The 68,802-nt window shown below is 50.3% G+C and overlaps 17 protein-coding genes across 17 annotated transcripts in view; 12 read left to right on the forward strand and 5 right to left on the reverse strand.

The window, feature by feature from the left end:
* Window positions 1–716: 716 nt before the first annotated feature.
* CFT1 (mRNA cleavage and polyadenylation factor subunit) lies at window positions 717–4,377 on the reverse strand (the record flags this gene model as incomplete). The annotated part of the gene is made up of 3 exons (XM_049334945.1): window positions 717–1,841; window positions 1,892–2,334; window positions 2,388–4,377. The coding sequence occupies 3 exons, from the start codon at window positions 4,375–4,377 to the stop codon at window positions 717–719; spliced, it is 3,558 nt and encodes a 1,185-aa protein (XP_049185789.1).
* Window positions 4,378–4,674: 297 nt separating this feature from the next.
* On the forward strand, window positions 4,675–6,497 carry J4E83_008049 (uncharacterized protein; the record flags this gene model as incomplete). Its single annotated transcript, XM_049334946.1, has 2 exons — window positions 4,675–5,233; window positions 5,281–6,497. 2 exons carry the CDS (start codon window positions 4,675–4,677, stop codon window positions 6,495–6,497), a joined length of 1,776 nt encoding a protein of 591 aa, XP_049185790.1.
* Window positions 6,498–15,203: 8,706 nt separating this feature from the next.
* On the forward strand, window positions 15,204–15,858 carry J4E83_008050 (uncharacterized protein; the record flags this gene model as incomplete). The annotated part of the gene is made up of 2 exons (XM_049334947.1): window positions 15,204–15,274; window positions 15,327–15,858. 2 exons carry the CDS (start codon window positions 15,204–15,206, stop codon window positions 15,856–15,858), a joined length of 603 nt encoding a protein of 200 aa, XP_049185791.1.
* A 2,407-nt stretch (window positions 15,859–18,265) lies between these two features.
* J4E83_008051 (uncharacterized protein) lies at window positions 18,266–20,203 on the forward strand (the record flags this gene model as incomplete). Its single annotated transcript, XM_049334948.1, has 4 exons — window positions 18,266–18,405; window positions 18,461–18,890; window positions 19,262–19,284; window positions 19,768–20,203. The coding sequence occupies 4 exons, from the start codon at window positions 18,266–18,268 to the stop codon at window positions 20,201–20,203; spliced, it is 1,029 nt and encodes a 342-aa protein (XP_049185792.1).
* Window positions 20,204–20,659: 456 nt separating this feature from the next.
* Window positions 20,660–21,324, forward strand: J4E83_008052 (uncharacterized protein; the record flags this gene model as incomplete). Its single annotated transcript, XM_049334949.1, has 2 exons — window positions 20,660–20,841; window positions 20,895–21,324. The coding sequence occupies 2 exons, from the start codon at window positions 20,660–20,662 to the stop codon at window positions 21,322–21,324; spliced, it is 612 nt and encodes a 203-aa protein (XP_049185793.1).
* An 8,071-nt stretch (window positions 21,325–29,395) lies between these two features.
* J4E83_008053 (uncharacterized protein) lies at window positions 29,396–30,030 on the forward strand (the record flags this gene model as incomplete). The annotated part of the gene is made up of 2 exons (XM_049334950.1): window positions 29,396–29,502; window positions 29,553–30,030. 2 exons carry the CDS (start codon window positions 29,396–29,398, stop codon window positions 30,028–30,030), a joined length of 585 nt encoding a protein of 194 aa, XP_049185794.1.
* A 1,462-nt stretch (window positions 30,031–31,492) lies between these two features.
* J4E83_008054 (uncharacterized protein) lies at window positions 31,493–32,502 on the forward strand (the record flags this gene model as incomplete). The annotated part of the gene is made up of 2 exons (XM_049334951.1): window positions 31,493–32,343; window positions 32,487–32,502. The coding sequence occupies 2 exons, from the start codon at window positions 31,493–31,495 to the stop codon at window positions 32,500–32,502; spliced, it is 867 nt and encodes a 288-aa protein (XP_049185795.1).
* A 1,559-nt stretch (window positions 32,503–34,061) lies between these two features.
* J4E83_008055 (uncharacterized protein) lies at window positions 34,062–35,612 on the forward strand (the record flags this gene model as incomplete). The annotated part of the gene is made up of 2 exons (XM_049334952.1): window positions 34,062–34,175; window positions 34,230–35,612. The coding sequence occupies 2 exons, from the start codon at window positions 34,062–34,064 to the stop codon at window positions 35,610–35,612; spliced, it is 1,497 nt and encodes a 498-aa protein (XP_049185796.1).
* A 1,776-nt stretch (window positions 35,613–37,388) lies between these two features.
* J4E83_008056 (uncharacterized protein) lies at window positions 37,389–38,474 on the reverse strand (the record flags this gene model as incomplete). Its single annotated transcript, XM_049334953.1, has 1 exon — window positions 37,389–38,474. One exon carries the CDS (start codon window positions 38,472–38,474, stop codon window positions 37,389–37,391), a length of 1,086 nt encoding a protein of 361 aa, XP_049185797.1.
* Window positions 38,475–45,714: 7,240 nt separating this feature from the next.
* J4E83_008057 (uncharacterized protein) lies at window positions 45,715–46,857 on the reverse strand (the record flags this gene model as incomplete). Its single annotated transcript, XM_049334954.1, has 2 exons — window positions 45,715–46,436; window positions 46,503–46,857. 2 exons carry the CDS (start codon window positions 46,855–46,857, stop codon window positions 45,715–45,717), a joined length of 1,077 nt encoding a protein of 358 aa, XP_049185798.1.
* Window positions 46,858–50,011: 3,154 nt separating this feature from the next.
* Window positions 50,012–51,242, reverse strand: J4E83_008058 (uncharacterized protein; the record flags this gene model as incomplete). Its single annotated transcript, XM_049334955.1, has 3 exons — window positions 50,012–50,067; window positions 50,358–51,017; window positions 51,065–51,242. 3 exons carry the CDS (start codon window positions 51,240–51,242, stop codon window positions 50,012–50,014), a joined length of 894 nt encoding a protein of 297 aa, XP_049185799.1.
* A 579-nt stretch (window positions 51,243–51,821) lies between these two features.
* On the forward strand, window positions 51,822–53,262 carry J4E83_008059 (uncharacterized protein; the record flags this gene model as incomplete). The annotated part of the gene is made up of 3 exons (XM_049334956.1): window positions 51,822–51,854; window positions 51,905–52,244; window positions 52,295–53,262. The coding sequence occupies 3 exons, from the start codon at window positions 51,822–51,824 to the stop codon at window positions 53,260–53,262; spliced, it is 1,341 nt and encodes a 446-aa protein (XP_049185800.1).
* A 1,196-nt stretch (window positions 53,263–54,458) lies between these two features.
* On the forward strand, window positions 54,459–56,747 carry J4E83_008060 (uncharacterized protein; the record flags this gene model as incomplete). The annotated part of the gene is made up of 1 exon (XM_049334957.1): window positions 54,459–56,747. One exon carries the CDS (start codon window positions 54,459–54,461, stop codon window positions 56,745–56,747), a length of 2,289 nt encoding a protein of 762 aa, XP_049185801.1.
* A 1,510-nt stretch (window positions 56,748–58,257) lies between these two features.
* Window positions 58,258–61,697, forward strand: J4E83_008061 (uncharacterized protein; the record flags this gene model as incomplete). Its single annotated transcript, XM_049334958.1, has 3 exons — window positions 58,258–58,612; window positions 59,119–59,678; window positions 60,024–61,697. 3 exons carry the CDS (start codon window positions 58,258–58,260, stop codon window positions 61,695–61,697), a joined length of 2,589 nt encoding a protein of 862 aa, XP_049185802.1.
* Window positions 61,698–61,841: 144 nt separating this feature from the next.
* J4E83_008062 (uncharacterized protein) lies at window positions 61,842–64,031 on the reverse strand (the record flags this gene model as incomplete). The annotated part of the gene is made up of 1 exon (XM_049334959.1): window positions 61,842–64,031. The coding sequence occupies one exon, from the start codon at window positions 64,029–64,031 to the stop codon at window positions 61,842–61,844; it is 2,190 nt and encodes a 729-aa protein (XP_049185803.1).
* Window positions 64,032–64,327: 296 nt separating this feature from the next.
* On the forward strand, window positions 64,328–66,005 carry J4E83_008063 (uncharacterized protein; the record flags this gene model as incomplete). The annotated part of the gene is made up of 2 exons (XM_049334960.1): window positions 64,328–64,439; window positions 64,489–66,005. 2 exons carry the CDS (start codon window positions 64,328–64,330, stop codon window positions 66,003–66,005), a joined length of 1,629 nt encoding a protein of 542 aa, XP_049185804.1.
* Window positions 66,006–68,673: 2,668 nt separating this feature from the next.
* Window positions 68,674–68,802, forward strand: part of J4E83_008064 (uncharacterized protein) — a gene marked incomplete at both ends in the record, with an annotated part of 1,496 nt that continues 1,367 nt past the window's right edge. Inside the window, one exon of the mRNA XM_049334961.1 lies at window positions 68,674–68,802. This exon is cut by the window's right edge and continues 153 nt beyond it. Within this exon, the coding sequence (XP_049185805.1) occupies window positions 68,674–68,802 (129 nt within the window).

The following is a 68,802-nucleotide window of genomic DNA, read 5'->3' on the forward strand; positions in this document are numbered from 1 at the left end:
CCCCATACTTACCCAGCCCTTCTCTCCTCCCCCTCTCCCCCAACTCCCCCCACCTCATCAAAAGATTCCCATCAAGCACACCCCTCGCCCCAGTCCCCGCATCCCACCCGCCATCACCCGTCGCCTCGCTGCCCATTCTAAACGCGCGCGGATTGAGCGAGCAGGGCGAGTCGAGCGTATTAGCGAGGTAAGCCGTCAAATTAGATAATCGACGATAGGAATCTTCTGTTAGGGGGGTGAGCAAGGCGAGCGTGCCGGACTGTGTTGTGTGCAGGATTTGGTGGAGAGGTTGGGGTGGGGATGGTGGGGAGGGGGTTGTGGTGTCCATGTCGTCTTCGTCGGTGACGGCGGGGTTGGACGCGAAGGCGTCGGTTGTGGAAGGGAGGGATAGGTGGGATTGGACGAGGTGGAGGGACGTGGGGAAGTGGCCGGTGTGGAAGGTGGATTTGTGGAGGAGGCGGGAGCCGGCTTCGGATTTGGGGTCTGTGAGGTTGATGTGTTAGTTGGCTGTTTGGATGTGTAAGTCTAGAGGTGAGGGTGGGAGGTGTACTGTCTGGATCGAATTGCAGGACTTGCAGGTTCATATCTGCGTCTGCGACGATGAGGTGGAGTTGTTGGTCAAAAGGTAGGAAATCCACTGCGATGGTTTCTAGATTATGCTTTGAGCGGGAGAAGAGAGACATCTTGTAGGGCTCTTCCTGTTTTCGCTGTTAGCATCATATCTCATAGGGCCGAGTTACTGTAATCAGAAAACTTACTGTATACCCTGTGAACCAAACACCCCGGTATGCATCTGCCATAGCCAGCATACCCGTTCCAGGCAGATTCTTCAAGTCGCTGACGTAACATTGCATGTCTATGAACGCGACTGGCAGCAAGGTGCCGTCTTCCTTGAGACCTCGGACCATGCACTTCTGTCCCTGAGCCATGATCATGAAGCCTTGTGTTCCTAGCCCTGAGATGGCGGATACCGCGCCTTTAACTTCATCCTTGACGATGAGCTTAAGGCGTTTGTTGGTCTCCGGGCGATCCGGTTCGGGCACTACGGTGATGACTTCGAAGATACGGATGCAACCCTTAGTTGCGAGGTCTTCGCCGTGTACAATCGAAGTGCCGACTGCGATGAGGTCTTTGCGCTGGTGTGATACCTCGCTGACTTCGAGGTTGAGCGTTTCGATGCAGAGGATGACTTCCTGGGGATCTAGTACATGCGTGTCGATGATGGTCCAGGACTTCTCGTCTAGTAGTTTCAGGACGCCACGCTCAATCTTGGGCTTGAAGCTCATGTCTTCCTTGGGCAGTTCGTAGTGGTAAGTCTCACTAGGATCCAGTTGGTACTCTTCAAATTGGCCCGTTCCAACAACGTATAGTCCTGCCGGGTGGTAGGCAAGGGCGTGCACCTCCGCATCCATGGGCATGCGCCGTGTTGCCCATCCGAGGTGACCGTAGTGTGTTTGAGGCGGAAGTTGTGAGATACGCAGCGTGTCTGTAGAATCAAGGTATGCGAACCCGCGCTGGCAGTTCGATGTGTGGAATGATGTGAGACCCTTGACGGGCTTGCCACTAAGGCCAATCACGCGTGGTGCGCTTGATGACTCCTTGAAGATGAAAGCCGGGGTTGTGCCTCGCTGGAAGACGGTACTGTAGCCACAGATATCGCTCACTGCTAGCAGTGTACTTTCGAACCCTTGGTCCTCAGAACCTGCATCTTCGATGTATCTGGGTATGTGTTGTTGCGACAGCTTGACCCATCTCAGGTTTTGAGTCCAGAGTTCCGAAGCAGATCTTGATGGAGAATGGAAAGCCTTGTAGATGACGAGGTTATCGCTGGAAGTGCGGATCTGAATATCGTTAGTCGCTAGAGTGATATAAGTCTGACATGATATCTTACGATCAAATGAGGCGACTTTGTAGTCGCATCCCCCAAGTCCGCGGCTAGAATCTCGGTGATGGTAGCTTTGATCGCACTCCGCTTAGGAACATAATCCATTGCTAGTACCGGCGGTAAGAAGCTCAATGTCTCAGCAACGTAACACGGCTTCTCCATGTCGGACATGGCAAATACGCGAAGACCACCTTCTGGTGTCAGGAGAAAGGCAAAGACTTCCGTGAAGCTGGACGACTTGAAGAGACTGGCCGAAAGCCATGTTGTTCCCGTCAGCCCAGTCGCTTCAACATCTTCAAGCTCTCCATCACCGGTAGCCTTGAAAATCTTGACACTGGAGTCCTCGCGCAGGATCAGTAGGTAGGGGTCTGCGAAACTGGCGTTGATGACGTTGATCTCGTTTCCGTTCTCTTCGTCTTCCATGGGTAGGATTTGGTCCATATTAAGTTCTAGTCAACCATGTTAGTCTGAGAAGGCTGATAATGTGGACGACATGGCTTACCCGAATCGTACGTCCTGACCTCTGTCCGCATGACCTGGACAACCTTTGTGCCAGCGGCCAGCACACCCACAAAGAGAGTTGAGCCTTCTTCACGCTCAAAATCGCCCTTGTCGGTTTCAGTCAGCTCGTTGCCGTTGACTTCGTAGACCACAGTAGTTTCAGTGCCGTCGTCGATGGTCTTGGAGACAACCAGATACTGGTCATAGTCCACATCAGTAGCCATGTTGGCTTCAGTGTCCTCTCCAAATGCAGCAGTCACATCTCCCGGGGCTTGCTTTCGAGCATGCACAGCCCACACGCCATGCGCTGAGGGAAGCTCTTTGGTTGCGATACTGACAGGGTAAAGTTCGCGGTCAAGAGCGGTGATGGCTCCAGCCGACCCTCTACCCGTAGACAGCATGATCTCGCCCTTGTTCAAAGAATCAGTGACCTTGCCAGGATGGAGAACGGCGGTCTTTATCGGTGCTATACTTGGCAAGACGTCGTGTATCCTGAATGTGTACGTTCCTGGCGCCGTGGGCTCGGATACAGCTGCGGTGATCTTTTGAACCGCCGGGGCTGTATCGTTGTAGAGATCATCTTCCATTTCATCCATATCCTCCTCGTCAGACATGTCCTCGTCGCCGTCGGAATCAGCATTCGTTTGCTTGCGTCGCAATTGAGTGGATGAGCCAGTCCAGCCTAGCATTACTGACTCGCCGTCCTCACTGCCAACGAACAATCGCCCTCTGCCAAGATTACTCGTACATGAGGCGGCAGCTTTGAGAATCTGACCACCATGGTCTTCCGAGACAGTCTGAATAGTCATTCCGGATACAGTCCGACCGTCGAGGGTGAAGGTAAGGATGAGGATGCGCCCGCTGTTGAGCACGATCATCACATCACCCGTGTCCTGCGACAACAGCTCGACTTGGCATCCTTCCAATTGCAGGGCCAGGTCTGACTGGTCGCTGAGCGGGAATGATGTGCAGGCCTTGGCGAACTCGTTCACGGCCACACCATTCGTCTTTCCTCCCTGGTCGACGTGTATAATCTCGTTTCCTCCTACTAGCAGAGCACCGCCGATTGGAGATGGTAGCGGTACTACTCTCGTAATGTCGTACGGCAGTCCGGTGACTGAGAGGAGTGTAGTAGAGGCCTTTTGTTCGAGATCGAGGGTAAAGACGGAGTAGGTGAGGATGTCTTTGCGGTGGGCGAGTAATGACGGGGCGGTGGCTCGCGAGGCAGCGACTATGCCAAAGGTGGGTTCGCGGTACTCGTGCAGAAAGGCGAGGTGGACGGGGTGTGTGAGGGTAGGGTCGAGGTTGGTGAGTGGGAGGACGAAGGAGGACGAATACGGGGTCTTGTGCTCGCCATTCGCCTGCTCAGCCTTGGTCTCCTTGGGAGCCTCGGCATCGGAATCATAGTCATCTTCGACGAGATCACGCTGGCGAAAGGGCAGAATGGCGAGGTTGTGGGTGCCGAACTTGAGGGCGGCGCATCTGCTGCTGGGGTCTGCCGTCAAGAAGTTGTACGTGTCTTTGAGATCAGCGGACCAAGGGGCAATGCCGGGCAAGTCTGGGTTCTCATAGTAGTGTATTGATATTGTATGGAGGTTGTACGTCTCCGGGTCCCACTCCACCAAACTGAGCTTTGCATCCCGAAACGCCACCAGCAGCGCCTCGCCCTTTGACTTTGTGTTGAGCGCTTTCACGCGCGCCAGCGATATGACGGTGCCGGCGAGGGGGAACTCGCCCACCAGCACCAGCTTGGCCGTGCTCTCGGTGCGCTGCAGCGGCACGTCGGCCGCCTCTGTGTCGAGGTTGGCCGCGGCATTCTCCGACTCGTTTCCTCCGCCCGGGGTGACTTCGGTCGTGGTCGCCTTGAGCTCGAAGATCTGGAGCAGCGAGTTCTTTGCGACGACTAGGTTGTTTGACCTAGAGTGCACGAAGGGCAGGCTGATGGCATGGCTGACGGCGGTGGGCGGGGCTATCTCAGTGTAGCACTGCATGGTGGTGGTCGAAGGTCGCTGCCACACTTCTCATGGCAGTCGTGCGTGGGTGGGGCGGGATAGCTCAGCGCGAAGTCGTGGTGTTGACCGAGGTCGCGTCAAAAGAGCTCATGCGCGATTCTGTCTAGCGTGTTGTGTTGGAGCTCCAGCCCGGGAAGGTTCGACCCATGCTAGCTGTTCTGGGCGGATCGAAGCAGGGTTCTGGCCGCTAGACGTCATTCCAAACAGCGACGGCTTCTACCTGGAATCCCCTCTTCTCTCCTCCAGCGATAGCAACTGCTGTCCACGGGTATCAACATGGCGCTGATACAGACCTCTCTCATCTGGGTCGCCTACGCCGTCGCCGTGGGAATCCTCTTCCTCATCGCGTCCACATTCGTCTATGTCTATCAGAAGCCGCGCGATCGCGCCGCGGCCGTTACCATCGTCTGCATCTTCACCACTCTCGCCCTGCTCGCAACCGTCCTGCTCATTCCGGTCGATGTCGCTCTCGTCTCATCCACCTCGAGATCCAGTCTAGGCCGCAAGAAGGATTGGGCGACGCCGGAGAAGGTCGATAGCATTGTCTACACTCTGCGCATCGTCTACTACACGCTCTACTCGCTCGATGCGCTTCTCTGCCTTCTCGTCATTCCCTTCACCTACTTCTGGTACGAAGAATACGATGAGGACGCGGCCGAGCATGGCGAGCAGACAGCTGGCCAGCGCATTGCTGGTGCTCTCAAGTGGACTCTCGGCTTCCTCATCTTTGTAGTCGCAATCTTCCTCGTCGGCTTCTTCGTGCCCTTTGCGAAGCAGGCCAAGGATGATAAGCGTCTTGATCTCGACTACTTCAAGCACCTTCTGTCAGAGAACCGTAAGCAGCGACTTCATCTATCCATTGACGTTGACTAACTCTATTAGATGGCGAACGCGCTCTATCATTCGGCCTCGGCTTCCTCATCACCGTTGGAACCGTCCTCTTCGTGCTCTACACCGGTGCTGGAATGGCTCTCCTCCCCGTCGCCATGATCAAGTCCGCGCCATCCGTCTCAGCCCCCACGCTCGCCGCAAACACCGCGTCCCAGCTGGAGAACAACCGCGAGCGCCAGAGACAGCTCGAAGGTCGCAACGAAGGCAGCGAGGGCGGACTGGACAGCAGGGACAGACGGGAGCTTGAAGCCCTTGTCCGCGAAGAGCGCACCCTCATCCGCCGCGAGCGTCTCGCTGCCGAGTCCAGCGGCGAGGACCGCCATTGGATCGTCAAGGCCTGGATCAAGACCGAAGCCTTCTTCCGCCCGCTGAAGCTCATCGGCGGCCTCATCCTGATGGTCTTCGCCCTCGTCATCTTCGCCAGCATGCTCATCACCGGCATCGACAAGGCCAAGAACTCCATCTGCGGCGCCCACTGCGGCTACATCCTCGGCCACATCAACATCTTCCAGCCGCTCAACTACATCCTCGTCAAGTCCGCCAAGGTCTTCCCCATCGACTATGTTATGTTCCTCCTCCTCGTTCTCTTCTTCTTCTCGGCGTCAGTCGTCGGTATTGCAACGGCTGGCATCCGCTTCCTGTGGATCACCATCTTCAAGATCCGCAAGGGACATACTTCGCCCCAGGCACTGCTCATGGCTACCGTCCTCCTCACACTCATCACCCTCGCGATCAACTACTCCGTCGCCATGGTCGTCGCACCCCAATACGCCACCTGGGGCCCGCAAACCTACTGCGACATGAAGACCAACAGCCTAGACGAACAACCCGATTGCACCGAGCACAAGGACCTCATCAAGGCCTGCAGCGAACTCGCTACCAACCCCGCTGCGCAACAGGTCTGCACACCTTCCGTGCTCAGCACCTTCATCAACCGCGTCACCATCAACTTCCCCTTCTTCGGTGTCGTCCTCTTCTGGGCTCAATTCGCCTTCTTGGGTGTTTACCTTATTGTGTTCTTGACTACGCTGTTCAAGGCGCCTAGTCTGGATCAGGAACAGATTGATCGCGACCTTGAGGAGGAGGAAGAGGAGGGTCTGCTGGCTAGTACTGGACGCAGGTTCGGTGCTGCGTGGAGTGATGTCACTGGAAGGGCCAGGAAGCCCGTGGGCTATGGCGCTACGGACAGGGATGAAAGGATTCAGTAGATGAAGAGTGCTGTGGTGTCTCAAAAGTGGGTGTAATTTGTTTTGTTAGGAATGGAAGGTAATCTGATATGGGATATGCGTGGGATGGTATGTTTGTCTTTTGGTCTTTCATGTTTCGGTTTAAGTCTTTTGCATTTCTCTAGCTGTCTTCTCTCCTTAGTTCTCATGATACCTCATTTTGGCGTTTAGCAAGTGCGCGAATACATGTTCAATGTCGTCTTCAAGAGCACCTATGCATACGACCGCCGAATGCGAAAGCTGTGTGACCACGGCTCTCGAATAACCGGCCCATGCTAGAAGTCGCGGTCATTTCGAATACTTAGTGAGCAGCACATAGCTGTCGAACGCGTATTTTAAATTTATTAAGTTCGTGTTGCAAGCAATAGTATATATATATAAGAATAAGTATAAAGTGTAAAGCCTCTATAGCTTACTTATAATTAGTTAAATTATAAATTTTATAAAGCTTAGTGTACTAAGCTTTTAGCTAATATTTTAATATTTTTAATTTTTTACTAAAAAGATACTTTTAGTACCTTAAGTCTAATTTAGAGTTATCTTTATAGTAAAAAAATATTAAAAGATATTAAAAGGCGTTAAAAGACTCTAAGCTAGTCTCTTTTAGAACTATAAAAATAATTTTAATATTAATTTAGAATATATTACTATTAGTAATAAGATTATTACTAGCCTATAGTATAGACTAACTCTATACTTACTTATATAACTTTTCTTATACTATAACTAAAAATAACTAGAAATAATATAATATATAGTAATAAGTATACTACTAATAGAACTTACTATATTTATTCTTTATTAACTATAACTATAATATTATCTCTATTTACTAATAACTATTTATTAATTATTTATTAGTAAACTAATAATTCTATAGTAAAAGCTAGTCTAAAAGGAGTAAGATCTATTACTAGTATATAAAAAAATATATTTTAAAAAGATTAAAATCTTATATTTAAAGGTATAAGTATTAAGTAGACTAAAACTTAAATTTTTAGCGCTACTATTTTTAGCGTAGTAGTTAAAGCTTTTAAAATTTAGAGTAGTAAGGTAACTATTTTATAAATACTAATATCTACCTATAGTAAAGAGAATTATAATATAATTATATATTTTTAATAGCTTATAACTAACTAAGCTATAAATTATAAAGTAATAAAATACTAAAATCTTAGCTTATAAAATTATACTTCTACTATATATATACTCTCTATCTCTATCTTTATCTCTATCTCTATTCTTATTTTTATTCTTATTCTTATTCTATAGCTTATAGTAAAATTAGAGATCTAAAAACTTATTAAAGATATAAATAGTAGCTTAAATCTAATACTAAAAGCTATACTAATTAAATAAGCTCTTAACTATATTCTTACTCTTTTCTATAAGTTTTTCTAGTATTAGTAAGTCTACCTAAAGCTAATTTTATTACTAGTTATATTACTTTACTTACTAAAGCTTAATTAAGCTTTTTATTATTACTATATTAATTATTTTTCTTTTAAATGCGTTACTATTACTACTTTTATAAGTTCTCTTAAAGTTATTATTCTAGAAGCTATTATAAAGGCTATTATAAACTACTATATTTATACTATACTAAAGACTGTTATAAGCGCTCTAAAGAGCTACTTTACTAGTACTTTAAAGCTATATACTAGGCTTATTAATATTTCTATTACTTTTATTTCTATTACTTCTATTTTTATTATCTTTACTATATATATAGTTAGTATAAGACTTTTTATTATTTTCTTTTTTATTCTTACTTTTAAAAAGCTTATTAGTAAGATATATAAGCTTTTTAGTAATTATAGTTTCTTATCTAAAAGAAAGATAGAATAAAAAGACTATTCTATTAACTATTTTACTAAAAGAATACTTTTAATTAATTATACTATTACTATTTATAACTAAGTATATAAAGTAAAAAGTAAAGTAATACTACTTTCTTCTCTAGCTTTATAAAAAGCTATACTCTAGTAAAGAAATACTTTAGCTAAGATACTTTATAAAAGTAATAAAAGCTAGTATAGTAAGAATATAGCGTTTATAAATTACCTTATATAGTAAGATACTATTTATTAGATAGTAGCTATAATAGACTACTATAACTTCTATTAAGATCTAGAGAAATAGTTATTATATTATAGTTATTAGCTAGTTACTTTCTATAAGATAGATACTATAAGGCCTAGTATAGTATTTCTATTACTACTATATTATCTTACTAAGTAATTAGTATAGTGTATAGTTCTTAACTACTATATAAACTACTTAAAAGTATATAAATATATATAGTTATAGTTTATATAAGTATTAGTGCTAATAGTAATATACACTAAATATCTTAAAATTTTAAAATTTTCTAGCTATTCTAAGATAGCCTAGAAGCTAGGCGTTTTTTAATATTTTTTTACTAAATAAAGTCTATAAAATTAGATATAAGACACTAACTAATAACTATAATATAATAACTATTCTCTTATAGTTATACTCTTACTAGCTTTAGTAGAACTCTAATACTACTACTATCTATATAATAGTATTTACTTACTAAAGATAACTTATAAATACTTTTTTATCTTTATTTTATTTCTTATTACTCTTTTTAAGAATCTCTTCTAATATAGTTTACTACTAGTAAATATAACTCTCTATTACTTTACTTAAATATAGCTTTACTTCTATTTTAATTATATACGTAGTAAAGTAAATATAGATAGTATCTTTACTTTAGAAAAAGTACTTAATTATTAGTATACTTAGAATAGACTTTTCTAGAATTCTAGTAATATATAGATCTCTAGCTACTAAGTAATCTATAATATTAAGATCTAGCTTATAAAAAAACTATTCTATTTTATTAATAAAATTCTTAAATATAAAGTTTTAGTAAAGAATAATAGTAGAATTTATCTACTTTAGGTACTTATAAAAAATATATATAATATAGTAGCTATTAATAGTTTTAGTAAAAACTATATTATTAGTAAAGTATGCCTTAAGAGTATAAATAATAGTAGTAGTTATAAAGATAATAAAGAAAGTTATAAAATTTACTATAATACTATCTTTTATAATAATCTTAAAAGAATTTATATAAGTAGTAATAGTAACATAATTTAGAGGTAAGTAATTAAAGTAGATTAATAATAAAATAATTTAGTTAAGTATTAGTAAAGTAGCATAATATAACTAGTAATAAAATTAGTTTTAGATTAACTTATAATTACCTTAGAGACTTATAAAAAAGTTATTTAAATAGTATAGCTTTTAGTATTAGCTTTAAGTTACTATTAGTATTTTTAATATATCTTTAAAGTTCTAAAAGTTATAGAAATTTAAAGAATAAAAGAAGCGCGCTTCTACTAAGATTTTAGTATAAGTATTCTAACTATAAACTTTTAAAATATATTACTCTATTAGTTATAAGCTAATAAGTATATATAATTATATTATAATTCTTTTAAAGATTAGTATTAAAATTTTTTTATAAAGTACTTTAGTATTAGAATAGCTCTATAGCTAGCCTAAATTTAAAAGCTTTAACTACTTTAGAAGTAGTAGCGCTAAGGCTCTAAGCCTTAGCCTATCTACTTTTAGAGTACTAAAATTTTTAGTTATATATTCTTTAGTGTACTAGTAATAGACTTTACTTTTTTAGAACTAGTTTATAAGCTATAGAATTATTAGTTTACTAATAAAAAAAAGATACTTTAGTACTATATACTATTAATATAATACTTATTTATAAGTATTTATTAAAACTTTTATATATAAAAAGTTAGTACTAAAATACTTTTAATAGTATTATATATACTAAGTATAATATAAAAGCTTTTTAAAAATATTTTTTTATTCTTTAATACTTACTTTACTTACTATATTAGTAAGTACTTTTTTATTTTTATTTTTACTACTACTATATATTACTAACTAAATAAATATTTATATACTTTAATAGCTATAAAGCTTTTTTTTTAAATTAAATTTTTAATAACTTTAACTTATTTACTTTTATTTTTCTTTTTAATAATAAAATACTTTTTTTATAGCTATAAAATAAAATTAAAAAGCTTTATAGCTATAATATTAGTAGTAACTTAGTTTAAAAGTTTATAAAAAATATTACTAGTATTAAATAAAGTATAAGTACTAATAAAGTTATAGCTTAAGTTAATATTAAAAAAGCTTATATTATTTTATAAACTAGCTAGCTTATTTTTAAGTAAATTTTTTACTTTTACTAAAGTAATAATAAAAAAAGTATATTAAAAAAAGTTATTAAGTATTAAGTTAATACTTTTATTAAGTTTTAATAAAAATAAAGTATAAAAAAAGTTATAAATAAAAAAAATATAAACTTTATAAAGAAACTATTTAAAAATAAAAATAAAGCTTAAATAGCTATAGTACTATATTAGTATACTTAAGTTATAAGTAAAAATAAGTAAATAGTATATATTACGCTAAAAATAAGTAAAAGAATATTAGTAATAGTATTATTAGTTAATTAAAACTATTAAATAAGTGTTAATTTATTCTCTAGGGTTTCTCTTAACTAGGCGCTACTACTATGGCTGTCGAACGCGGAAGTTAAGGTGACCGCGACTCTGAATGGACTCTGAGGATTGCGATCTCTCTTATTTGATGAGTACCTTTTGCGTATGTAGTGGGTATGTATTTCGGGAGTTATGAGTGGCTCGTCTTGCTCTGCGTCATCGCAGTACCATGGATGGGATGGAAGAACCGCACTTTGGAATTGCGCACACACCGAGACTTTGAATCGATCAGCGTACGTTGGAAGGCGAGGTGACCGCGCCATTGGGCGCCCGACCTTGGTAGAAAGTCGCGGTTACCTCGAATAGCCAGTGAGCGAGACTAGGCTTTTTACATATAGATATCCTGGATCCTGCCTCCTCTACTCCTCCGCTCACCCTCTAGGATTCCCTCCTTCGATTTCTGACACACTTCGCCTTCGTACCTAAACATCGACGTCAAGTCAACATGGCCAAAGTCAAGCGCAAGCGCGCCTCGAAGCGTCCGCGTACCTCCTCGCCTGTCAAGAAGGAAGGCTCCAAGGAACTTCGTGATCCGGCTGTAGCTCTGCCTGAAGCTCCTCACCAGCAAGATCATCCAGTTCAGCACGTCCCGCAAGACGTTCCTCGAGAAGCTCTTCAGAATGCTCCTCAAGATGTCCCTCGAGACCTCCCTCAAGATCTCCCACGCGGTCCCTGTTCTCGCGACATGATGTAGGTTTTCCATCCTGATAACTGCACACGTAACTGACAGAGTGTTTAGCAGCATTGCCAATGCCGCCAACTCGCCACTGCTCCGTCTTCCCGCCGAGTTGAGGAACGAGATCTTTGCCTATGTCTATACTGACGCAGTCTATCACCCCGGGCTTACTGACTATGGTGGTGAACCACGTGCCAACCTAAGGGGTTCGGAGTCGTACCTGAAGAGATGCGAAGTCCACCTTTCTCTTGTCTGCCGCCAGCTGCATACTGAAACAGCAATGTTGCCTTATGAGCTTGGTTCGTTCGTTTTTCAGGCATTGGGATGGTGTTCTCACGTGGCGATAGTGAGGATGAGAAGTGTTCTGGAACGACGATCGCCAAGGCAGCTTCATGCGCTTGGTAAAGTGACGCTCTGGCGATATCCATACAATCGTCAGCGCTTCTGGGTACAGACAAGGACTGCTGCATACTGGCTCGCGAAGCTAGATGGGATGGTGTTCGCCTCTGCCGCTGATATGTACTCCGGAGTACCCTTGCACTTCGACATTGCTGATTTTGGTCCATCTGATTCTAAGAGGACGTGATGCGGAGTGGATCATCGTCTTCTTCATGGGAGAGTTCTTGTAGCAAGATCGACAGCTACGCCTTTTCGCTTGCTGCGATAACTCAAATACTCTTATCTCCTTACTTCTCGTGACATCTACATGAACATCGGAAGCTGAGGTAACGGCACTACAGTACGGCTTCTCCATCTTTCTACTCAGCATGAGCGCATAGTCTTGCCTTGACTGCAGCTGTCAGCTCGATACTGCTTTCGCATTTCAGGTTCGTCGGTACTCTTCTTGAAGTAGTAATGTGATTGTATCTAGTGACGTCACCTGTTTACAAGCGGCTGTCGAACATGGAAGCTGCGGCTCTGACAACGGCCAGTTCAGATTAGCAGTCACTCTCATCTTGATTGGTCAGCCCAGCTTGGGTGATCTTCTCGACCCTTTTATATACTCCGCCTCCGGAGTCGTACCCTGGTTCTGTCACCTCCATCCCATGGTACACTTGATGACCTATCGCAACAAGCGACTCACAACTTCCGAAATCTATTTGTACCTATCTAATTAGGGTCCCCTCGGAAAAAAAAGAGAAGTATCGTCAACACGAGAGGTTTTCAACCCTTGCTTCTGTTTTACTCCTCACTCTTATCCCATCCTCCTCAGAATTCCAAGCTGAAGCCAACATGGCCAAGCGCAAGCGCCCATTGACCCCTCCTGTTACCACGCATTCTGTGAAAAAAGCACGAGACCAAAGGGCATCGCGTCGCGCAGCTGCTCACGATGTTCGCGACCCAGCTCGCCGGGATCAAATGTAAGATGCAGCACTTATTCGTAGACCGTAACTAACAGAATCTAGCACCACGCTCAATGCTGTCAACTCGCCTCTGCTTCGACTCCCGGCTGAGATCAGAAACAGCATCTTCGCCCACGTCTATACTGGCATGTTCTACTATTTTGACGAAGGTCATGAGACGAAGCCCTCCGGTCGATATTGCGTTATGGCCGGCGAACCATGGCTTGAGCAGCGGATACCGGACAAATTACCTCTCGCCTGTCGCCAGATGCACGCTGAAACGGCTCTACTACCCTATGTACTTGGTACCTTTCAATTCGGGGCCGAAACGTCGGGATTCGAAGGGCTCTGGATTTTGAAGAGGTTCCTGGGAAGGCGAACGACGAAGCAGATCGACGCGATGGCTAACCTAGAGCTCTCTCAGTGGTCGGAAGTGTTGACTTACTATTGGTACCAACAAAACACTGCTGCATACTGGGTCGCCAAGTTGGAAGTTCTCTCAGCCTCTGCTGCCAAGATGACCCCAATGGAATGCTCGAGCTTCGATATCTCTTCTCTCGGACCATCTGATGGTTGAGCGACGCTTTCATAGACCGAAAAGTTCCTTTCTTCATAAGCGTTCCTGTATCTATCCGCTGAGCCGACTGTACCCTCTCCGGTCACTGCAACGACTCGAAGTCTATCCTCTTGTTCAGGTCATGATGAACTCATGCGAGTCAAGAAGATTAATGAGCTTGATAGTATTTGAGCCACTGCATCTTCAGAGAAGCTGGTGATCGAGAAAGATACACGATGACTCTTCGGTAGAATATCCCTCCACAACCATTCCGAGTGTCGTACTTTTCATCTGAGGATCAGGATTTAGACAGTCAGAGAAGCATGGAGCCTCAAAAGCAGATCGTGATTGAAGGTCTGCGCCAAGTTCGCGACCCAGAACGCCCCAGTCTCCTCAATCACCTCGTGAGATGGAGATGCGTCACCCCGATATCCATCGAATGTCAAACTTGAGATTGCGCCAATTTGCTGTTTTGTCCTCCGATTCATGAACAGGTCAAGTGCGTGCAGATGATAGCACAGGGAATCGTCCTCGTCCTCGCCCCGGATATCAAACGACCCAAGACTGTATGGAAGCAAAGCGGTTTCTGCGTGAACTTGGCGACAAACACGAAGTAGGTTAAGATCGCGAAGTGTGTGGGCACTGGACTCGTTATTGATCTGCATACCGACAACGTCGCCATATGGCCAATAGTCGTCGGCAAGACCGTACTCGACACCACGGAAGACCCAGCCGAAGATCATGTTCCTGATCTCACCTGGGAGGCGGAGTAGAGGAGAGTTGATAGCGTTTGACTTGTGACTATACAACACTGTTAGCAAGATATCCATCAACGAAAGGTTGTAAATCTTACATATCGTCGCGCTCAGTCTCAGAACGATGCCGAGCACGGATCCGAGTCATAGCCTCTCGAATGATACGGTTGTCATTAGCATCCCCATCTAGCTTCTGCTTTTTTGCCAAGGCGACGGCTGAAGGCGACAGAGCGCGCTTTCTGCCGCGGTCCATGATCTGCGCTTGTAGAATTTGGAGAATGGAAGTTTCAATTGATGGTGAGAGGTAAAGAGAGAAGAGATGAGGGAGAGATATCGCTGTTTAAATATTAGTGAGGGGACGTGCATGCTGGATACTCAAGGTAAAGGTTGATCTCGATGTATGTTGGCCGTTTTAAAAACGTGGTCACCTCACCTTCGAGATCCGACAGCCGGCTGTGGATAGACGATGTGCACTCAGTTGTACTGAAAGTGGGTGAACGATGAGCATGCTACCTGTTCCACTTTGCGCACTCATACAGCGGTAAGAACTAGACAGCCGTATGACGGCACAATATGCAAGCTGCCCCGGTGTTCCAATTTGAATTTCGCACTCACCTCGCATGGTAACCCAGCAACGGGTCAACGACAATAGCGCGCCTGCCTCATTCCAGCCTTGGCAGAGGCTCTTGCTCTCTCACTCCCGCACTGCTCTCGCACTCCCGTTCCACCGCCACACTCCTCGACTCCTTCGACTGCACTCTCTCGACGCTCACTCACAAGATCGCCATCAATGTCTTCAGCACTCAAGGCAAATCAAATCGCAGCCGGTCAAAAGTGGAAAGCACACAAGCGTGACAAAATGTGAGTCTTCCCACTTCGCAGTGGGAGTTTCATGACTGACGATATCCTGTAGCACCGAGCTCAACGCGATCCAGTCTCCGCTCCTCCGTCTACCCGCCGAGATCAGGGAGATGATCTACACACATGTCTTCCGCAATGAGATCTTCGAGCTTGATCAGAATCTCAAGCCTGATGTCGAGGCGTGGATCCTCAACGGGGCTGTTACACTCACACCTCACGATACCGATTCGCATCCTCAGAGATACCCAGGCATGGAGCTGCTTCTTGCTTCTCGCCAAATCCATCAAGAAGCCGCTCTACATCCTTACAAGCTCGCAACATTCGACTTCGGTGTCTCATTCAACTCCGGCCGCCTTGTTGGAATCGGTCCTAAGCATATAGCTATGAAGTTCTTTCTGAAGGAGAGATCAATGGCGCAAGCTGAGGTTCTTGCCAGGATGCAGGTCTGTGTGAGTGGAGAACAATGGTCTCCTCAAAAAGCTCTAGAGAGCAGGGCGACGGCGAGCAGGAGGAAGGGGAGCATGAGGAAGGGAGACGGGGCATACTGGGCTGCAGAGTTGGGCTGCCAGGACTTCTTCTCTTAGCTGTCCGAGAAATATCTTATAAGGCCACGAGATCATGAATCACAACGACGGCGATGATGAAGCCTCTACTAGTAGCTGTACTGTCTCCTAAAAAGATGTCTTACACTGAGCAAGGCTTCCGCAATACACTCTCGACACTCTCCTTGCTCTTCGTGCACATCACAGCAGTCGGGGTGCGACAGAGTACTGCTGGCTGTAATCGTGAGCCGTGCGGCAATAAGACGTTCGGGCATCAGAACGGTCGTTTGCAATGACGTATTCTCAAAATGGCGACTGTTATGAGGTTCGGACTTACCTTAGTCACCCAACAACCACAACAACAACACGACTTCCTCTTTACATCACCGTACTTCACCCGCAAGCTTTGCCATTACCACTGCACCCAGTTTCGTTTATTTCGCGCCCACAGCGCCACCTCACCCCCGGCGCATTCAGTTCTCGTGGGCAACGAGATGGCAGACGCAAGTCTCCAGAAAGCCGCATCGGAGACGCAGCTTATACAAGATGCTGTTCGCCGCGACTCGATGTAAGCATACTCTCACTCACGCCCAATGGCTCTTTGACTGACTATTGATGCTAGAACAGAACTCAACGCCACCCAGTCGCCGCTTCTTCGCCTTCCCGCTGAAATCCGGAACGCGATCTACACCTACGTGTTCAGTGATCAGGTCTACGAATACAAAGCCTCGGGCAGTGACGCGGTCTCGATTACCCGTCGCGCTGAGTATTCGTGTCTTGGTCTGCTTCTCGCTTCTCGACAAGTCCACCACGAAACCGCCTTGCTTCCCTACAAGCTCGCAACCTTCGTCTTGGATGACGGGTGTGCATTTTTGCCCGAAGAGTCACCAACATTCTTGTCGAAGAGATCGGAAGCGCAACTTGCAGCACTCGGTCGAATTGAGGTTATTTATGGCATGATGAGACATCATGGGATTGGAGCCGATTTCTTGAGGGAACTGCATTATTTCTACTCGTGAAATTGCATGGATCATTGGTTCGACGTTTGAGTCTGCAAATAGTAGCCTTGTGTTTGTATTGGTTGGTACACTTGTATTGGCGAATGTCACCCACACCGAAATGGCCCAGTAACTTCAAAGACTTTTGCATTCTAGAGTAAGCCTTTAGTGTTTGTAACAGAAGAATGAACTCATTTGTCTACTAGGGATGGAGTGACTTCTTCTTGGTGCGACTCATAGTTTAACGCAAGAACTGCCTTGACTGTGAAACCCGGCGTTACATTTGGTGGACAGATTCTCACTCGCTATACGTGTCTCACCGAAACAGTCTGAATCGTAGGTAGAGATGTTCGTTTTCTATGACGCACGGCTGCCCAGCGCAACGACAACGCGACTTCCTTATTGTAGCCTTGGCACATTCCCCGAGACTCCCGTACTTATCTCGCGCTCTCAGCCATCCCCGCACCACTCAATCTTGTCTGCCTCACATTCAAGACGCCACCTCACCAGCAATGTTTCGGACCTCTTTCGGGATACAGATGCTTCACCGGGCTCGCCGTAGGGCTCGTGTCAAGGCTGCGGCTCGAAAGCGGCTTCTTCGAGAACGCGCCCGGCTTGACAACATGTAATCATTCATTTTCAAGCGTCGCCAGTTTTATGTAGGGCTAAGATTTTGATTCCAGTACCACGCTCAATGCCGCACACTCACCTCTTCTCCGCCTTCCTGCCGAGATTCGAAACCTGGTGTATCACTACGTATTCTGCAATGAGATATTCAGGCTGAACGAGCACAAATGGTCCTGTACAAAGACCACCACGCTGGTTTCCGACAATGGCGTCAGTCTAGACCTACCTCGTGTCTCTCGTCAGCTCTATCAAGAAACAGCATCACTTCCGTACAAACTGGCAGTCTTCGACTTCGGAACTCGCATCGAAGCGTATTCCACTATGAGGAAGTTCCTGAAGAACCGATCGGAAGCGCATATTCTGGCGATGAGGACATTTGGGTTCTCGGGGCGAAGTAGGATGCGACGCAACCTGCAAAGAAAATATACGAACAGGGAATTTTGGCCGGCAGTTTACTGGGCCAAATGGTTGAGGATTAAGTCTGGCCCACGAGCCTAGGTCGGTTACTCGTTTGCGCTCCCTGGATTCACAGTCGAGAGTGCAAGTCTACCAGCCATGCCGTGTATACTTTGCAGGACAGATCGATGCGGAGGGAAGAAAGTGTTGTACAATAGCGCGCTCGCAACAAAATATATCGGACAGAATCTCGCACTCAGTTCTATATACCTAACAATCAAAGCTCATCCACATTCCGTCTTAGCAAAGTGTCCCACACCCGTGCGCTGCCCCCACACTAGTCCACTTCTGCCGCGTTCGTTCACCATCCACATACTCGTCCACTTCCTTCCCATACTCCTATACTCGCTCAACCCGCATCACCCCTAATGGCTGGTTCTATAGCTCTCACCCCCTCTCGAAAGCGCGCTGCGCTGGCTACCACCGACGCGCCAGATGCTAAGAAGACGCCCACCTTCGACATCGGTGGCAAGGACGTTGTTGAAGACCATGACGTCAACGATCGCATGTAAGTCTACAGCTGTGAATTTTCTTTGGGATATATCGCTAATGCCGCATCGCAGTACCGCGCGCAATGCCACCAAGTCTCCGCTCCTTCGTCTGCCCGCCGAGCTCCGCAATCTGGTCTACACCTACGCTTTCGACAACACAACCTACACCTTCTTCAAGAGCAATAGAGACACAGAGATAACGCCGTGCAATGAATCATTTACTGAAGATAGCATGAGCCTGCTTCTGGTATCACGTCAAATTCACGCCGAGACCGCCTATCTTCCTTATAAGCTCATTACATTTGATTTTCTGGTCAACAACGACAACAAGAGTCAATGGAAGCCCTACGTAAGGAAGTTCCTGGCTAAGCGTTCCGAAGAACAGATCAAAGCTATGTCTTGTCTGACGCTACGCCGCTGGACCTATGAAGAACAAGGGTTCGCGACGGGGACTGGATTATACTGGGTCAAGAGGCTGAAGATCAAGAAATATAGATCTATCGTTCGTCATGCACGACGTAATCGCTAGTAATTACTGTTCTTGACAAGCGAAGGTTAGAGCAGCCAGAAGGTCCTCGTAGGAGTCGCTTCTCACGAATCAATTTGATGTGCATCAACACCGCTGTTCAGCATCAAACGCATTTCACCTTTGAGCTGTCACAGAACGCACTATAAGCTATTAAAAGTAGTGAATCTCGTAAAAGATTAAATGCGTAGCAAGCATTGTTGAAGCTGGAAAGCCGTGACACATACGGTTCCTCGGGCATATATACTATCAATTTGGCAGACGGTCTTACACATCACAGTAACAAGTGGTGAGAAGACCCGCTCTACGATAGAAGGCACATCTTTGCTTCTGCTCGCGTCTCTCAGAATGGCACATTGCTGGTAGAAAGGTATGCTCTTGACATGACGCGTTCTCAACTGATCTGACTCGAAGTTCCGCGTCACCATGGTTACCTAACCAGGTAGCAAACATGGCGCACCTGTTTGCATGCCATCTAGCGAACTCTCGCACGCTCTCTCACCTCGCACCTCCATTCTTGTACCCCCTCCCTACCTTAACCGCACGCGTTTCAACATTGTCGTCACTCCAAGCGCACACCAACCCGACCTCTCGCGACTGCTTCGCAATGTCTTCAGCCGAAGTGCCTTTTTCGAAGGGGAAGCGCGACGATAAGGCTTGCGAGGAAGCTGCGGCGGTTCTGCACCATGCCCAGTGCAAACACGACCCCGGGGAGCAGGCTCAGCGTGAGCAAGCGCTCCTTAATGAGAAGCGCCGCAAGAGAGTCATGGTCCAGAAAGCCGCTAAAACTCGTCGCAACAACATGCAAGTGTCCAGCTTCACAAAGCATGTTCTACAGCTAACACGAGTCCAGGCCCGAATTCGTCCCGTTCCCTTTTCTCCGTCTGCCACCTGAGCTTCGGAATACCATCTACGGTTATGTCTTCGAGGGCAAGCAGTACAGATTTTGTCGTGGCATTTACAGTGTGGAGAAGCCGGATAGAGGGATCCTTTGGCGCCCAGAACAAAGCAACGGTCTTGGTCTACTTCTCGCCTCTCGTCAGCTTCATGCAGAGACTGCGTTGCTTCCGTACAAGCTCGGCATCTTCCAGTGCGATCTCGTGGATCCCAAGGACAATGAGAAAGCCTGCCACAGCCAGGCAGTGCGAGACTTCTTGCAAGCCAGGTCCCGGAAGCAGATAAGTGCCATTGCTAGACTGAGTGTTCGAACGGTGAAGTGGTGCGCCGAAGTCCTTTGGGAGAGGACTCAAACTGGGGTTGATTGGGCAACGGAGTTGGGTGGACGGTAATTGGAAGAGTCCTTGTTGAAGAACAGGCTACTTGGTCTTATGTGAACGACATGAATCGGATCTCTACCTGTGCTGTGTTGCCAGGACGAGAGAGCAACCGTCTGTTGAGATCGAGTCACGGATATTACAGCTATAGGAAGCTTCTTCGAAGTAGTTATATGACGGCAGATTAGTCGATCAATACACGCCACATGCACTCCGTCCGCTTGAATCAAGCTCTTGTATTGACGATACTTCTCTTTTGGAGAGGACCTGATTGGATGGGCGCATATGGAATTCGGAAGTTGTGAGTGGCCCATCCCGCTCTGCATCGGTACAGTACCATGGGTTGGGGTGGATAGGAACCAAGTATAGAGCCATCACGCATTCTATTGCGTCTTGTGAAGTTTCTTTCATCTCTCCGTTCAACGACGCCATTTTTAACATTATTGACACTTAAACAGCATACCTACCGTCATGGCGCCTCGGAAGCGCGTACAAAAGCCTCGTGCCGACGCACCATCTAACGAAAAGAAGACGCGCGATATCCGAGCTCAACGCAGGGAAGCAGTGCGCGAGCAGATCCTTCGCGAAAAGGTTCTCCCAAATGAAGTTCCTCGCGAGGACGTTCCTCAAGGCCAAGCTCGCCGCGATAGGATGTAGCTGCCAGTTTCCTATGTAATCAAAATAGTCAACTAACAAGACATCGTAGCACTCAACTCAACGCTCTCAACTCACCCCTCCTTCGCCTGCCGGCCGAAATCAGGAACGTCATCTTCGTTTACGTCTTCACCGGCATGGAGTATACATTTGACGAATACTGTTGGGAGGATCCCAAGACTCAGTGCCTGGACTCGTTCGACCAATGTAATCTGGGTCTCATCGCTGCCTCACGCCAACTGCATGCCGAGACAGGCCCTCTCCCGTATAAGCTCGGCTTCTTCAGTTTCGAGTTCAGGGTTTCCAAGGGCAAATGGTCATACTGTGTGGAGAGGTTCATGGAGAACAGAACCAGAAAACAAGAGCAGGTTATGGACGATAAGAACATGGTGGTTTGCCAACTCGGTATGCAGGCAGGAGCTGATCGTTACTATCACGGTAAGTCGGCTTGGGATAATCCATATCTTGTTACAGGAAGATGAACAGGGTGTTTATGGGAAGGTGTTGCTTAGCAAATAAGTAGAAGAGTGAATTGGATGCAGCTGAAGGTAGCATTGCGATATCTCCCAGACGCGATCTCGAAGGGATGTTAGCGAAGTCTGGAGAAGACACGAACAAAGACGCGTTTCTAATCAACCCTCCATGTTGATTCATCCCGGGGTGAAAATACGCAAAGCTACAGTACAATAAGACTCGCTATACTTCATCTAGGCGCTGACCCCCTCCGTCTTTCGTTCTCTCCAAGGTGTGTGGCCCGTAAAGGGTCTGAGCTTACATGCTCCACTGGGTGGATGGCGATACTCGGTATCCTACTGGTGGGATCTTCTCGTTCCAGATCAGAATCGTGATACTCAGTCGGACTTTGAGACACAGCGCTCGTTGGACCAGAAAACGTAGTGGCCGCATTCGCAGCACTTGTGTCCACACTGAGTGGTGGTGGCAAGCTATGGCTTAGCCATTCTTCTTTTCCGCTGTACATGGATTTCCCGATCTTACTGAGCTCTAGGCGGATTTTACCTGGGCCCAGTCGATTGTTGGGCTCCTTGACCACAATCCGTTTGATGAGGTCGACGCACTGGCTTGTCCATGGATTATGTCTTGGTATGCGCGTGATTATTGGTGCGATGTCCGGTAGGCTAGCAAGGTGATTGTGGAACTCCCGCTTGACTTCCTTGGAAGATTTGTTATAGAACTTTGGATCCGCTGGGATACTCTGTAACAGTGATTCGCGGAACGATTCCACATGACGAAAGTCTAGGTTGACAGCGTAGGTGACAATCTCAGAGAGAACGCATCCGAAAGACCATACATCCGCACTCCTGCAATCTGTTTTTTGGGGGGTTTCTTGATCCAATTCTGGTGCCGTGTACATCCCTGGGTATCTCTCAGGTATAGCGTTGGACACAGATTTCGGTCTCTCGGTTCTGTGCGTTTTTTGTGGATAGGAAGAACTTGATGGAGCGTCATCTGCACTCAAGTGTCTGTTATGGCCACCGGAATGTCGCTTAGGCTTCATTTTTGAGAGCCCGAAGTCAGCGAGTTTCCATTGTCCCACTGGATACAGTTCATTCTCACTGGTTCTTTCAGGATAGACCACTAAGATGTTTTCTGGTTTGACGTCGTTGTGGGAGAGCGATGAGTGTAGCTTGGAGGAGATCAGCCGATTATGAAGATAATCCAGTGCATCGGCAAGATTGACGCTTTCTGAGATCAGATCGCCGGGCCACATATTGGCGGAACCTGTCCTTTCTGGTGTGGCTGTCGCGTGGCGTATCCTCCTCAGATTAGAGCGCATCGTGGTCAGGAAAACATTGAGGTCGTACGCGGCCAGTTCGTAAACAATGTGATAAATGTTAGTCGGGCCTGACTTGTCTACCATCGTAACAAGATTGACCATGATTCTTGTATGGGCACTTAGGCATTCGCGTAGCTCCTTCAAGTTCTTGAACTCTTCTGCGAGTGCAACATTTCCGGATAATGTCTTGACTGCAACAGCTCTGGGCTATTGAGGTTAGCAACGCGCCAGACGGTTCATCCTGGCTGTGGCAACTTACTTCGAGATTTGTGGTGCGATTTTGAAAGCGCAAAAAGCCCTTCGCGACTGTTCGCTTATTGACTTCTCCATAGCCTCCTTTCTCCACAAATTTGGGTTCATCAATCCACGGAAGGCGCTTTTCCCTATCCAGTATGAACTGGTCCTCTTGCTCTGGGATCGGAACCGGACAAAATGCGAACTGTTTTTCGTAGAAGAGCTGTCCCAGAGACATCCCCAGGAAGCCCTTCTCTTGCAATGTTTCCAAGGCGAAAGGAAGGTTACAGTCCCGACGATCTCCGTGATTGACAACCCTTTCGGCAAACTGGGGCCAATGTTCGAAACTAATTCGAATCAAGATTGACATTATCTGAATCATCTCGTCCATGAAATTGTTCCTGTCCCATTCCGACTTGTACCAAGATTGGTTGATGTAAAACTTTCGGTGGTAATTTTGCGTCCATATTTTCTCGACCACTTCAGGAAGTATTATCTCTTCGCCTTTCTTGCCGACCATTCCTTTCCCTAATGCCGTGAAGATTTCGTCTTTAATCGTGTGGATGTCGACAGGTTCCGGATTCGCGTGTGATTTTCCATTTCTTGTGGCATCGGGAGCGAATTGCTCTTCCGATTGAGCGCGGGTGGAATCTGAGTCGGTCGGTGTGGGATTGGACTGGTCTTCCTGTGTTATTGGGATGATACCAGTTCTGACCGCTGTGGATATGTTATGATTGCTGTACAAGCGTGAGAAGCATTGACCCATAATGGAAGTTGACAACGTAGTACAGGCCACAGCCGGGTAACGTCTTACGAACTTAGTGCATAGACGCAATAAAGTCAGGGGATGAGCGCTCTTTTCATGGGTTCCGGGCTGTCAGCCTCAACGAACGTTCGGTCGCCATTTCGTCGTTTGCTTTGCAGTGCCGCAATGCGAACGCCTTGGACCCAATCGCAGGTGACTGCACAGGCGTCAGATACCTCAGCTGTCGCCCTCCACTATAAGCTCCGCCTCCACGATAAACGATGCATAGGGTGTGGTGTGGGGCCGCTACATATGATTGGTTACGACTCGGTCTATGAGGCTCCGTACGATGTCCCGGGAACATTGTAAGAAGAAAAGCCGCCGGATGTGGAAGGCGCGTTACGGGCTGATTGAGCTGAAAACGCCGAGAAAAAGCAATCATGCAGCCTGATTCAGATCAGCCAATAGCGACTGACAGTCCTCCTGCTGCTTGCTGCAGCGACGTGCTGTCATGCCATGCACACTCGAAGCACAAGTGACAGAACTATTAGCCTATTGAGGCTCTGTTCGTCGTACTTTGGTATATATGCGCTCAGTCGGCTGTCTAAGGCTGAATTTCAAGGCTGATTTCCTGAATAGTCAGCAGCCCGAATCAGCCTTGTCCAACCATTCACCAAGAACATTACCTGCTGACCTCAGGACGCCAAGCGGAAAGTTGATATGACCCGTCAACCGATACATAATGTTGTTGAAGAGAGAACATCGGGATATATAACAAAGGAGAAGTTGGAAACGTTCTTGAAGAAGAAGTACCCTGATGTCTCGTCTGTGGATGAGTTCGCTATCGAAGTATGTCTCTCCTCCATAATCACATATACATACATGACTGAGTAACCAAGGAAAAGCGCAATAAGTGGGAGTTTTACGCGCCAGAGGAGATACCCGAGGTACGTACATGCGCTTCATGCATCATGACAACCAACACAGATACTGACAGCTTGGAACACAGGCAGACCTCCGGTGAGTCTTCTTCAGAAAATGTGAACTGCGAGGCCGTGACTCATTTTTGTAGCGCTTTGAAGAAGAAATAGGGGCGACGAGTGGGATGACAAGTAGCAGAGTTAGGCTGAAGATTGGCTAGCTGATGGTCTTGGCACTACGTCATGTACAGTCACGTGGTGCACTGGATGGCCCGCAATCGTACCTTTGTAAACTTCACCGGTGCGCTACCTATATTTGTCGCAAAACGTAGCCATGAGAGCCTTTGCCCTAGATATACTTGTGGGTGCACGTATGCCTTCGGCTACATCCGTGAAACGCGTCGTAAGGTCAGACTCATGACAGTTGTCATATGACATGGCCTCGAGGAAGTTCACAATGCTGATTGGAGTACACAGAAAGGAAGGCAGACTCACAGAAACGTGGCGAGTCAGCCGTGTGTTTTGAAAAGCAGTGCTCGAGGCAACTGGTTACTTCTGCGCGCAGAGTAGGTCACCGGAAGTGTTCCCATTGGCCCCGGCGACCTGCGAAGGCGTACACTGCCTCAGCCTTGTGAGATGTTCAGCGCATGTCATTAGCCTGCGTGCGCCCCTCAACGAAATTGATAACAGCTCAATTGCTTTCGCTCTCCTTTATCACGGATTTGCGCATGGATTACGCTAGCAGAAATGCGTTTTTTGACGACTGGGAAGTGCCATTGCAGCGGATATGTGCCAACCAGGAACGGTTATTCGACGGCATGGGGCCATTTCACGTGCGCTTAATCCGTTTGGGTAAGCCAATATCTCTCCAAACACCTATACTAGGAGAATTGCACTCATCGAATGTAGATGCACGAGGGAAAGCAATCTTGCGTCCAAAAGACCTTTTAGAGCTTGGAGATCATCTCATGAAAACCAGCGACGACAACTTTCGCATTCTGTACGTGTCCGGAATCTCGGATCGACTAACGACGCTAATGCGAAGCACAGTTCTTTCTGCCAGGAATACTCGTTGGCACCCTTGATGTGTCCCAAAGAAGCGATGCTGACAGTATTGAAAGGCTGGCAGATCTCCAGCATGTTTGTAGACGTTCTTCTGAAGTTCGGCGATCAGCCTCAAATCTTTCAGGAGTCCTCAGGCTTTCGGCAGTCGATCCAATCAGTGGATCAGTCTTTCGGTACGTTCCTTTGATACTTTGCGTAATGACCATTGGCTGGTACAAAGTATGCTGACGGATTCCTTCCAGAGCTATGTTATCAGTTCATGTATGTTGAACGAAACGGGAAGCGACCGCCACGGGACATCTGGTCGTTCAGGCAAACAGGTGTTACGCACAAGTTCGCATCTAAAGGGTGTAGTAGTCAGGTTGTTGTAATCCATCCCAACGACGAGGCTGTGGCGCAGTCAAAACTGGAAGCAATGATCGATTATTCGGATACAGCGCAGTTGGCACAGCATCCATTAACCGTTCATATCGTCATCCTATTGTCATACCTGCCAAATTGGCAAGACCATCTAGAAAGCCTTGCGAGTGACCTGGAGCAGATAGTAAGCAGATTCCATACCCGATACATGCAATGCTCACAGACGACAGCGACGACGCATCGATGTGGTTGACATTTGCGAGTCGGATGCCAATCCTGCTATCAATCCTGAGCGCCTCCAAATGCTTCGGCACATCGAGGACAAGATCGTGTGTAAAGCATGCAAATGTCTCCGCAGCAATCTTGTTCTTGTACAGACCTTGACGGGTATCAACACAGCACTCGCGACCAATATCCCATCACTGAGAGAATCATCATATGGCGTACATCGAGAATTACAAATCATGGAACATCGCTTGGAGAGTCATCTCAACGTAGCAGATACATTGGCACAACGTGTACAAGCCACACTGGGATTGGTAGGAGAAGAGGAGTCGCAAATCATACGACATCACTAACGCATTCACAGCTTACCAATCTTCTCGATATTGAGAATCAGGCAAACTCGAGAGAGATAAGCACGCGCATACTGCGACTAACACAGGAAGGTGTTGACGATAACGCTACCGTTAAGGTCATCACTGTCTTCACTCTGATATATCTACCTGCTTCGTTTATGGCTGTGAGTTGGCTACATAGTCGGGTACTTGCTTGAACGTCCTGACTCATAGATCTAGTCGTTCCTCGGTATGAACCTTTTCGACTTCAAAAGCGAAGACGGCTCCTTACAGGCGAGCCCTCAGTTCTGGATCTTCGTGGTAACGACAGTGCCGTTGACGATGCTCACCGTCGGCGCATGGTATCTGTACAAGACCAGACACAACAGAATAAGGAAAGCTAAATCGACCGCCGAGGCCGTGTGAGACGTTGTTCCTTCCGGAGCTGGAAAAATTTGATCAACATTGTTACTGGAAAGTGCACACCACGTCTTCAGTAAGTGACCGCATTGCGAATGGAGGTCAAGGTGATGAAATCAAAGGCTATGAGCTTCATTTGGACAACGTCGATAGATCAAAGGGCGAACAAACGGAGTTGAGATAAGTTCCGTGCGCCGGGACTATGACGCATCTGGAAATGATCCACATATGCCCTAAAGAAGTTTGGCTCGCGGTTCGCGTCATAACCTGTACCCTCCACGCGTGGACGCGTCAAGCTCTCGTAGACATTCAGCCATCACGATACAATGCCTGTACCTTCTAAAGTTATGTCCCATTCTGTTAATTACCAGAGTGCTTCCACACGCTCCCAGGAGCTATCCATGCCCGATGTTGTCGACGTTCTCTCCCCCGAACGCGACCAGCATCGTCGCATACGCTTCGCTCGACGCGAAGATCTCCTACCGGTTCGCAATCGCACAAACACTGGCCCTCGCACCAACGGCGATGTCGATACTATAAGGATCGCGGAAGACAGGGTCGCAGTATCGCTACGACCATGGTGATGCGCTTAGGTGGGGGAAACAACTCGCGATACATTCGAGCCTTGGAAATACTACTCTTCAGTATTGAAGATGCATGTCACTACTTGTGTGCTTAGAGTCACGGGCGACGCATGACGGCGCTTCTGTCATAAGAGGTCAGCGCAGTATTTCGAGATCCGAAGCAGCAAGGACCCATGGCGCTCTATCTCGCAGCATCAGGCCTTCGCGGGTTAACTCATGCGAGGCTCCACCGAAGTCTGGAGCGCCTGTGATTTTGGTGATCGCAATCAGTAGTGTGAGTATGGGGAAGATCTTGGAAAACAATCTAGCATCATGCACTCAACAGCCTGCGGCAACGTGCCCTCCGCGAAGACGCAACCAGAAGTAAGTGTTCGATGGTCATTCACTGAATACTTGTATCAGCTTTTTGAGTTGGCGTACCAAGACTGCGGCAGTCTGATATCAAACCGGAGCAGCAACGTTGCCACTAGTCCATTCGATCAATTCACATTACATGCCCTTCGTCGGCCAATCGATGTCCCTTCCAAACAGTGTTAACTTCACTCAACGTGCTTTCGCGTTGATACAACGCAGCCGAAGAACAACGGAATTGTAAGAGTGAACGACAAAGAACTCTCTCTGATCGATTGCTCTACTCCCAAGTTCACTCAACTTTTCGGCTAGCCATCGGTTGAAGTGAGCCTTTGTATGCCACATTGACAATATTACTTACACTACTTGTATTCTACCCCCTTTCCTCTCCTTCCACCAGTACTCTTCACACTGACACATAGCCCCCAACACAGCACAACATGTCGTCTTGGAGATTCCGCACCCCCCAGGATTCGTTCTTTAACCGAGTCTACGCTAGACCCGCGACGTACGCGTCATCCCGCCCTCTTGAAGACACCCACACTCCTCAATGTCGAGCTCGTCGCGACCAGTTGTAAGAGCCTCAATCCCTAACCTCACGTATGCAAAACTAATATACTATGTAGAAGTGAGCTCAACGCAGCCAACTCGCCTCTCCTCCGCCTACCCGCCGAGCTGCGCAACACAATCTATACCTACGTATTTAGCAGCACAGCCTGCGGCTTTGTAGATCATAACAACGACAGGGACTTCGATCCCGGTCAGGTAATTTCGTTCCAAAAGGCCAATTTAGGCTTAGTAGCCACATCTCGTCAGCTCTACGCTGAAACCGCGTTGCTTCCATATAAACTTGGGTTATTTCAATTTTTTCTCCACAGTCCGAGAGCCCCGTGGGAAGTTTATGTAAGGGCTTTCATCGGCAGCAGATCGGAGGAACAGCTTAGAGCTATGGGCAAGGAGTTTGAAGTCTGTGGATATGATCCTGAGATCAGAAATGATAGGCCATATTGGGGTACTGGGGTGCAATGGGCTGACGCATTCGCTAAGAATGATGTGGAGGCATTGTGTCCGGAATGGTATAGACGAAGAATAGGGGAGATTTGAGACCGTTAGTGGAGCGTCTATGCATACATGCGGTGGTATTCATCGAGTTACAAATCTATGGGTATTCTGGCTATTGCAGTTGGTCACTCCATTAGTATCTTTCCTTTCAGTCAGAGACATGTGAGTATACAATGATGAGAATGCCCATAGTACTTGATTCTTCGGCGGACGCAGTTCATCTCTTCCAAGTCTTGCTGTGTGAAAAATTACATGGCGACCGGAGAACTCTAACGAAAGGTTAACCCCGATATAGATCTCCGGATGAGCGACCCAAGGCGGGCCACCCTGCACTCCGCCGGCAGCTGGTCAAACAACGCTAGCCGCATTCAACAAATGGATCGCCCAGGTGCTCTCACCTTCTACGACGCAGCCTTGTCACAATACCACCTCGCTTTCGGCACCCCAATTCCAATCAATAATGGCGCTACCCAAGCCCACAGTGTCGCACTTGGCCACTGCAGCATCCGCAAAAGAAACTCGCGACGAGAGCGACGTGATTCGGGATCCAAGTTCACTCGATCGGCTGTAAGTCCAATAACAAGCTATGCGACTGGTCCGACTGACAATTGTTACAGCACTGAGCTCAACTCCATCGACTCACCTCTTTTACGCCTACCAGCCGAGATTAGAACAATGATCTTCACTTACGTCTTCAGCGGCGGGGAGTACCTTTTCCGCGGAGATATGGGTCTTGAAGATGCGATACTTGTCTCTTGTGGACAATCATTTACGGAGGTGAACATGAGTCTTCTCTTGGTATCACGTCAAGCCCACGCCGAGACCGCCTTGCTCCCGTATAAGCTCAGCACGCTCTGTTTCCCTTTCCAATTAAGCTACTCAGGTGGCCCATGGCAGCGCAGCATCAAACTCTTCCTTGAGGAGAGATCGGTCGAACAAGTCAAAGCGATCGCCCGGATAGAGACTTCTTTAACGAATTGGGGAGACGCTCAGTACAGGACGGTGAGGACTGGAGTGTACTGGGCTGAGCAAGCGGGTGTCAGCTTTGCCAGAAAGCTACTGGAAGGATATGATGGGTCAGTGCAGGCGACATGAATCGGATCTCGTCATGGGTTGCTTGTACCAAAACGAGAGAGCGACCGTATGTCTGCATTGGGGAAGCTTCGAAGTGAAGGAATGAGGTAGCGAAAAACGGTGAAACCTGGCAATTGCAGACAACACGCATGGCCTTCCATTGTCGTCGCTCTCTGCAGCCACTAGCTTAGTATAGAATGCCGCACATATACCAGTCTGGCAGTCTGCTCCCAACCTAGTTCTACTCCCCTGCCAATTCAACCGCCCCCCTCGCTTATATTACACCACACGCAGCACAACACACCAAGCTGTCACGAAAGTGCTCAACAATGCCTTCTCATCTAAACGGCCAACCCCCAGCAAAGAAGCGGCGCTTTGAGGGTGCTGAAGAGAGGGCAGCGATTCGACGTCTCCGCGAAAAAGCTCCTCGGGACAAGATGTAAGTCACCAAGCTTTTGCCATTTCGAAAGCTAATGTATCGTTTGTAGCACCGAAGCCAACGCGACCAATTCGCCTCTTCTCCGCTTACCAGGCGAAATACGCAACATGATATACACCTACGTATTCGGCGACAACAAGTGGACGTTCACTGGCTGGACGACACCAAGGAACTCAGCCAAAGAGAACGACCTAGCGTTACTGCTCACCTCTCGTCAGCTTCATACAGAAACTGCATTGCTTCCATATATGCTTGGAAGGTTTCATTTCAGAATGATGTACATGGGAGTAGAGGCGGGAGAAGTTCGAGTGGGTGATTTTCTGGAAGAGAGATCCGAGGAGCAGCTTGCAGCAATTGGTAGTTTGGCGCTCCAGAGTTATGATAATGACCGCGATCAACCCGTATATGATCGTGGAACCGGAGAGTACTGGGCAGAGAAGCTAGCATGGGTCCAAGATATTTGGCTATCCGCCTTGCCTTTTGCTAAATGTCCTCTCTTTCTTTTCTGAACATATGGCGGAGAGATACTCGTCGAGGTATTCTCTGAGCAGCGACATCGGCATGCCTAATGCATTAGCGGTCAATACTACACCCACTTCACATACTCATTCTCCCAATGACTTGACCATGCGTGCGCACATTGTGCACTCTTCAAACGCCAGATGGGCGGCGGTGAGGTGAATATTCCGCTTCACACCTCCGCAGTGACGCTCCCGATTGGCCAGAGCGGCGCATTCCTCTCGCACCTGCGCGCGCACTCAGGGCCCTCACCGTGAGTGGCCATGCATCGGGTGACGCGTGTGAAGGGCGCGCATCGACGCGTTTTGTTGTTGTTTTCTTCTCGTTCGCGTTCCGAGTTCTTGACTTCCTCTCACCACCACGACCACTCACTTTCGTGTCGGCGGCCAACTCTTTCCACGCGGGTGTTCTTCGACTGTACAGCTTTGCCAGATTAATTGTACCCCTTACGACACTTGTACACCTCACCCTGGAGCCTACATCGACGTTGTACGAGGTGCACATCCGCTCGAACCCACCACTGCCATGGCGCCAGCTACCGTCTCGACGCCGCAGAAGCGCAAAGCTTCACTCTCGCACGCCTCGGCCTCGGCTAAGCGTACCCGCTCCGTCTCGATATCCGTCAAGGTCACCCACACGGCCACCGATGATGGCCCCGGCAGCCCAGATCTTCCTGTCGTACTCAAAAACCCACAAGCGTGTCTTGGTGGTATACCGGAAGAGCTTCTACTGAAGATCATGGAGCATGTGAAGGAAGTCGGCCGTGACGGCGCACTCTCGAAGCTGTGTCGTACAGATAAGCTCTGCAAGCGAATCGCGGAGGTGGTGATGTACAAGACCTTACGCGCCGTGAGCTCTACCAGGCACTACAAAAAGGCGGCGGCGATTGCCAGCAACCATCTCCTCTCCAGGCACATCCGCGAAATCAGTATCTTCTTCGGCGGGAAGCCCGTCAACAAGGATGCATGCAACAAGATCTTGGCCAACGCTCACGACATCCAAGCGTTCAACGTGACGGAGACATATGACCGGCCCGAGGATACACCGAAATGGTTGCAGATGTTGAACAGCGCTGTTGCGCGACCCGTCGGTGGTCATGTCAATCGATTTGCTAAGCTCAAGGAGCTCAATATTGCTTCCCGCCACCTCTCAGTGGAGGAGCTTTCCTGTGTGTTCCGTCTTCCCTCCCTCGAAACGCTTATCCTCTGGGAGATATGTCAAACAACACCTGTTGAGAACTGGTCGGTCCCCGAGTCGAGTAGCTCAATCCGGAAACTTCACCTGGTTCATGCAATGATGGACATTTCTGTTGTCGCACAAATGCTCCTCACGCTCAAGGCCCTCCACAGCTTTCGATACCACCGCAGTACCGGGAGGTGGGAGCCGTTCGCCGCAGAAGGCAATCCTTTGTCAATCTGGCCTGAGCACTCCTGGAAACTCCTGGGTGATGCGCTGAGGGGACATCGACACTCGTTAGAAGCGGTCTATGCGACGGACGATAGTGACAAAGACATCCTAGACCTGGTGTATCCTAACAGTCGGGACGTTGATACCCTGGGATCTCTCCGAGACTTTCCGAGGCTGAAGTGTTGCCATGTGCCGGTAGAGGCATTCCTCGATCCTAGGATCGGTGGAAATGATCGCTCATTGTATCTACCACCGCAAGTGGGAGAGGGTGGTACCGAGGCCAAGCCCGGTCGTCGAGGCTGTAGATGCGATTTTCGAGGGTCGGTCTGGTGTGCATAGTCGTTACGTATCTGTCGCGTCGAGTACTATGACGGGGAGGTCATCAAGTTGTTTGTAACTGTCGGTGTGTACCATAGTCTCCTTATCGACTTGGCTGCGTTTTGGGTCTGGTGTGATGAAGGTGCGTCTTCTACAAGTAATTAGTTCAGTAATAATGTATAATGGTTGCAAATCACCGCGTTACCAGTATCGTTGTCGGGTTTGCCCACACATATTTTAGGCGTGTCTTTGTCTGATTGCGACAGCAGCAAGGTAACCAGTCGCCGACGCGTCGCTGTACGTGAGTGCAACTCTGATCGATATCTTTGTGATAATGAGCTTCACCGCATGTGCACGGTGGCAAACATCAGCTAGAGATGCCTCGATCGTGAAGGTTGAGGCAAGCGCGCTCGCGTCGCGTCGCAACATGATGACGTAATATTGATTTCGATCTTAGCGTGGCGCGTTCCCCTCACACATCAGATCCACGACCTCAGACCTCGACATCTCAACCTCCGTGCATCATTGGCTGACACTGGTACTCAAACTCTACGCATTTCTGAGTAGACTATACTTTTTAATGACAGATATCGTGGCCTCTGTACGGCGCGCATCCCGAAGCCCAGCGTCTGCTTGTCCCTGCCTACCACAACGTTCGTGCGCTTGTTGGCTATCGCCCCTGTCGGAGTTGCGCGAATAATTGTTTCTTTCTTCCGCGCGTTTGCAGCGATTACCAAGGCCTTCGCTGGCCTTGGTCGCGCTCTACCGTATATCGTTGAAACATTCCTTAGGCGCGGAGGCCTTCCGCTCCTGGTAGGTACAATTCAAGATTCGACGCCGCCGAGCACCACTACGCGCAGACTAAGTTCGCACATTCCCTTTTCTATGATCCCCTTCCTCTTATCTCCTCTAGAGTCTGGCTGCGAACGCCTCTCGTCCAGGTGTTGTATATTGGTCCGCATGCCCAGACGCCTTGGGAGTCTTGGACTCCGCTAGCGGGCCGTGGCAATGATGTTCGCTCCTTTCCCGAGGCCCTCCCGAGAGTACCAAGCCGGATATCTGTGGCGCACCATATGTATACGAATTTCGCTGCTTGGCAACAGTACTCCACTCAAGAACTGTATGGACACCTTCCCTATCAAGTTAGCGGAATGGTAGTCCTGACCTTCCGCATGGAGTATGGATGCCAACGGATGCCCAGAGTATATTGCTGTACCAAGACGGTAACATGGTACTGAATGGTCGTGTGGCAAGGCAACGGTCGAGGGCGAGATCTTGCACCATGAGGGTACCACACTCATATATATACCTGTTGAGCTGCATAGGAAATGTGCTCATTCCAGCTCAATCCTTCTCTTAGCTCCTCAAGATGAAGTTCTCACTCGCTGTGTTGGCACTACCAGTTGCGGTCCAGGCTGCGCACTACTCCAAGTCGGAGTATGCCTCTGGCGCAATTCATCAGAAGTTGATGAAGTTGAAGAGTGTACGTTCATACTTTGCTTCTTTCGCCTGACGATCAAGTACTAACAACGTCTAGGATCAATGGGAAGTTGACGCAGCCCAAGGCAAGCAAGACTCTCAGCAGTGGAAGTCTTTCAAGAGCTTGAAGAAGGGGCCTCATGGACCTGACAAGGCCAAGCGTGTCCAATGCAAGGATGGTCTCGCCATCGTCGAGCAGGGCAATGCGAACCAGACGTTCAGGTGTAACAACATGGACCTCTACGACTTTGTCAACCACGCCGATATGGCAGGCCCTGAAGGTCAGGGTAGCTCTTCATGGGGATGGACCGCTCGCAATGGCCGCGAGTTCGGTATCGTAGGCCAATTCTCCGGTGCTGCGTTCGTTGAGATCCTCAAGGATGGTCAGATCCAGTACATGGGTCGCCTTCCCGCACAAAGTGTGGGTTCGCGATGGCGCGAGATTCGCGTACTGAACGACTATGTCATCATCGGCTCCGAGGCCGTTGGTCACAACGTTCAGATCTTCGACATGAAGAAGCTTTTGACTGTCGACCCAAAGACCCCGAAGACGTTCGACCCCAAGGCCGACCTCGTTGGTCTGTTCGACGAACTGCCCATCGGCCGCACCCACAACGTTGTTGTTGACTGGGACAACGAGTACATCCTCGCTGTCGGTGCCCAGCCCCGAAACCAGACCTGCAAGGCTGGTCTCCAGTACATCGACCTCAAGAACCCTAGCAAGCCAACCTCTCCCGGCTGTGCTAGCCAGGATGGATACGTTCACGATGCCCAGTGTGTGACCTACAACGGTCCCGACCGCAAGTTCCGCGGCCGCAACATCTGCATCGGCTACAACGAAGACACCATGACCGTCTACGACTCTACCATGAAGAACGGCAACCCTGCCTCTGAGGTCATCTCCACCCTCTCTTACCCCGGTGCCACCTACTGCCATCAAGGATGGTGGACCGAGCGCAACTGGCACCAGTACGTCCTCCTGAACGACGAGCTCGATGAGCAGGAAGCTGTCGGTCCCGCTGCGTCCGGCCGCCCCGTCACCCACATCATCGACCTCACCGACCTCCGCAACCCCAAGGCCACTGGTACTTTCTACGCCACCGACAGCAAGGGTATCGACCACAACCTCTACATCGTCGACGGTCTCGCCTACCAGAGCAACTACGGCGCCGGTATCTGGGTACACGATGTCCGCAGCATTAGCAAGGACCCCACCGGAAAGGGCGTCAAGACCGAGGGCTTCTTCGACATCTACCCCGAGGATGACTCTGTTGGTGGAATCGTTCAGTTCGTTGGTACTTGGTCTCACTTCTTGTTCCCCTCTGGATACATTCTGGTCAACACCATCGAGCGTGGTGCATTCACCGTCAAGCTCGCCAAGGGTCGCGGAGCTAAGCGCGGTCCTGGGTTCGGTGGAAAGTCCAAGGGCCAGGGCAGATAATCGCTTTGTAAATAGTGTAACATACAAAATCACTTCTTTATTACTTCAAGTTTAACCATTTCTGGCATTCACGTTTTGCATGCAAGTGTCGTGGCTGCTGAACGTCGCTGCCGCGCCTGATACTGACCTGCTTCGACTATTCCTAATCAGGAAAGGTACGCAAAACACTCAACCCTGGACGTCTGGAAGTCTTCCAAGGTTCCTTCGCTCCTTGAAATGCTTCTTCTTATCACCTGATCTACTCGTCTTCTTTCAGCTCTCAGTATCGCCGTCGCACACGATGTATTCATCATGCAAGCGCCACGGCGCACTTACCCCAGTCCCCATGCTATCCTGTGTCAGCCCTGGCTCGCCTCACTGCACACGCGCATCGCACCGAATGCCTCATCTACATAGAGTACCGGTTTCTGCATGCATTCGAAGCCGTGGGATGTTACACAAGATACTGTCCCGTCAGCTGTGTGTAAGACGGGACGTGCCATGTTGCCCTACCATCATGCTGGAACGCTTGTGCGCTTGAGCGTGGGATGAAGGCAAAGTAGCGGTGACTACGCGAGACTGCTGATTATCAAGGCTTGCTCACCGGACGACGTTGTCAGACGTGCAAGTTTCAGCAAGCTTCCTATCACGGTCCATGGGTAGCGATAGTGCTGTCAGCTGCTCAACCCAGTGGCAGACGGAGACGGAGCACGGCGATACCGTTGTCTGCGCATGTATTCGCTACTTGCCGGCAGAAGCAACACGAACGCCACGCGGATAGGGCACGATTCAAAGACACCGATTGGCTTACACGGCTTACTGCAGGCCTTCGGTCGACAACCTCGCCGCCATAAGTGGCTGCCTTTGCCATTGAGTATGTTGCTGGCGATGTAGGGCAGAGCCATCCACAGAGCGGGCTAGTGTGTGAGCCTTCACGCGACTGGCCGTTTACGCACTTCAGCATTGTCGAGATACAATCCCGTGACGCTCCATGGTCTCTGTCTAGTGAGGCGTCGTTCCACGGCGGAAGTCGGCACTGGTACTTCCCAAAAGTCGCAGGTATAGGGCGAACCACAACGGCGGGATGCATTTCTACTGAGCAAGAAAATGCATGGGTCTGCGACACTCCCCGGCTCTTCGGGTGTGGCTAAGAAGACGTACCGGAAATTTGTGCGCCCTCTTTCGTGGGGGGTCATACCAGCCGCTCCATGTGCTACACCGGTCAGTGGCTTGAGGGCCATGCAAACACGCTGATCCAATCATGGTAAACATCAAGATCAAGCGCTCGTAACGATCTACTGCGTTGCTATCGGATGAGCAGAGAAGTTTTGGAGGAGTGCGGAAGCCTGGAGAATAGCACGGACGAGCACTGCACTGTCATGCGAATACCACAAAGAGCAATTTGTGAAGGTTTTGGGTTCAACATTGCTAGAATACTGACAGGTCCAAACAGGCTGGGAATACAATTTGAATCAGATATCCACCCACTGACTGCTATGCGAAGCTCAAGGTACGCTTACAGAAATTGAAAACTAGCCACTAGAAGGCTCGAAGCGCTACACAGCCACTGCTGGCAACGACGCTGGCAGGGGTAACAAATTGCTTTTCGCAGCCTCGTAACGACAGATAACGCCCACTATACTGACTTTGAAGAAAGAGACGGCCAAATTGGAAGAACGCCGCTAGAAATGTGCAAAAATACGCTCAACGCCAAGAGCAATGCGAAAGGATGCTCGGAAGCAAAGGTCATGGCCTCTTTCGACGGGAAAAGGAAGACGTCGTGTTTGCGTGCGCAGCTCAAAGAGAGTTCTCAGTCTTGACGAGCTCGTCAAATGCATCTCGCCACCTGCGGACTTCGTCCTTGCCAGGCCTGGGGAGTGGCTTGCGAGCATATCCTCCGTAGCCGAAGTGAGCCATCAATCCGGCCTTGGTGCCGATTATACCACCCTGAATGGCAGCCCAGTCGCCTCGGGCTACTATAGCCTGGAGCTTGCGGGCTTCCGCCAGCTTGCCAGCTTCAAAGAGCTTAATGAGCTGGACGCATGTCTTGGGTGCGATGTTCGCCATGCCGCCAATGATACCGGAGCCACCTCCGACCAGAGTCTGCAGTGTGAAGTCGACAGATCCTCCCATGCACATGAAGCCCGATCCAGGATCAGAGCCAGTGGCTGCTCGGGTAGCTGCTGCGATGCGGTTCAGCTTTCCTGTGTTGCCACAGGTCAACTTGCAGCCGACAATGTTGGGATGTTGAGCCAGCTCGATAATGATATCTGAGTTGAGATCCATTCCAGAAACAGCACCGGGGTAGTTGTAGATGAGGATGGGGATGGGCGAAGCAGTGGCTACATCCTGGAAGAATTCTTTTACGGTCTCCTTCGAAAACAAGCCCTGGTAGTATGCTGGTGGAAGCACCAAGGCATAGTCTCCGCCAGCAGAGGCTGCCTCTTCGCAGAGTTCGATGCATTCCCGGGTCGACTGAGCACCACATCCGACGATTACAGGCATGTATCCAAAGCCTGCGTCATCGAGAGCTTTGCGGGTAGTGTTTGTGATAAGGTCGCGTTCCTTGTGGGAGAGATGGACAGCCTCGCCATTGGACCCTTGAGTGGTGATGCCGGCAACACCAGCTTTGGCTAGACGAACGGCGTGGCTGGCGGTAGTCTCAACGTCGACGTTATCTGAAGTTGGCTCGAAGAACGCTACTGTGGGAACGTAGATTCCAGGAACCAATGATCGCCGAATGCCAACATCAGCAGACTCCATTGAGCTGGTGTCGAAGTCGGTGTATCGGTTCATGGTGTAGACGGATTGGACAGGATGGTGGAAGCCGGAATCTTGAACGAAGCTATTTGCGGGAGAAGGTGCGTCGGTGTGCGGTGACATGATAAGAAGAGTTCGGATGTGGACGTCTAGTAGACTTTTATACTAACAAAAGCTTGCAGAGAGAAGCGGGACTTTTGACAAAGAATAAGCGGAACGCAGCAACGACGAACGGAACGAATACGTCAATGGTTGATCGATGTTTGGTAACACCCCGAGGATAGTACAGGTACTTAAATATTTTCAAACGCCGGACACTTGACCTTGCAATGGGGAGTGTGGGGGTCCAGCTGACGGCGTTGTCAGGAGTGCTAGTGACGGCAGGCAAAGCAAGGTGCGTGAATGCATCAATGAGGGATGGGCAGGCATCTTTGGTGACGACCAAAGGGGCGGTGACTCCCGCAGCCTGCTCGAGGCGCTGCTCTGCACGTAGCCGATACCAGGCACAGCTGTTTGCGCTTAGCTGTAGGGGTCGCGCGTGGCCAATAAACGCGGAGAGGATTGCTGATTGAAGCGGCGTTTGCTTTTTTGCTCACGTTGCATCAAGCGAGCAGGGGGTGAGAGGCTGTGAACATCGGATCTTGGCCGGACGTGAAGTGCAAGGGGGGAACGCCTTGTGACGATCTTTTGGAATCCTGGCTGCAAGCTGATAGGGTAATTCTCGCCACAGCTGGCACCATGCGAAGGGTTGGCGGGCTCGAAAGAGCGTTGATGGATACCGTTCGGGGGTGTTAGTGTGGGGGTGGGGGAATCGTGGCCGGCCTATTCGCATCATCTGATTCCGTTCAGCATCCCCGGCCACCCCGTCTTAACCTTCGTGGTCCCAGTCGGTCCAGCCGTCTAGCTCGGCGACCACTCGGACGTGCAGTAGAGCAATGCAAAGGGTAAGAGAAACCAAAGGATTCCAGCTGTGCTGCAAGACGTGGCAGACAGCATGGAGGAGAAGCTTGTCACAAGGCCATGCAATATCCGCACCGAGGCAGTCATCCATATCCGACCGCCGTAGGGCCACCTAAAGCGGACCAAAATAGCGAACTTATCAGAGGATGCAACCCATGTCTCATCATTACAGAGCCTGGCCAGGATGACGACGCCGATCGCTCGAGGTATTTCACCCCACGCCCATTACTCTTGGTGGCGGGGTCTGGCCATAGCTCAAACCTTGAGGCTCTTCACCACAACATGTTTCCGCAAGGGCGATTGTGTACGAGTCGTGCTGTGGACACGACATTATCTGGTTCGTATATCCACCAATCCGCACATGGAAGGTGTCTGTACTGCTGTATGTGCAAGCCACGACCAAATTGCACGCAAAGAGCATCAAGCCAATGGCACCATGAAGAGCAAAAGCATCGCGGCAATGTGCCGAACGCCGTTTCGGCAACTGCAGCAGGGACGAAAGCCCTCAGCATGTTCTCGCGCATTGCTTTTGTTTCCACGACTTAGATTCAAACGCGAGCAGGATAATGCTTGAGACGCCTCGCTCATCGTACCTGATTCTCGGTGGATCTTGGTCTGGTTGTGCCCCCACGCGATGCCGTGGCAATTCGTTTCGGCACTCAAAAACACCGCGAACTTTAATTCGCATCGTCGACGACTTGGACTGATTTCTTTCGCCCGACACACCCTCGATGTCTCTGTTCATCCAATCGGTTCCGGTTTCAATAACCCGGAAGTATAATTCGCGACGTTCAGGTCATGCGAAATCCACAGCCTAGCGGCACGAGGATGAAGAGTTTTACTGGCGTTGCCGTAAGCTGTACGCAGTGGGTGCGTACCTAGCGGCATTAATGGATCTCTCGACGGCATTCTCTTCATGCAAAACAACTGTAATGTTCGCGAGGATGCACACAGCCTCGTCGCAAACCGAGCGTGAGCCGACCATGCAGCCATCAACGACGAGACGCTATTACCCCACAATTTGGCGATCCTGGAGACCTGTTTCCCCGCCTTCTTACCACGTTCGCACAACAAGCCGCACACCTTCGACCTGCCGCTGCACCAGGCCTCTGACTTGCATGATGCCCAGTCGCTCTCGCCATCACGTCTTGTGCGTCGTTGTATTGCCTCTTCATGCACTGAGGCCCTGGAATCATGCACGTAATACTGGGTACTGCCGTCTTAGATGATGCCCGAGGTTTGCGAAAGTTCAAGCCATCCGCTCAACTTGCAGGGTGTACGTCAGTAACGCCCAAATCCATCAGCATCCGCGGTCTTGTGATGATTCCCTTGAATAAATCGTATAGCTACCAGGGTACCGCTGCAGTCACAGGTATCAAGGGGTGGGTCCTGACGGTAGCTTCTTGGCCAAAATTCCTTTTCCTTCTCCACATCACGATCGTAGCCGCACATAAACGCAGCAAAAGAGCAAGGAAAATATGAAAGATCCACTCCAGCATCTGAAAAGTTCATCTCGTGCAACTTTGTCCGACATCTCGGCATCCACGCCGCACCTGATTTAGTGCTGATGAGGGGTGAGGGGTCAGCCCACACCATGCGGGTCATATGCGATTCACTGGGACCAGGCCCTCGCTCGCCTCTTCCGAGACCGATGCAGTGAGCAAGGAGTATGTGGTCTGATCGAGTTCCAGCTCTGTCAGCAGATGATACTCCAGGGATGTTTTGGATGGACGTCACTGTGGCACAGTTCATCCAACAGTTCATTCTCTATCATCACACACGGGATCAGTAGAAGTAAGCTCGGTCTGCAAAATCCACACACAGTAACAAGTGTATGCATGGCAGTGGTCACGTCCGATGCATCACCGAATACAGTACACCGTTGGACTCAACACTAGCCTCGGTTAAGAGCACCAACCGAGTAAACGATGGGTACAGTTACCGCGCGGTCTACTTTAGCTATAGTTCGTCGATCTCTTGTCGACCGTGGGGGTCATCTGCTATTCACAGCTCATAGTAGCATGGGCTCACCGTACAACGGCAGTTGCAGCAGAGCCTGTTTGCCACGCCATGCCGTTCGTTCCTGATTCGGTCTAAAGAGCCTCAACCGATCTCACCGAGTCGATCGTGTGGGATGTCCGTACCTGGTCGCACGCCCTTCTACCTGTTATAGCCATGGACGTGGGATGTCAAGTATATCCAGACGCTTCCGACTCAACCTCAGTCCCGCAGTTGATATATTCTCGGATGCTTTTGCCTCCTCAACATTTGATCACGGTAATTGATCGGAATGTCTGAACGGTGAAGAGGTTAGTTGACTACCGATCATCCCACGTTTGACGGTCTTGAGGTTCCACGAATTGCAGAATCTGCCCATTGCTATCTTACAGTGTACCGATACATGTTGGGTGTCAGCGAAAGAGATGGCGTCGTCTCATCTTTACGATTCGTCTGGTCGCCATCTTCGATTTATGACAGCCCACGTTGTTTGCGCGATTTGCGACGACCGCGCGTGTCATGCACGGTATCCAGGCGATCATACATTCCTCTCCGCCGAGACTTACGGTAACGATTATGGATCTTCATGACCATGATAGGAGGATCGAAGGTCATTATTCCTCCATGCCCAGAGAAGGGGCTTAAAGGCTTTTAATGACGCACACACGAATAAAGAGGCAGTGTTCATGAGACATCGGGATCATGACAGCTGCTCACGCCACCAAGACGCACTGCAATCTAAGAGAGCAAGGTCTCTTGTGTTCGTACGTGAGCTCGTTGAGGTAGGCGATGCGGAAGTCATTAGCAGCACCGCGCTTGCGGCGTGTACACACATTGCGCTAATGTCCGCATTTTGCATTGCGTCTCTCTCAACAATACTCTGATCCTCGCTTTTGCGTGGGGATGCAGCTCTGTCCGCGGCCACGGAATTGTGGTCTCATCGAAGTCTAGGCAAACGCTCTTCGTGAGAAGAATGAACTTCTGCACACTAAAGGCGTCCGCAGTACATTGCCTGAGGTGACGGGACCGCGGAGTTTCGGAGAGCGGCGGAGAATGCGGCATTCAATGCGGCATGTACCATACCATATTTCGCATCCTAGGATTGATCTACTCGCGATAGCAACTCTTTTCTTTTAAACATGTATTATGCGCTTAGATTTATCTACTTTATTACTACGCTCTTAAAATAATAATATTTATTCTCTATTACTAATTAAAGTACCTAAACTAAATATAACTAATAACTCTAATACTTATAATTAAATTTTATTTCTAGTTTTACTTTTTTAACTTTATAACTTAATTAATTTTTTATTAAATATTAATTTTATAAATAGCTTTAATAACTACTACTATTTATACTTAACTAAAACTTTTTTATAAAACTTTTTTAAAGTTCTTATTTATATTTTTTTTTTTTTTAATATAGCTACTTTAATAGTATTTACTTAGTATTAAATATTAATACTAAGCTTAATATTTAAAATATTAAATATAAAGTATAAAACTTATATAGTATCTATACTATTTATATAAGTATAAAGTTTCTTACTTATAAAAACTTTCTAAATACTATATATACTATAGTAAAAAGCTTAATAGTAAAAATCTATATTAGCTATATAAATAAGCTAAAAAACTTAAAAAGTAGCTTTATATATAGCTTTATTAATATTATTACTTATACTAGTTTTTACTAGTATAGACTTTAAAAAAAATACTAATAAAGTAGTAGCTAAGTTAAATAATATAAAAAGTTAACTAAAAAGTAGCTTAATATACTACTTTTTATAAAGTATAAGTATTATATATATTAAAAAAGAAGTTTTAAATCTTAATAAAAAGAAAAAGTATAAAGCTAAAAATACTAGTAAAAATAGTAGTAGTAGTAGTAAAAAAAAAAGTAGTAGTAAAAAAGCTATATAATAAATATTTTTTATATAAAAATTTATATTATTATAAAACTTTATAATACTTAGTTACTTTATTATAACTAATAAGCTATAGTTATTATATTATAATTCTTATAGTTATATATAAAGTAATTATTATTACTTAATTTTTTTAAAAAGAGCTATTTTACTAAGTAATTTTTAAGTACTAAGCTATAAGGCTTAGCTTAAGCTTCTTTAAGCTAAAAATATATTATATTTACTCTTATTTTATAACTTTTTTAATACTAGTAGAGAGCTATACTAGACTTAGATATTTTCTTAATAATACCTAATAGCTTATATATTTATCTTAATGCATTATGCGCTCTTAGGAACCTGTAACTATTGATCTCCGTCTAGCAACTCGTAACGAACTCATACCTAGGTAGCTTACCAAGAACTCATACATGAAGACCCCGCATCAGGCCCCAGCAACAGGCGACAACCTGCGATCAATCTTCTTAACAACCCCCTCTATAGCCAAGGTAACAATCCTCGATCGCAACTCGCCCTCCTCAACAACACCCTCCCAAATCCTCCCCTTGACATAACATACACCTAGTCGGACCGAGAAGACCCTAGATGTTCCACCAATCCACCCCATCCCGCCAATCCAGTCACATCGGAATCTTAACCGAGACACTAGCTCAACAATTCGCTCGCTTGACCATGTTTGAATCCCTTAGCAAAGCAACCCCAGTTCCCTTTACGCAAATCGTGGGGTAGCACACCATCAGTCTGATGTCGCGCGTGTGTTGAGATCCTGATGCTTCGTACGAGGCTGTTCGCCAAGTGTTGACGTCTGCACTTTGCAGCGAGGCGTTCGTGTTCCTGCGGCGTGTGTATGCAGTTGGGAAGGGTTTGCTTGATTGGGATCGATGATCGTCGTGGTTTGATGCTGTTTCTCCGACGTTCTCCGGTTGTTGAGTCTATGGTTGTCAAGTGCGATATTGTGATGCAACCTCGATGGTGATCATGCTTTAGCAGGAGCTCTGCGTATCCAGTAAGTCAGATTCATCGGAACAGCTGTCGCAACCTCTTCGAACTCAAGATCCGTTTTACACTTTCAGGTCTGAGTAGCTCTTTCGAAACGGCAGACCTCACTCTCCCCATCTTCGCCATGGACGGGTCTATACGCACGCCTGCCTCTTACGCAACAGACGTTAGCATTCACGTCATGGGAAGATATACAGCTCTGTCATCGTCCTTTGCATTGCCTTCACCCGTCAACGAGAACATGCTTCACCTGAAGCATGGTATCGTGTGATGATACATCGTTCCTTCCGTTCCCAGCGACGAGCCCACATCCATCCCGCTTCCCCGTAAATGCTCCGGCTCGGCTCGCCGCAACCAAATACCTCTACTTCAGCAATCGCAACGGCATTACCGGTGTGCAATCGCGTGCTTGCGATAAGCAGCTATCTCTCATGAACACGGACGGCTCGTCACATTGCAACGACAGCATGAGACTGCGCGATAACGACGAAACATGCGACGAAGCTGATGAGACACATAGTCATTCTACGCATGGTAGTTGTCTGGCTAACGAAGAAGACAACCCAACAACACTGATTGCCAGCTCAGTGAGCGATCGCCTCCTCGAAGGCTTGACGTAGTTCATCGGTCCATAGGTACGCTCGTCAAGAGACATGATGAGTGATATGACGATAACGGTTTCTATCACACTCGGCGCAACGTCATCTACTGTCAGCATATCACCCACGCCAGTGAAAGGCTTATGCCGGTACACAGACCTAGTACCCTGGCCGGGGAAGCGGCTGCGGTGCATGCATCACCATCGAGGCCCGCTTAGACACCCGCCCATTTAGGAAACTCACGATACCCCCATCCCACCGGCTCCCACGCCGCCGTGCGTTGTGGAAAGTCGCGCGACGATATATTATCCCCCTCCGTCTAGATCCGACCATGCCCTTCACAAAGCGCAGATCATATGCACAAGTCAACATGCATATTCCTCGCACCTGCCACCAACCCTCCCTTTGCAACTAGGAACGTGCATCTCCCACGACCACGCGTCCCGGAAAGTTCCTTTTCTTTTTCTCGTTGGAAAGCGCGTTAGACGGGACGCGGCGGGTGACGAACGATGACGACGATGGAAGTCGTCATGTTGGGGCGTGGGTGGTGCCGAGATGAGACCGTACCGTTTTTGTGCAGATTGTGGGTTTGCAGGGAACCTTTTGTGACAAGGGGACGAGCATCGTGTTTAGAGGGCTCCAGTGTGGTGGTAGTGGTTTGTAATGGGGTGTAGTAAAGCGATGTACTCAGTGAGCTGAGCGTGTAAGAGGATAGTGCACTCAACGTCATGCGAGTCTGCTCTTGAACGGTGGTTTTATTGTGATTTCTTTGACTTGTTGAGAAGGCACTTTTACGAGCACGTTCCTGAATCTATGTACAATTGTGCATGAGTAGGCATATCATCTAATCTCATTTCCATCGTCTCACATATCTATTTAGCAGGTGGTGTTGCCAGTCTGGGTCAACAGGCCCAGGTTCCAGGGCAGCGCGTTGTAGCTCCCGGTCGCCTGAGGATCGATACCCTGGTACAAGAACCTCATGCCACACGGCTTGATCGAGAGCGTCTGGTCAACCTGGGACCTAATCAACTCTCCATGGCTGATACTGTCCGACCACCTGTTTCCATTGGCAAACTCGACATTCGCCTCACCCATGAAGGGGTTTTGCTGGGTAGCGGCAAGCGGCTTCCACTCGTCGGCCTCGAGCGAGGAAGAAGTCCAAGAGCGGAAGTAACGTAGACCACCGGGGGAATCTCCTTGGCCGATGCACTCGACAAGTAGGAGGTAGGTGCTGTTGTCAACGCGATACACGGTGGCTGCTTCGAAGAGGTCGTTCTTGTTGGGCTCTGAGAGGGTGATGACAGGCTCGCTCATTCCAGCGGGGAACTGCGCAACGGTCGTTTGGCTGCGGTAGAGGCGGCCGTTGTCATCGTGGGAGAAGAGATGGCAGTTGGCTTCGTCGCATACGACCCACATGTCGACCCAGTAGCCTTGCTGAGGGGTGAGAAGGCCCTCTGCAATGAGAGCGGGGGTGCCGTTGGGGTAGAAGACTTCCGGAGCAGACCAGCCTGCAGGGTTGGAGATGTCTGGGTTGGTGCTGTATGCCGCATTGCCGTTCTGGTAGACGAGGTACCAGAGCTTCTGGGGAGCGAAGTAGACTGTGAAGTGTTAGCTGGGGACTCTATTCTTATCCTGGTATGGATTTGGACGAATGCTTTACTTACAAACTTCAGGTGCAGCCCTGTAGCCGGTACCGATGGCGCTCTGGTCGAGATAGTAGAATGGCGCCTCTTGTGCCTTGTCGAAGTCGGTGAAGTTGAAGTACATCAGGTTGTAGCCCTCCTCTTTTGCTGTACTAGCAAAGACGTGGTATACGCCCTCATACTCGATGATTGAGGGATCTTTGATACCAGCGAGGTTGCGACCATCGTTCTTGGGCCTGACTAGGATGTCGCTCGATGTCCAGCTGAAAGTGCTGGGAAGGCCTCCGTTCTGCCTGGCAGCCAACGAACGGTGAGGGACTGTTCGAGCCAATGCTGTAGCTACGAGAGCAGCGCCGGCGAGGAGGATGGAACGCATTGTGGTAGATGATGCTCGACAACGGTGACTACCCCATTTCTGCTGCGGACTACTCGTTCTTATATAGTCGTTTCTTACCTGGTTCCACCAAGCCCGTCGTGTGGAGCCGAAAGCTGGGGAAAATCTTCATTGACCGGGGTTGGTAGAGAGGTGCAATCTATCTGGGGTAACGGCCATCTTGGTTTTTCCGTCTACCTTTCCTTAACCATTCGTTCGTGCCTGTTCGTGATGGGCACTAGCATCTGTTTTAGGCTGTTTGCCTAGTGCGTAAATGTAAACGAGCAGATTGGCCATGTCTTTCTCGACCCGTACCGTCGATTCGTCATTTACATCCTGGAGCGCGCTCCGAGCGAAGCAATATGAGGTGGCAACGCTGTATATCTTTCACACTAAAGATGTGGTGGCTGCGCTCATCGAATCTCGCAGAGTCGCCTTTGAAATCTTGGGCCACCGGGTCGATCATGGCATCCGGAGACAGATAGGTTTTCGGCGAAGGTCCGATCACGTGGCCATAGAGCCGCAGTTCATCCGGTGGTTAACGATAGCTTGTCGTCTTGTCGTCTTGATGCCAGATGGCAATAATTCCGCCTACCACAACGCAGCTTCGGTGACGAGCACAGGCAAAATTCGAGCTAAAGTCGTAAACGCCTCCTCGTGAGCGATGCGTTCGTGTAGGAACGACCGTGACCTGATCCAAGAAGCTTGGAGGCAGGCGGGGGCAACGCCATGCCTAATCCGTCTCACCGTGCCGCCGCGTCGCTTGCACGTGCATCTCCTTTTCGCGATAGCAATCCGAAATTCAGTACTCTTTGCGATGCCGACCGCCCGACTTTCTAGTCCACCTGCGCAGTTATGAAGCTGTAATTACTTGCGACGATTTCCGAACGCATCAACATCCAGCAGCGACGAGTAACGCATTGCCTCTCGTGAACATCAAGGAAAAGCCGTAGCAAAAGCCTGTTTGAATGACTTTTGCGAATTCATATCTGAACACAAGATCACGACCGTCGTTACCATGTCGGCCGAAACAGCTACATCGCAGAGCGCAAGCGCAGCCTCTAGTTACGACCGCGATGCTATAATAGCAAGCATCACCCGATACTACGAACTCCTCTCAAAGACAGTATCGATCAAACCGGCAGAAATCGGATACGCTCGAAAAGGAGGGCGCTCCGACAAGAGCATTCCGCTTTCGAAGCTCCGTCGACTCGGTTTCAACGATCGAATGATCGACTTCATCCGCCACGTACCATTTTGTCACAGCAACGATAGGCCCGTCTTCCCAGACACAACCACACTTAATTATTACCCGCACCTTTTTTACTATCCCGAGGAGGATTACAAGCTCGAAGATGCTGACATGACGGGAATGTGGCCGATCGAAGACTCAAGGATACCCCATGGTATCATCCCACTGTCGGTTCCTCTGGAGGGAAGCTCTCTGGGAACGTGGTGGATGCTGGATACCAACAATGGTAAGTAATATGGTGACGACAAAGATAGACAATCGGCATCAGTCCCACTCTGCAGTTTCGCTTCGTTTTTGACTCAGCGTTCCATCTTAGGTGAATTGACTGCTCGTGGCCCGTACCTTACGAGACCATTCGAGGAAGTCCCAGAAGACGAAGAATGGCGTTCGTCTCGACCCGTGCCTGCGGTCGCCTATTTCGACAGCTTGTGTCAAGATCTGATATCGCTCCAAATGATACCCTTGCCACACCCTTCTGATCACTGGATGATATGGGAAGCTCGAGATGACGAGATATACGCCTCCGATACCTCCATGTCATGGGCAAAAGTGAGTTTACACGATCCTACTATACACTTCGTCTCCCCCCACCTCCCCTCGCTTGTCGTGTTCTCACCGAATGTCTACGAGACTGGATGAATTAACGCGACACCAGGAAGCTAGGGCTATCTATCGACAATGCCACTGGCCCGATTTGCGCTACTTCCAGCGCGCAAAGTGCCGAAGGCTTCTACTTGAGTTTTGGGCAAGATATGATGCACATCAAAAGGAGTTTTACAAGGAGAGGAAACGGCAACAGCAATTAGCGGCCGGAGAAGAGCCTGTAGAAAGAGTGCCGACGCCACCAGTTCCAAAACCAGAGAGCCCGCCTAGAAAAGCGCCGTGGGGGACAGAAAGTATTGAGGTACAGACAGATTCAGATGGGATGTTCGTTTCTACTATGTTCAAGATGTAGGGTCATCTAAACAGTGGTGTACCTGTAATTGGCAACGAGAGACCTCCACCACCCACCCAGCACGGAAGAGAAAAAGGTGCAGATTGGGTCGCATGGGACGTTCGTAACTATTACGATCAAGATGTGAGGTAGCGAAGAGGTCTTGCATCTCCAAATAGCAACCATCGAGACGTCCATCTCCTCCCCTCCTCCGCCCCGCCGCCTCCCCTCCGCCTCCCCCACCCACCCTTAGAGACTATAGTCCCGCAGACTGAGTCGGACGGCATGTTCGTAAATACAACGTTGAGAATGTAGCATTAGTTAGTGGTCGTGTACCTCTACTAAGTAACGAGCGATTCCCACCACATCCCCTCTATCTCCCCCACCCGCCCTAATGTAGGTGTCTAGCTAGCAAGACCTTCAAGATCAAATACCTATCGAACTTTCATCATGCGCTTCCCGGCGCGGGTATATATACGTAAAACTCCAAGTAACGGCATCCCTCACACCCCTTCCAAACTGAGAAAGGAAAGGAAAAGAGAGAAACAAGACCAAAAAACCACCACCACCACCACCCCTCCACTCATCCCCCTCAACTCTCCGCCTTCATACTCCCACAACAACTACAAACCCACCACTCCCTCTCCATAAAAGTCCCACAAACCAAACAATTCCAGCCCAACCTCCCCCTCGCAGGTTCAAACGGCGTCGTCACCTCCCCTCCCCGCTTTGACCTCAGATCCGTTCGCGGAGGCGGCCGGGGCAAGTTGGGTATGGAGGAAGAAGAGTCAGAGGAAGAAGAGGCAAAGCGACGGTGCTCGGGGATGGGTTGGGGTGGTTGTTCGGTGGTGCAGATGGAGCAGGCGAGGTGGGCGAGGGGGTTGTCGAGGGTGCAGGTGGGACAGGACCAGTGGTCTGGGGGAGGGATATGTGGGGTTTCCTGGGATGGAGGGAGGGGTTGAAGGGGAGGATCAGGTGTTGATGAGGGTAGGGGTGTTGGAGGGAGACTCTTGTTTCGTCGTTGGTCCTCGCCGTGGGGATGGAAGTTTGATGGTGTTCGTGACGAAGAAGAGGACTTAGGATTTGGAGGCCGTGATGATGGTTGGGTGACGAGTCGGGATATGGGTCTTTCTTGTGGTATTTGTGCCGTGCTGCGTATAGGCCGAGCTTTCTTTGACGGTTCATTCTCTGGATGTTCAGGCATGTAATAACCGCCCTTCCCATTAGATTTCCAAGCCGAGTCGCGTTCGTCATTAAGTTGGACACCATTTTTATCATAGTACCCTCCTGGCTGTGTAGTGCTACTTCCTGGCGGACGGGGAGGTTGAGCAGGGTAATTGTCGACGGACAACCCGTTCTCTGGATCCCAGGCTAGACCGCCGTTTCCTGTTGGCGCACCTAACCTCTGCATCTCCTCTTGGTACATGAGATCTTGCAGGGCTTGCGCGATGGCCCAGTCATTTGCGTCGTCTTGTTCTGCAGTCGTTCGGAATCCATTTTGGGCTTGTTGGTCGACCAATGTTCCTGCGTTTGCAGTCCCGCTCGCGCAGCCGTCGGTGATGCTGATTCTACGTGACGCTGCATCGGCGATGACCTTGCGCATATCGACGCCGCGTTGTACAGGGCGTGATCCGCCTAAGCGATGTCCTCCGTTACTGGGTTTAGATGCGGCGTGTCGCTTTTCAGCGGCCTTCCTGGCATTGCGGCGCATCTCATCAAGTGGGACTCTTTGGCCACCTAGTTTCTTGCCTTGTCCTAGGAAGCCTTCGCCAGTGTAGCCTTTCATGAGAAGGGTCTGGTGTTCGTCGCGGAGCTCATTCCAGAGGTTGTGGAAGTTGCCGTCGTGGGGGCCAAACACGATGTGGCAAAGTTCGTGTAGTAATGTGTCCATGATTTCTTCAAAGGGTAGGAATTGCCTCGCATCATAGTGATACCTCATGCGCACGAGAATCCTTTCTGTGCGATTGACATTAAGACCTTGAGAAGTCAGAACCTTTCCTTCATCGTGACTTTTGCTATCTTACCTAGTAGTCGAGCCGATTCGGGCAGGAACTCGCACAGTGTTCTGACTTTCCAGCCGCGCTTCCTCATAATTGGCTTCACCATGGAAGCTGCCTTGCGGAGCATGTGCAACGCCTCTTTCTCTCTGGGCAGATGCTTCAGATGCTCGTAGGCATCGAAATGCGCGTCAATCTCTTTCATGGTTGGGTTGTGTGAGAGGATACGTGCGCGTTACGTGGTAAATCAACTGGTGTAGTTGAGAGTTGCAGTAAATGACTCAGTGGATCGGATATACGCGCGGCCAACTTTGCACAGAAGATATAGGAACCTGGTGGCAGAGCCGTGAAGGAAAGTGAAAAGTAAAGAAAGATTGAAGAAAGAGGCGAAGGACGAGGCCAGCCACGTAAGCACTTCACGCGGCCTTTGCTGCTTGACGATGGCAAGGCCAGGTCGTTGATTAAACGACTTCACTCAGACAAAGTAATAACTCGCTGCTATTGTAAACAAGGTAAAGGGCGATCGTCTGCAGGGTCAGCAAGCGCGCATATTTTGTGGGAAGATCTGATGCTAATGTTAGACTTGACCGAGAGAGTGGCGCAACAGCTCAGAGGCCGGTTGTGCCTCTCACGTGCGAGCGTGTGCGGATCCCGTTCCGCGAGTCAGTGCCTGACGTAGTGGACTGGCGGAGTCGTCACAGTCAGCTGTCAAAGACTTTGAACCTGGGAACATCGCACGCTGTCAAGTCGTATGATTCACTGATATATCGTTCCTCTGTAAGACATGTCAAACGACGACCAGCAGATTCTGGGCGTGGTGAGTAAGACAACGAACTTTGGCTCTGCGCCTTGCTGACGTGGGTGAAGCTCTCCGAGTACACGAAAGACGTCCGCAACTTCACGGGATCGATATGGGACGCCACTGATGCGCATTTTGCGCATGTCGCCGGATACATTAAGAAGAGCCTCCCCGAAGGATGGCTGCCAGAACGCGCTCGACCGCGCCCGCCACCGCCGCCCCCGCATCCCATCACCGGTGCCTACCTGCATCGCCTGCAAGACTGGGTGTCGCGAAATCGGGCGCTGACGGCAGCCATCGTCGCCTTTGTCGGCACTGGGAGTTTCCTAGTATGGAGAGAACAGAAGAAATACAACCGCAAGCGAAGAGTGCGGCGAGCGAGCAATGGGGCAAGGACGGAGGTCGTTGGTGAGTGCTTGAGGAAGGCGCGAAGCAGTGGCTTTGACTAACAACGACAGTTCTTGCCGGTCCACCCAACTCGCCCATCGTCCGATCGCTAGCCCTTGACCTCGAACGACGCGGCTTTATTGTATACATTGTGTGCTCTACCATGGACGAAGAGCAGCAAGTACTTAGCGAATCCAGAGCAGACGTGCGGCCGCTGCACTTGGATGTTGTGGACACGATGGGCACAAAACAGGCCATTCAGAACTTCAACGAGCTCCTTGTGAAACCGCACGTCGCTGTCCCGGGGACGAGCCCGCACAACCTCAATCTTAGCGGTGTCATACTGGTGCCAGACCTCATCTACCCTACCGGGCCTGTAGAAACGGTGACCCCCGAGCTTTGGTCAGACGCGCTGAATGCCAAAGTACTCAACACCATCGCCGTGACCCAAGCGCTCCTGCCGACCGTCTGTGAGTTCAAATCCAGGGTCCTAATGCTTACGCCCAGCATCATTGCGTCACTACGGCCGCCGTTCCATAGCGTAGAGACTGCGATCGTGAGTGCACTCGAGGGGTTCCTGGCATCACTCAGGGCGGAACTGGGAACCCTTGGCATTGAAGTTTTGCAATTTCATTTGGGAACTTTCGATCTCACAAACGTGGGTCCGAAACATCATCTGCAGACCAGAGGGCTTGGGAGCCCACACGCTTGGCCAGCAACTACCAGAGCGCTGTATGCCAACAACTTCGAAGCGCAGACGCGTGTTGCGCAGAACCGGGGGTTATTAAACCACAGCGGCTCAAGTCTTCGGGAATTGCACAACGGCGTATTCGATGCACTCACGCAGAAGCGGCCAAGGAAGGTATGGCGCGTCGGACGTGGTAGTGTGACATACGATCTGGTGGGCAATTGGGTGCCGGCTGGGATTGTTGGGTGGATGATGGGGTTAAAACGTGTGTCCCTGGACACAGCGTCCGAGCCGAAGCTAGAGGATAGCGTGCAACTGCAGTCGTGGGAGAGGATCGATGCGATCGCCTAGACGATGGACCCCAGAACCTAGACAACAACTCGACGATGTGGAGAATCACTAAGATGATCACGATGCGCAACGTCATAGACGGACTGTGCCTGCGGGAGTGCGTGGCATCGGCGTGACCTGAAGATCGCGCCCGGCGCTGCAAGATCACGAGATTGAGATGGTGTATTGGCCCAAGGACGGGCACGCAGGGCGAGCGTAGTGGCCGATGGCATCACGTAAAAGACCCTGAGCCCCTTGCCGGCACGGGTCTCAGCGAATGTTCCCTGCATGGTTAGATTTGCAGGTACGCAGAGAATCCAGTCGACGAGCAGTATATAGCCACGGCGATATAGGCAGAAACAGCGCGCTCTTGACGTGAAGCGTTGCAGGAACAGTGGTTCGCAGGACGGGCAGCAGTTAAATGAGCAAAAGTCTGGAACATGTTCCGCTCCACAAGTGCCATGAGCAAATGAAGTGACGCGAAGCATGTGCCACCCTATTGACGGCCAGCGCCCGAAACGGAGGCAGGCCGAGAGGGGAATACGGATGGCGTGCGGATAGACTAGTGAAACGGCACTGGGGGAGGTATGTAATGGAGGCAGCTGGAGGCGATGGTGTAGACGATAGCAAGTGGGTGAAGGAAATGAGAGTTTGGTAGCTGGGAGCATGGAGATGTGAAAAGCAATGGCATTGTCAGCGCGCGAGAGATGAGTGTGCATGCGTGCATCGAGTGGCTGCGTGTCAGGGCGACGGCGCGGTGGGTCAACGTCGTCGCGATGCAGGGCCGACTGGTGGTAGCGGACCCTATTGGCGAGCAGGGAGCATCCCCGGCCCACCTGAGGTTTCAGGAGGTGTAGGTTTAGCTATTCTTGCACGCGAGGCAGCATAGAACATCGCGACGCCCCAGACACTGCTCAGGGCCTGCAGTCCATCACTGATCTCTCGACGCTTGCTGTCGTATCCGCTCCTTCGCGCTGCTTTCATTCTTCATGGTGCCGATTGCATCCACGCCCTCCCAAAATACCCCCCAGACCACCCACCGCTCTTATCACGGCTGCTTTTCCCGCACGCGCTGCTCAGCCCCGTGTCTCCCGCATTCATCCCTCCAGGCGGCTTCGACGGCTTCTTTTGCCCGGTCGCGCGCATGACGGCCCAGCGTCATCAATCTTCCGCCGCACATTCCATGAACCACTAGCCCGCCTGCCACTTCCTTCACCATGGCAAACCGCACCCAACGCCCGGGCGGCCTCGACTTCCGCTCTCAGTCCTTCGACCCTCCCACCACCGCCAACTCGCTCACCTCCAACCACCTCGGCCTCGGAAACCTCGCCAGCGCCAGCATGAGCAATCTGTCTCTCGGCTCCGACCTGCCCAGCCCGCGCACCGGCGAAGCGCCGCCCGCCCTCTCCCCTCTGGATGCCCTCGCCCTCCAGGGCCGCCTGCTCGCGAAGCGCTTCGAGCAGCAGGACAAGACAGGCCGCCGCCTCAGTCGCCTCGCGCCCCTCACCATCCAGAACGAGTTCGGCAACCGCGGCGGCTACTTCTCGTCCCTCTCCAACTCGACCGTCAACTCGCCCAACGAAGATGCAGGCCCCGTCCGCTCCCCGCGCCCCGAGGCCTCGCCCCGCCAGGAGATATCGTCGGACAAGCGACACCAGTCCTACTACCCGCAGTTTGGCATGGACGAGCCCGAGCCCCAGTACGCTATTGGGCCGCTGCAGAGCCCCATGGCCACCATCGCCGAAGCCAGTCCTGCGACGCCTCCCCAGAGCTACTTCGACATCCCCAGGTCGCGCTCGCCCGATTCGGTAGAGCCGCACATCGGCCTGCGCGAGGCCACGCCCGTCAGTCCCCATCTCCCGGCCGCTCCTACCTCCCACATGTTCCTCAGCCCGCAGAGGAAGCGCTCTGGCGACTCGCAGCATTCCCAGCACTCGCAACAATCGCAGCCCCGCTCGGCACCTCGCTCTAACCTGCTCCCGCCGCGCTCGTCCAGCTCCCTGCACTCGAACCGCTCACCGAGCATCCGCTCCGCCGCTGGCACCTACGACGATGTCGAGGACATGTCTCTCAGCGGATCCTACGACTCCCTGCACCAGACGCGCAACCTGTCTCCTAGCTCCAGCCTGTCGAGAGCCCAGTCTCCATTCACGCCTGCCACCGGTCCTACCATGATCCCCCGATCACCGTCAGCTGCGTCTAACTACTCGGTCGATGGCGGCAGTCTCCCGCGCCCTGCCTACAACTTCTCAAGACCCAATTTCTCACGCCCCACAAGCCGGCAGAGCGTGCGTCCGTCATTGGACGTAAGGTCAGATGCTGGACCCTCGCGACAGCCGTCCGAGGAGAGCGTGAACATGAGGCCCTCCTTCGACGACCAGCTCCGCCGACAGGACTCTAACGATATCCCTACTGCTCACTACGCCAACGAGCAGGTCCACACTCCCGTCAGCATGGTAAGCGAGGACTTCCGCCGGTCCGGCGAGTTCGGCAACAACCCAGCCCCGTCCTACACATACACCAGGTTCAACCTCCCTCGCGGCAGGGCCGTCGACCGCAAGTCTGTTGGCATTGAGGACTTTTTCAAACGCGAGATCAAATGGGACCAGCCTGGAGGCCAGCCTAACCAGACTCAGGCGCGACCTCCTTCACCCGAATCACCGCCTCGTTCTTTCGACCAAACACGCCAGCAACAGCCACAAGCTAGGCGGGATGCCTCCTTCGACCACGGTACCCCGTCCCTCACATCCAGCAACAGCACTATCCGCGCGCGGACAGCCGGGTCTGTTGGGGAAGTCACAGCGCAGCAGCACTGCGACATGGGACTGGAGCTTCACGAAGCTGGTGAACTACTCAAGTCCACCTATCACCTTCGACTCGCAGCTCGCGCTGGTCTTCCAGAAGCCATGTTTTGGTACGGTCTCGCTTGCCGTCACGGCTGGGGCATGCGTGAGAACAAGTCCGAAGCATTGCAATGGCTACGCCGCGCCGTTGACTCCGGTCAGCTGGAAGTAGCCGACGATGAGGACCAATCAAAGCACGGGCAGCCGACCGACCTTACCAAGAAGAAGCGGCATCGTGCTCAATACGCTGTAGCCATCTACGAGCTTGGCAAATGCTACGGAAACGGCTGGGGTGCTCCTCAAGACAAGTCCCTCGCACTGCGATGCTACGAGATCGCTGGAAACTGGGGCGACGCCGATGCTCTCGTTGAAGCCGGCTACTGCTATGCCGAAGGCGTCGGCTGCAAGAAGAACATGAAGAAGGCGGCCAAGTTCTATCGCGCAGCCGAAGCCAAGGGCGTCAGCATGGTGGGCAACAGCTGGATCTACAAAGACAAATACATGGACGACGGCTCCACCACCTCGGATGAGCGGTCCGTTCGCTCAGGTCGTTCCACCACCAAAGACCACTCCAAAGACAAGAAGGCCCGCGACAAAAGCAGGACTCGCACCATTTTTGGCCGCAAGAAGAGCGCGGCTGAACCTCTCCCTCCTATGGCTTGATCCCACCACCATCTCGCCTTGTACATGTGTCCACGAACCTTTCCTTTCACAATCTCTTCTTGCGCACGGCGTCTGGGTTTAAGCATATGCTTTGGAGGTCAAAACATTTTGCCTTTCGAATACCCCACATTAACGAAATCACCTTTGCCCGGCGCATAGGCTTGGCCGCTCTTACTCTTTACTTTGGCCACCCCGCGCTTCAGCGACATTACCTGTTTTGGACCACCGCCTTTTTGATCGAATATCTTCGACATGTCGATGTACCACCTACCTTTCCTTTTTCTCGTCTCTCCGGGTTCGGTTTTCCATTCGTTTCCTTTGTTTATACCATTGTGCGTTTGTGCGGTGTGCCCATGGGCCGCCATTTCCTTTCCTTTTCCTTTTATCTTGAATTGGACTCTCGAAGAAGTTCATGTGTACGTAAAGTCTAATTTACCGGTACTGGTGTACCTGGGCTGGGCTAGGCTAGGGTTGGCATAAGAGGAAAGCTCTCTCATCTCTGACGTTGGAAGACAAGTGTCATTTCTCTCTATCTGGGTCACGGCTGCTTTTCCATTGTTTGGCCAAGAAAAAGGGATTCGGGATTATAACTAAAGGCTGTGAATAGGTTGGGCTTTTCCTCTGTTGATATCCCCGAGCGTTAGCTAGCTAGCAAGCAAAGTCTCTTCCTTCATACCTGACGATGGGTGTGTGGAAGGGAGGAAATTGAAAGTTGAAGATGTATAACTACGCTTGCACTTTTGGCTGGTGATTGTGTTGGTGACTTTGATACTGATGCAAGTCGATAAAAGTGATGCACTGCGCACAAGCACAGCTTGGGCAGCAATCGGGCTGATAGTCGTGCCTGCTCGTTTGACCGGCGCGACTTCCATTATCGCATCCTCATCCGACGTTTCCTTCACCCGTCAATCACCACGAACAACAAAAGAACTGATGCTCTTCAATTTCCTACTCCATCTCGGTGCATATTCTGCAAATGCCGAACATATCAGCACTGTATATGTACACGACGACATGTCCATGTTTGACGGCATCAGCAAAGGGCACAGGGTCCGCAGCCAACGAAACCGCGCGCCCTTCGGAACCACTTCGATCACACGTGAATTTAAGCTACGTTTCTTCATGGCTATATGCGGTGGCCTGAGGAACGTGAAGGTAGGGTGTTCGTAGAGTAATCGGGCGCCGATGTCGCATCATCGTGGTGTCTGTAAGCAAAATATATGGCAAGTTCTTTCACCTAAGACAGTTCGCACATCAATTCCTGTCTTCCTCTTCAAGAAGTCTATCTGAAGATAATGTGAGAGGTCTGCACGCGGTAATTCCCGGGCTGAGTGCAGAGTCAACTGGTTTTCTTTCAGCTTCCGCCACCGCTTCACCTCTCGTCGGTCACTGTGACAACCAGAGCTCACTTTACACACCACGTCCACAGCTTGGCACCTCTGCTACCCATCCCAGGCAATCCTTCGTCCTACTGCGATCTTACGACAACTATCCTGAAGGCAATTCTACCATGCCTTCACTAAAGGACCTCAATTGCGCCATCGAGCTATCCGGGAGTCAACAAGCATTGCGAGAGTTTGGCACCATATACGGTGATGGCTTCGTAGAGACCTTCGTCCCCGTACCCAATAAACCACAGTCTTTCTCCATCCACCTCACTTCCAACAAGTTCATCGCTCCAGGCGTCGCCATCTTCGTCTACGTCGACGGTGTTTACCAGTGCAACCGCAATAGGCAGGACTTGAAGCTACGGAAGCCTTCCGATAGTCGCTCTCTTGTCGACTTTCGCGTAAGGCAGAAGGAAGAAAGGCAAAAAGATGGATCGATGATTGCGAGGGAGTGGGCTTTTGATAAACTCAACATTGGTATGTGTTGCGAGGACTTCATAGAACCGCGGTCTTCTAACTATTCACAGCTTCAGCGGATGATGCACCGAACATTTGTTCGCCAAACATTCTCGACAACATAGGCTGCATAGAAGTCGTTGTCCTACGATGCGCCGGTACGCGCAGTGCCAAATCTGCTTCAACAATGAACTTTGATGGAGCAGGAGACTACCCAGACCACCGGTTCGGCGTAGACGATAGCTCATCACCATCTAACGAGAGGTCCATGTACGATGATCGCGGTCCCTTCTTCAGCAACTTTGGCAATAGCCATGGTCCACCACCGCCTCTCCCGTCTTATCGCTCGCCATACGCCGAAACGGTACGTAGCCCGCAAGGCTCGACATCGAGAACTCATCGCACTGCATACCAAGCTCAGGAGCTCTTCCCTCCGGCACCTATTTCGCACCACTCGCGGCCACATTCCAGATACTCAGAGCCTATCAGTCCGGGGGCGCGGCGCACTAACGACCTTCCTCCGTCAGGTTTCCAGTACGGCAGCGGTCCTATCCCGCGTGACGGAGAACCATATAACACGCATCCTCCTCATGTCGGAGCGGTGCAACCTCCTACTGTGGATCCAATGTGGTTGAACAATCTTCTTACGACAGCAGTCAAGCAAGGAGTGGAAGAGTCGCGACGAATGGACACACAATCAGAAGGACAGGCGAAGTACAAGGAAACACATTTTGATGCAAAGTCTGCAAGTCAGCCACCAGGAGCGTGGCCTGAATCTCCATTCGATGCTCCAACACAACCACATCAACACATAGAGCAGCCGGTTTTCTCCTCGCGCGATCACCAGAGCGAACACGGTTCAAACTGGGCCAAGTCGCAGGCTGGCTGGGGCGAACGACCTCCACAAAGTAGAGCAGGGACCCATGTTACCTGGAACGCTGAGCCCGCTTTGGAGACCGACTCCTCCAGTGTCTGCGAATGGAACGTGCGGGAAGACACCCCATCCGACGCCTGGGACACTGGAGATACTTGGCCGACCGACAAGGCAGCTGAATGGGACGCCTCCAGCCAACAAGGAAAACTTTGGGTGACTAATCCTCCTAATCACTACCATCTGAGGTCTAGCTCCCCAGTCACTCTTCCTAAACACGATCGACGGCGCTCGAAGCACGAAACGAAACGAAGTTCACGTTCCAAATCGCGGTCAAGACGTTCGCATCGAGATCGAGAAATTACTTCTTCAGAAGAAGACAGCGGGAGTTGGGATCGTCTCGAACGGCCTTCAGACTCTGTGGTCTCGCTAAGTAGCTCTGACGCTACTCTCCAGCCATCGCGTTCTCGAAGCCGGGTACAGCCTTCACGACGAAGATCGAAGAGCCGTTCTCGAGTTTCCAAATCGGTACAGCGCGATCATGAGCGGAAGCCATCGAAGTATTCCCATCGTCACCCGTCTTCGAGACCTGCGGATGAAGTTACAGCCGCTGCGCCTGCGCCATCGGTCATCACGCGAATGACACCGACAGTTATGAATGCGCCTCCTTCTGTCGCCCCGGAACAAGTACAATCACGACAGCCCAGTGCTTACGCTAACCCACCTGCTTCGGTTATACCTACCCCAGAGTGGGGAGCTGCTGTTCACGAGGCTATGAGGAAGCCTAGCAACGTTCCGAGCAACACGTTCCCAGCCCCATATGCACTGTCGATGAAGGACTTTGTTCAGAGTACAGCTGGTGAAAAACTAGGAGGCAATCGACCACCTTCGCTTGCGTCTTGGGGTAACGACAAGAACGATCACACTGAAAAACTTTCTTGGGGCAAGGCAACTGAGAAGAATCTCGGCTGGGGCAAGGATACTGAGAACGGTTGGCAAGAAAAGAACCTCAAGGAGAACGATAAGAAGGGTTGGTACTCAACCGATGAAGATCAAACTGCAGGCTGGAACGATACAGATGACAACAAGAAGATCCAGGCGGACAGTGACTGGAATAGGAAAGACAACGGTTGGGGTAATCCCCCATCATCTCCAAAACAAGAGCGAGTCGACAAGATGAATGACTGGGCCGGCCTCAAATCCGCCTTGACATCCGCTTTTGCCAACCCAGCAGTACCAGCACCAGCACCAGCACCAGCACCAGAAGACGCCTGGCCAACCCAATCATGGAGCTTTCCCGCCGACAACCCCGTACAGCCCACTGTTCAACAGCCAACACCTACACCCTACGCGTCCGCGCCCGCTCCAGCGCCACCCGAAACCGCGAAACCGAACGCACCCACCCACCGCATGAGCAACAAAACCCTCTCTCGATACCGACCCAATCACAACTTCCCCTCCCGCATCCATCCCAAACCCACGCCAAACTTCGCCGCTCAACCACACTGGCAGTTCCCTCCTCCTCCTTCTACCTCTACACTCAAAACCCCGATCCACGCCTCCTCCTCAAACAATACATACATCGCGCCCGCCGAACCGCGCCTCACCATCAGCAAATCCACATCCAGCACAAAAGGTATCGAACACGCCGTGCGCGCAGGCAAAGCGACGGAGTACGGTCATGTTGTCGGACGACCTGAGTATCTAGATCGTTTGGAGAAGCCGTATGCGGTGTTTCGGTTTAAGTATCGGAGTGAGGGGGTGTTGAAGGGGTTGGGTGTACTTGGGGAGGGTGGTGTGGATGGCAGTGGTGGGGAGATAGAGAAGGAGATGGAGAAAGCAGAGAAGTTGAAGAGCGTGCCGCAGGAGGAACTCATTGCGAAGATGTTGGCATTGGAGCGGAAGTCGAAGGGTAAAGATAGTGGAGAGGGTACTACTGGTGGTGGGAAGGAGAGGAAGCACAGTAAGAAGAGTGATGAGAAAGACAAGGAGAAACAGAAGTCGAAGCAGAGGAGGTCAAGTGTGAAAACGGAGGCGCGTGGCGATGGCCGGGTGAAGAACTTTACTGAGCAGTGGGTTGAGCGGCATTCGAGAGATCCGAGTGTGAAGGCGAAGAGTGCGGCTGTTAAGGAAGTAGGCTGGGAGGGGGATAATCAGAGGAAAAGCAAGGAAGCGGTGGGATGGTGGGGACAGGATGTGAATGAGGGATGGGGAGGTGGAGATGTGACATGGTAGGATCGATGCTAGCTAGCTAGTCAGTCTTTGGATCGACATCAGGAGGATTGGATGTGTAGGTGTATTTTGTACGTATAGACATCGATATAGATAGACAAGACAATATCATTGTCAGCTTTGGCTGTTACCCCTCTCTCCCCACGATCAAAACGCAGCAAGTTCATCCTCACTCCCCTCCCCATCAACATCCACCCATCTCCGTTTCCTCACTTCCAACCCCCCTAGACTTTTTCTCTTCGCCGCACTCTCCTTCGCCGGCGTACTCTTCCTTGTCCATTCCCTCTTTATCCGTTTGTGGAATGCTTTCCGATCGGCTTTCGATGTGGATTTGCTGCCTTTGTCACTACTGCCGTCATGTAGGTCGCGGACTTTGGGTGTTTGGTATGTGGTGGATATGAACGCGGTTCCCGGGGTGGCTGGTTCATGGATACGGTTTAGGGATGGAGTTGTTGGGTTGGGCGGTGATGGCAGGAGTTCGTCGTCGGCGGAGGTGCCGATGAGGTCGAGGGATGGGCTTTTCCGATGAGAGGTGGTATGCGTGTTTTGCTGATTTGGTATTTGGATCGTATCAGGCTTGATAGTTTCTGAGAGTCTGATGTCCATGTTGTGAGATGTAAGGTCGTTCTGGAGCTCGTCATCGGTCTGTTGCGAATCGGGTATTACTTCGGCGAGTGGTGTTGCATGCTTTCGTATCCGAAGTGTAGTTGGCGAAGAGAAGGCTGGCTCGGCTTTTATTGCTATGCAAGATGATTCCCGGACTGGTGTTGCGATATCGTCTTGCGTTGGTAAGTCTGCAAGCAAGTCGCTCTGTAGTGTGTCTTCATCGATCAAATCTCTCGTCTCGATGGACGGCAGTACCACATCTCCGGATACATCTACAAGGGTATCGTTGTCGTCGTCATTCATCGGGAGTTGCTCCTCGTCATAATCATCGCCAGCAAGGGATAATAGATCACGGTCATCGTCATCAAAATGAGTGCTCGACGATTGCAAATCCGGAATGTCACCTTCTGTCGACTGGACAAGGCTCCGGTGATAGTCTTCATGCTCGGAAGAACCCGGTGTCGGCAGATGGTGCGGCGGCTTCGACACGGCGGGATGGTGTTCCTTGGAGACCTGATCCTCCCCAACAACGCTACCACCCTTAGGAGCTACAGCAGGCTCTTGCAGGTGAAGATTCTGATTCTTGATCAAATTCCAGCGATTGTGAAGTGCAGCCATTGGCCACTCCTTCCACTTTTGTTGGCCGTCTTTGATGACCGCCCATGATACACCGTCTATTCTCTTGCGCTTGCTTATGTACACGTCATCTTCGTGAGTAAAGTGATATTTCCTCGCTGTCTTGGGAATGCGCCTCTGGATCTCAACACGCGGACTGGTTCGACGGGGTCTCGTTGGTGAGCTTTCATCTGGTCTTGTACGGATTGAGGCGGCAGATCCTCCAATAGCAAATTTTATTGAGATGTTGTCTGCAAACTGGCCTATCTCGCTCGCTATCGGTGCTGTTGTATAACTTGGGAGAGGGCTCGACTGGGCGACTGGACATTGGCGCGGTTGGGCAGACAGAGGCGGAAAGAACCATTTCGGGTCCGTCGCAGGCGCTACCTTGTCATCTGTTGTTGTTGTTGGTGTAATCGGTGGAGGTGCGGCGTTTGCGAAGGGTATCGGGGCGTTTGGCAGTACAAGACCGGCTACGGCTTGGTTGACAGCTTGGTGAATTGTCTGCAGCAGACTGGCGTGAAAAGCGCTTTGTGCTTGCTGTCCCGCAGGCGTTTGTGGAAACTGAAGATGTCGTAGGAGGTCTGCGGTGGGGTTCGAAGGATTGGGCGTTTGCGGGACAGCGAATTGCGGTATAAATGTTGCTGGCAAGTCGTGCGGGGGTATTGTAGGCTGTGACGCATTTACCTCGGTGGCTACGGTCTGTTGTTTGTTTATGTCTTGCTCAGGTGGTTCAGCAGCTTTGGGTTTGACCAGCTGCGGGGGTGCCAATTCGTCTTCCGAATCTCCCTCCTCTCCCTTCTCTTCGTTGTCATCTTCATCATCCTCCGAATGGCTCCCAGATCCCATAACAATTGATTCCAGTAATGTCTTCTCTTTGCCATTGCTTTGACGCTTTATTCTTCGCAGATGGCCTCTATCCACAACCACCCTGTTTGTGTTGAAGTCGATTTCGTCGCTTTGGGATGGATTCATGTTTCCAAATTTCTCGAATATAGACTCAAATCGGCTTTTGAGCTTCTGTTGTTGTTTCTGCTTGGCCTTGACGTATTCGGCATTGTCTTCGTCGACCTCGACTGATTGCAGTATGCGCATGCGCTTTGCCGGCGGTTCCATGGCGCGTGTTGCCGCGCACTTTAGCAGCGAGCATGTGTCTCAAACAGCGTGAGGGCGGTGTAGAATAGGGGTCGGTGTGTGGGTGGTGGGCGTTTGCGTGTAAGACAGTTTGTGATTGCGATGCTGTGATTGACGCGAGCAGCGAGACGCGACGCGGTTTCCTCGGCAGGCACCCGACACTTAGCGGCAGCCCCACCCGCATGCAGGTGATCGCCAGTGAACCGCAACCGTCATTCCGTCAGCGCCTTGGAACCCACAACCTCTCTCAAGCATGAGGAAGCACAGCTCATGACAACATGGCCGTCGAGAAGAAACAGACTGCTTTAGCCTGTCAGAAATGTCGGACGCCCATAGACATCGACGCCTCCATCGACCAGCTCAACCCGGCCGCCTTTAAGCTACTGACTGGTACACGTCTATTCTGTAGACCACCACGCATCAGACTAACATGTTTTAGACTCGACGGTATCAGGCCAACAGCCAGCATCACGCATATCCCCCAACCGCCAGTCGCGTCCTCCGAACCCGCCCGAACACCTCAAGACATATCAAGATGCCGCCAAAGACGCCAGGAACCCTACCTTCAAGCGCAACATCCAAGGCGCACCGCCTTCGGGACCCTCAAATGGCCCCCAGAACCCTGCCATGTCGTTTATCGACGTACACATGTCCGAGTCGATGATAGACCCACCCTCTTCAGCCGTCCGTAGCCCAGATCGGAAACCACAAGCAGGCGAGACGAAGCCGAACACGAATGACAAGACACGACGGAAGAGCTTCTCGAACGGGCTGAACCTTCAGGGCGGTGCGAGTCTGTCCGATACACTAGAAACGACGAACCGCATGTTCGAGATACTATCAGCACGCTCCGACGTCGACCACCCTATATGCGTAGAATGCACCGAGCTGCTCATCGAAGGCCTGCAGAAGCGCCTAGGCGTAGCGACCCGCGAACGCGACGCATACGTCGACTACCTCCGCCGCGCCAACACCGACGTGCCCAGCACCGAAGAAGTCAAAGCCGCCGAAGCCGCCCTCAAAGCAGCCAAGAAAGCCGAAAGCACCGCCATCACGCAGCTCGAGAACCTCGAAGCCGAAAAGGCCGAACTAGACGCCCAGCTCGCCGCCCTAGAAGTCGAGAGCCGCATCCTCGACCAAGAAGAAAGCGAGTTCTGGAAGAGCAGAAACGCCTTCAACACCACCCTGACCACTATCCAAAACGACCGCGACGCTCTAGCCACGCGATACGCGCACGATGCGCAAATCCTGAATCAGCTACAAAGGAGAAGTGTATACAACGACACCTTCAACATAACACACGACAACCACTTCGCCACCATCAACGGCCTCCGTCTCGGCCGCCTGCCAAACCCGTACGTCGACTGGCCGGAGATCAACGCCGCATGGGGCCAAACCTGCCTCCTCCTCGCCACACTAGCCGACCGACTAAACTACAAGTTCGACGGCTACGAACTCTGTCCCATGGGCTCTACATCCACCATCACCCGCATCGAAACGAAAGGCGGCACCGGAAACACAGTGTCTGAATCAACACGCCAACCACAATCCACAAGCGCCAACTCACCTCAAGTAACAAGACAAAAACTCGAACTCTACTCCTCCGGCGACTTCCCGATAAATTTTGGGTTTCTACATAGAAAGTTCGATACGGCCATGGTGGCGTTTTTGGAATGTCTACGTCAACTGGGTGAGTTTGTGGAGAACTCTGCTGCTGCGCCGTCGCATGCTGTAGGTGGTGTTGGTGCGGGTATAGCGGCACCAGGAGGTGGACCACCAGGCGGCGTCAAGATGCCGTATGAGATACAGAAAGATCGCATTCACGATCAGAGTATCAAGCTGGCTTTGAATAAGGATGAGGGATGGACGAAGGCGTGCAAGTATACGTTGACGTGTTGTAAGTATTTGCTTGCGCACGCGAATAATGTGGAGAGTTTGGGTGCGAGGCGGCGGTAGGGGTGTAGGAATTGAGTTTGGGGAATGTGTGGTTTGCTGCTTGTTTGATTAGATACCCCATTGATCTTTTTTGTGTTTACAGACTTGACATATTTTCTCTGTTATGGTAATGGATGATCATGACGGGTGACTACGAGTTGGTATATTGATACGATAGAATTGCACCTCTACACTTCTGCTTGAATGCTACGGACTGAGTGCTTTGCATGGATCGCCCTCAACATCCGATCTCCTTATCTCACGTTGCATTATGGAAAGCTATGCACTGCACAAACGACTCCCTGTGAATGGACGCGCACGGCGCGTCCCTATCTCATGTGATACAGCGCCAGCAACAGGAAGCTGTGTACATAAGGCTCTTTCGTGTTCCCAATGCCCGATGTCCCTATATCGTGTTGCACCTACCTTTTGATGAAGATGCTACGTTGCGGGTGCTAATCTTACTGCGAGTTGTCTGAAGTCGTACAGAGATCCTGTGCAATAGTGGTTTTGAGCTACATTTGACCTCATAGCTGCGAGATAAGGATCGAGAGCTTATTCGAGGCTAGCATTTGGCTTGAAGGTCTATAGGCGATAGTAGGGTCGCAGTTCCGTGTTGCTGTACCCTAAAGCTTACTCTGATGAAGCCTTGCGTACATGGGCGTGTCTTGCGAGAGGTAGCACTGAGAGACATCTCCCGTTGTTCAAGATAGGAGACGGCGAGCTTAGAGGTCCAGCATGATGCCAGCAGGGAGTTTGACGGCCGTTTAGAAGATTGGAAACACCCGTTGTGTGCTCAGTCATGTTGCTGTCAACCAGAACCAGAACGGCAACTTACTGCTTTGATCGTCAGAACGTCGTGTGATGCTGTTGATGCGCTGCCACCGCACCGACCGGGAAGCACGGACACTACGACCGACTCAGCATCCGGGAGGCACCGACGTGGCAGCATGAAGCCCCTCTTGAATCAGGGGCGAAAAAGGAAGGTCACGATACTTGCTCGGTGGTGTTGCGGCTCCTAGCGCTGGGTAGGACCATGTCAGCTGAGTCGTACAGCCCCGTGACTACCTAGGTATCGGTGGCGCACGTCCAGCCGGACGAACAGCGAAGCCGGCATCCATGGGCGAGCAGGCTCGCAGCGGCATAACAGGCAAAGCCGATGCTCTAGTGGAAACGGAATGCCTATCCCGAAGCCTAGCTTGCCGGTGTGATCGTCTCTGAGCTAGATGAGCTTCGTGGAAGCGAGCTGGCCAGGGGTTTTGAGATCTTTGCGGGGTAGCGTATTTCCTTAGCTCATAGAAACCGAGAAAGGAAATTAGGGGTAAGAAGATGGACATTGGGGTGCTGTGGAGAGGCACAGTCGATATAGTGAACGGTCTGCTGTGCTCGTTTGCGCAAACACCCGTCGAATATGCCGTCAGCGATTGCATCATTCTAATCAATGTCAGCACTTCATACCCTGATTACTTCCGCTGTTTGGGGATCGCTGTGTAGTGTGCTCGGCTCAAGTGGTGGGCTAGAGTAGTTCCCGTAACGGTATCGATTCTTGGTTGTGGAGAAGTCGCATAGCGGGGAAGTTTCGAAGACGTAAGATAATACCAAATAAGCCCAGATGGACACGATGGTGAGAGGCCTAAGCTCCAACTCATGCAACAGACCGGAAAATACGTGTCACCAGGAGGATGAGCCCATGCAGGAGGAGAATTTGCACGATCCACTTGGATGTGAAGGTCATGACATGAGTTGTGCGTATGGCATAGCGTGCGACGTGCCTTGCATGGGGAGCAGGAAAATCCAGCACGTTCTGGATTCGTGGTATTCAATGGAAATAGGTGTTGCAAGGCTGGTCGCGTATGTGCTGTGCTGCACAGGCTAAGACGCTGGCAGTTTGACGACATAAGGTGCGAGACATGACATAGATGGCGACACCCGCAGCCGCAGCCGTAAACGCCTGGAGAAGCGGAGATGTCGAAAGTGCCCGGTGCGTCGGATGTAATATGGCACAGCAAGCCACACGCTCGAGATGTCGTGAGAAGAGGCGTGAGTACGGCATCACGACCAGGCGACGCGACGCGACAGCATGGAAGCAACGGAGGTTGGACCCAGCAGAGAGGCGCCATGCAGGCACGGGGATGATGAAAGATGGTCGGAGGGTCTCGTCAGAGATTTCCATGTGTCATTGGTGGTCAGGTGGCCTGCGGATTGAATTTCCTGGGGGTAATCGAAACGCCAGCCACGAGCCACGTGAAGCCAATTTTCTGCTTTGCTTCGCCGCCCCAGCAAACCCGAGCCCGCCAAGCCACCGTGACGTAAAGAGAACCTAACCTCACAACCACTTTCCATCGCAAAACTATACGCGTGCGACGTGCTGCTTACTGCCCTATTGGCTCGGTTGGGCTGTGAAGTGATCCTTCTAGCTCAGAGCCATGTCGGCCCAGCGTCCGAGTCGTTGGCGCTTGTGCATGGACCTGGGGAAGACACAAGACGTCTGACTAACAATGAACCACGGTGCTCTTTGTCCAAATAAATCTCTGCGGTAGGTGCTGCCTGACTATAAGAGCCCCGGAGTGCCTTTCACTCTGGAATAACTGCCTGACCTGCCACCTGATACATAAACCTACGGATCCCTCACCTGCTCTCACACCACCAGACAACGAGTCACCCTACCGTCACCACCGTCAATCATTCAATGCACATCAACGACTTCCCCTACGAAGTACTCATCCAGATCCTTGAGGAGGTCACCAAGGCCAATATACGTGATGGCCCCACGTATACATTTGGTCTCCAGCAGGCGCCACTGCCTCTCGAGAGGGCC

Source organism: Alternaria metachromatica (genome assembly GCF_023757995.1).
Source record: "Alternaria metachromatica strain BMP 0045 chromosome Unknown scaffold_22, whole genome shotgun sequence".
NCBI classification, from domain to species: domain Eukaryota; kingdom Fungi; phylum Ascomycota; class Dothideomycetes; order Pleosporales; family Pleosporaceae; genus Alternaria; species Alternaria metachromatica.